The following is a 72089-nucleotide window of genomic DNA, read 5'->3' as shown; positions in this document are numbered from 1 at the left end:
AGGAATAGCCCAGAAACGTTGTGTAAACAATAAAGAAGAAGTTAACATCCATAACATTTTGTCGTATATTAGAATACCGACTTCGAAATGCCTGTCAAGAACCTGGTTACAGAGTTTTGAGCCCATTTTTGATGTTTTCCGTCAGCATATTCCTGAAAATAAACTGGAAGCGACGGGGAAAAACACATTTACCAACGTACATTTATTTAAGCACAAAATATTTGAGTGGTTGAATTTAAAGTAAGATTGGTTTTCGACCATGACAATTTGCGGCTGCAATATCGACAAACATTCTAGTGCGGCAATCATTTAGTCCACTGAAATCGTCCACATAACTTCGTTTCTGTTGTACACTGAAACCCATACATGCAACCCAAATAGTGTTTTGGAACGGCGACGTAACCTAATGTGTTCTCAGGCCTCGAGGCGTTTTCAAATGGCCCTCCCTTCAAACTTCCATTTTCCGGCCTCGTTGTTTGAGGGTACGTGTTTCAGAGATTTATGTATATTTACAGACATTCCAGAATCTCCCTCCACTGTGAATTTATCTTTTCAAAGAGGAAGAAGACACGTGCCAATTCTGGTGGACGATTTCAATGATAATCCATCTACAGAGTCCCGAAGGACTAGCCCCAGCACTGAAAGTAATTGACGAATGAAGTGACAAAATAGGGTTTGAATGAAGCAATTGGCGATGGTTAGTTGCAACCCCCTTTCAAGGAAATCACACTTGTGGCGGACTCTATTGTTGTTGGACCTGGCAAGACTTATTTAATGTTCTGTGTGAAGCGATGCAGGGTCAGTAGTAGAGAGAGTCTGGACCTACGCCAGTTGGACTGATTGATCTGATCTGTCATTAATATTCCCCCAAGAGAAAGCACCAATGGTGTACGTAACGACTTCTTTCTCACACGCATTGTGTCATTCGCGGCTGTCTAAACACCTGCTAAAGGGTCTTGATGAGCTATTCAAACGGGAGATTGAGAATTGAGGCTTTCATTATGGTGCTTGTGTGCGATGGACACACGGCGGACAGTTAATGACCGTATGAAATAAACGGCTATATGAAGTAGATGTGTCAACAGGGGACAAGTAGCCTCAATTGACTTACAATGTGTTCAACGAAATATTTAGACGTTTGCAGATAGAGATGTGTTTAAGAGGCACTTTATGTGACTTTAAGAGATTATTACTGCAGAGAATTACAATTCTCCTTTCCAGGGTAACATCTTTTCTGTTTACAAGTCAGAGTTCGAAAGCGAATGTTCAGCTCTTTCAAATTATCTAGGAAATTGTATTTGCAGTTGCCTTGTGTGAAATTGGTCGAACCTTTACAGTTTTGCAACCACATGACCACATGATTTCTCTGCGACAGAAAGTGTCTACATAAATGCCCGTCTCACTCTGTCACAGTACGCATATACATAGACGCCCGTGAAACTGCTGGAACTGTTGAAAGGCATGATTACCATCTCATTTTCATGTTGATGACTTTTTGTTTGATGCCATATACCATTTTTTGTTTCTACTACATTATACTAATTATGTGTGTCACTACTCCTTTGTCAGAAAACGCAAAAGAAATCGGCTGAGTGTGTTTCTCAAAGAGACAGCAGTAAGCGTGAAGTGCCTTCCTAATTAGCTGTGACATTAACCCCGTCTGTTGCATGGTAACGTGGAGGGTGACATACGCGTAATGACGTGTAGTGTACGACGTCATAGTAGTGACGTGTGGTGTAGAACGTAGTCTTAGAAATCTTGCTTCACTTTTCACTGGCGAGCCAGCGCTTGTTTGGTTACGAGCTGTGCAATAACTTTCAATACCTGTTATAAATGGTAGGTCAAATAAAATATAAAAAAACAACAACAAAAAACAAAAAAATCACAAAACCAGAAACCGTTTTAGCCGATATATATTACCGTGTTTAGCTCATAGCATGGTCGTCCCCTTGTTTCATATCAAGGAGGTTGCGTTTGGCAATATTATGGTAAATGGAGGTACACATACTGTGTCGCGCTCAATTTAACATTTGGAAACGTCACACTGAGCGTTCGGTTCCTAATGTATTTTAGCGCGGTTAAATCTACAGTTAACAGGCACTACATGGAAACAGAGTATGACTGTCTCCTAATTCACACCCACCATGGCCATTATCACGATTTGCTATTCATCACCAATGAAGTCTGAAATAAACGTTTCAATGTAACCTGGGTAACAAACGCAAACACAATCTGAAATAGATGTTTTAAATTCGGTCTAGTCACAGCCTCAAACACATGCAAGTAATACATGCCGGAGCAAAAAATGGAGCTTTAGCGGTTGGTGTTGGTTGGTTTGTTGTTTATAGCTGTTACATTATCGCTGCACGCAGCAATATTCCAGCCATATGGTGGCCGTTTGTAAATAATCTGGTTCAGACAATTCGGTGATCAACAGCATGAAGATTGTTCTTCCCAATTAGAATCCGATAACAAGCGTCAGCTAAGTCCGATCACCCGATCTCGTTGGTCACCTCTTACGACAAACATGGGTTACTGAAGTTCAGCTCTAACCTGGATCATCATGGGTCTTTTAGCAATACGCCGCATCGTGATCAAGATCAGGGTTAGTTTTGTTTGCCTCATCTTGATGTCAGCTTGACGATCTAAACTGTATACAGTTGTACGTGGGCGTAATGGTTCTAATTATTTTTGTGTGTGGATGGTGGTGGCGATACAGTTTTAGAGTCACGAGGACCATAAGTGTTTTTTTTGCGCCAAACATATTAACTGAAGTTGAACTATACATTCTCTATCAAGACATTTCGATGACATGAGAGGACTTTCTGTTTAATGATTTGCATCAACCACCCAATTTTTGTTTGAAAAATGTTCAATAAAAAAGCAAAAGAAATGTTACAACGATTTACAAAGCAATACATACGTTAAGTGTTTCTACTTGACGACAAATATATTGGCGTGATGCGGTGACGTACTCTAATATAGCCCTTTGGACTGACTGTATATGACCCAATAGTTAGAGTTGTTTCCCTTAGATCAATGTTTAACCCTGTTTATGCTTTGAGGTTGAACGTCTTACACGTCATCACTTCGGGCTTCCCCTACAATAAGGAGACACGTCGTGAGGTTGGTGGAAGTTTGTATGAAATGTATGTACCCAAATTTTATCAGTTATCAATAATATCGATTGAGGATGAAAAATCGGTCTGATCCGTGTTGTCAAGGGAAGCTCGAATTCTCATATACGTGCAAGATATTTCGTTTTATCTCCCGGAAGAATAAACTGGCCCACTGGCAGGTGACATTGATATAGGCCCTGTAAACCGAATGGTGTGGAACGTTGCCGATACTTCCTGGCTGTAGCGTGTGAGTAAGACCCGGGACGAGGGTCTGGTTTTTACAACATTACTCAGTAACATCTGGATCTGTCAGCTCAGTGTGAGAGAAACCCGTGACCCGTTTACAATGACAAATCTATAAAGATAAAGTTAAATAAGTAAAGTCATTCAACAACAACAAAGAATTAAAAGAAGAAGAAGTAAAAAAGGTAAAACGAAAACTTACTTACTCGCCTTACGGGCGAAAGAAAGTATTCATACTTGATTACTGGGGTCTGAACCCAAACTTACAAACGTCATCTAACGTTTTGAGACGTTTAAGCGCCACTGACATACAGAAATACTAGTTTCCAAAACGTAACATTGATGCTCGTATTAAAAGCATCACCATCGTTCTACCATTTCTTGTTTGCTGCATTGAACTATAACTGAACATAGGTGCATATTTCATTTGTCCGGTATCGAGACCTCCTTAGATCACTGTGCCAGGTGTCCAGCTCTAGAGCACTGACAATCGCAAACCTCAACTCTAAATCTCTTACCACGGTCAGTGATATATGCTACTTCAATCCGATCGAAATGGCAATTTCTTTAACTTCGCGACACTATTGACAACGCCAAATGTATATTTTCTCAGAACCGAAGGGTATATTTTGGTAACCGTCAACCCATATGACGAATACTGCGCTGAAGCCAGATGCAATTAAATTTGAACAAAGCACACATGTTTACATTCACGTGTACCATCGCCTATTTCATACCATGAATATCGCATATTGTGAGTTTCTCACTGAAGTCAAGGAACCCCTTGACTTAAAAACAGAATAAACAAAGCGAAATGAAATAGTTAATGCCTGTGTGTACCTATCGCCTTTCTCTCAGGACTAGACAAAACGTTCTAAGATGATTGGGTCAAGATATCAAAACCAGGATTCCAGCGTTTTCATTTCCTCCCAAGAATACTATTTCTCTCACATACACAGAATTGAGGGTCGTCAAAAGCAAACGGTGGCCTCTAAGAAAACTCCCTCTGATCAGCGAGCGCGTGCCTGTAGACTAACTGGGAGCTTTGCCCCGGATGTCATCGCAAAATGGCTGCTAGGGAACGTAAAGAATACACAGAGAAGCACCGACAATTCCGAGCTGTGGACCCGGATCGATGGGATCACTCTCCCAGAGACTATCTAATATAAGTCCTGTGACAGGGAAAACCAACGCTGAAATGATGAGCTGAGCGATGATAGGCATTCAATAGAAATATCGAATGCGAGCTCTATGAATAACTTTGGTAAATGATATTGGAGGGTTGCGTTTGTTGAAGGGACACAGTTATAAGTGATGTCTAAAACTGGCAGGGACCTTATGTTTTAGGAATTTGGTTTGCCGACTGGACGTGCTCTTAGCTCTTTCAATAAAAGAGTGAAAATGAAATTCTGTCGCAAAGTATATCAATAACAAAGAATGTGGAACAATTGTACATCTTGAACCTTTTCGACATTACCCTGGGAAAATGCAGTGCCAAGATGGTAAGGATTACCTCCCTTGACACAGTCTTCAAGTGTCCAAGAATAGTACTACTCTGCTAAATGTCGATGAATACATATTACTGTGGAGATTTCGAGGGCAAATGCTGAGCACTCATGGTCCAGCAATCTCGGAGCTCTTTTCTGTATTGATAGTACGTTTACCACAAAGAGAGGGGGCGATTTGACCATATCTACAGTGCATTAAACTGATTAACTTGTAAATACCCGACTCAAGGTATGAATGAAACATCTTAACCATTGGGTTCGCACGTTTTTGATTGCACAAAAACAAATTAGACTCTCTACATATATGTCATTCAGCTAATACTGCGTCTGGAAAAGATAAGGTGTCAACGTCAGATGATGAGGCATACTGTAAAAATAGGTCCTCCCAGACAAGACAATGCCCATTGTAAGAAGATACTCTGGGGTTAATTGCCAGTAATTTGCAAATGTCCTTTCCGGAACCAGTACCGAATGTCCCATCCCCGCTGATAGGCTGTAATATATTTCCAGCCTGCGAAAAGGGTGAAATTTCACATTGACACAATCGATTGGTAGATTGCTTCAATCGATGATTCAGCTGTGTTTTACGCTTCGAGTCTTTTATAGCCATGACTGCTGAAATGAAAAAGGATGCTGTAATCCCATCTGAATCTGAGATATAACAGAAATTCGATCACAGAATTTAATGGATTAGAGAGTCCCCAGAGCAGGAAGACCCCTAGTGAGGGCTGTTGAAATGCGATGACTCCAATACGTGGACAGGGTATTTGTACTGTATTTTATGTCACATTTGCTCTGATCCTATTGGAATTATGGGAAAACCGACTCAAGGGTAAATGCTGATATGTATTTATTTAAACCACACATTTCTACGACATTGTTGTGTTATGCTTGATGAAATATCTCCATATGTTGTTTGATGATTGTTTTAGTGTGTATTGGGTGGAAGGTTTAGTCGAGTAGTCTAGGAGCTCGCTCGTCACGCTGATGTGTTAGTTAGATACATGGGAGCTTCATCTTGTGTTCCCCGCCGTGGAATTCAGCTGGATGTGAAAAAACTCTACTCAGTCTTCCACTTCCGTCTCGCCAATGTGTCAAGCCTGTTTTTGGTGCCCTGTTACTTAAGGAATAGGCGTGATAGCACATCACCTCACTCATAATACATTTTAAGTGTTTGACCTGAGGAATAACATATAGGATGGTAACAGGGTGGTGGCATCCAGTTAGGACTTTCTGCAGATTCACTGTGGCTGTTTTCACTGCTGCCCCTTGTAGAGTTTCGGCGGTCCGTAAGTAATCGTGTCTGGAATGAGACAGCCCCTGACTGAAACGATTCTCATGTTCAACATCTAGTATCCATTTACTGTATTTTGCTCTTTACAGACGTACGTCTTATAAACAGAACGAATGAGATATTTCAACACAGATCTAAATATTTTGTTTGAGGTTCTGTAAATGTGATCAATGGTATTGTTGTGATACCCTCAAAGACTGTATTGTGTTTGAACTTTCTGTTTATCTTCATCTTAAACCGGAAGTGTCCCCCGTTACCCAACATTGCCACTTCGCATGATAACCCATTGTGAACAGGCTGGTTATAATTTGTTTGAATGGCATCATTAGAAGTTGATGACTAATAAGAAAGTAAGATTCTTTATGGATAAGACTTCTTTGAATGTCAACTATCTTTGACGGGTAGTCGATCTGACAATATCACATCGAAAATCAGCAATATCAGACCACATCATCAAGTGTCCAATTCACAACATATTTTCGGACAGTGTAAAGATATTATCCAAAAACCAACAGGACGTCACCACAAGAAAACTTGCAAAAGCAGTTCAAATCCGGAGACACAAGCCCTCTATCATCAGAGATCATGGACATCTCTTCCCAACTGCATACAATGAGCTGATAAAAACAACAGATTAGAGCACCCCAACCATCATTGCTAATGATCTCTTCAGCCATGTATACTCCTCTTATTGTCACATTCTTACCACCATGCGTTGATATTGTTGTTAATCCCCCCTTTAATTCATACCAACATGTTATTGCTTTGGCCCTGTTCATGTATATGTCTTTTCTGTGCTGTATTACGTAACTCTTTACAACGTTACAAGGATCCATACCGTAACATCGCATCATATGTAATCTAGAAGCTGATATTCATAAAGAATCTTACTTTGTTATGGCTGGTTACAAGATTTGCAGTTGATGACGGGGTCATCGGTCCAGTTTACCTGACCGACACGCGCACCTGATGTGTTTATTCGATAGTGATTCGTAAACACATTTAGTCGAAATCGTATAGTTGCTATTTCATATAAGCAGATAGATATTTTGTTGATGGAAACATAACTAACTTGTTACTTACATTTGTCATTTCATCGCTTGGTTTGTTATTTTTCACTAGATACGCCAAAAGAGTTCTTAATATCTCAATGTTCCATGAAAAGGATATTATGACCTTCACCTTGAATCTGCTGATCAAACACTTATGTTAAAAACACCAAAAAAATGACAATATATAAGAGGATATCCCGAACCAAAACTGTCTGCGTTTTTAACTGATCAAACCATCACACTTACCCTTCAAGGCTTCAAAACCTCATCAGGTAACCTATGTTTTCTGTTGTAGAATGCCCTGCGACGAATATTGATATGCGGATAGCTCTCGGCCAAACGCAAGAATAACTAATCATGAAAAGAGGATTAATTGCCTACAGGCATTACTCAATACATGAGATTAGACCTGATCGGGATTCAGGATCAGCAAACATCTTTCATATGAAAAGAACCCGCGCATCTTGGCTCAGCTCGTGTATAAAAATCACATCCCTGATAAGCTAATGTACTCTATGTATACATTTATGCATGTAAAAGGTCACAATCGCAGGATACCCAGTCGTTAATGCCTGCTCGACATTTGCTACGTGCATTGAAACATGTCAGGGACGTATTGCGTCATTTCTCATGTTCCTTGGTTAAAGCCATCGAAATTTGTCTTCAAGAGACAACTGACAGGTTCGGGTCGTCGCGTTCGCTGAATTGGTTGACTCATGTCATCGTATTTCAGATGCGTAGATCGATGCTCATGACATCAATCACTCCATCGTCTGATCCAGATTCGATTATTTATTCTTCACGCCTTCATATAGCTGGAATATTGCTGAGTGTGCAGTTAAACAACAAATAAAGAAAACGAAATCATAATGTTCATATGTCAGTAATATCTTAAAGACACGTATATTGTGATATGTACATGCAAGACATAGCACATGACTATACTCGACTGTACCATGCTGAATATATTGTGATCCTGGGTTTAAGGGTGTCATGGGTTCGGTTTCAAGTACCCTCTGCCGTGATATGTGTCATAAATTTCAATAGGAGACATTCTCGCTGCCTGATGTTTTCCTGCTGCTGACATGGATGTGTCACATAACGTAATACGCCAGAGGCACTATGTGTGGGAATGCATGACTGTACAAGTGTGCGCTAAATGAAAAGCTACTTACTTTGAGTCCGGACCTCGATAATATTCAATATGAAGAAATCTAGACCTACAGTTCCACATGGTATGGTGCCAGCAAGGAATATAGTTGTACACATGCATGTTGTGGTACCAACAAGGTGAGGCTTGCAGTTAAAGATAAACAGTGACTAAAATACAGCGGATCCTGATACTACCAAGTAGCGCAACTTTTGAAGCGCATAAAACGACTTGCTCTCTTATGTGTTAGCGATTGGTGAAGACGTCGGACGCATCGATACATTCTCATTTATGGACACTATTACGGTATCACCCAATCTGCAGCTTGTTTTTTTCCATTTAAAATGAATTTTCAAAAACACCACCTGCGTCCTGTGCAATCTAGTCCAAGTAAATGGAAGACGGTTATAAGGATATTCCAGCTTTAAACAGTCGTTGCGTGATCCGTATAAACAGCAGGAGCAGGTCGTCCCAGGGGATGAAGACAGCATTATCACGAAAATAATCATCCATGAAAAAGTCTAATATCACACGGATAATAACGATGGAGGGAAAATGTACGTCCACACAGGTTACCATGGAGGTACTGATTATTACCTTGAAGATTTCCTTTAGTTCTGTTTCACTTCCTGTAATAGAGGAATGTCCACATCCTTGCACATCAAACATCTAAAAGACACCAAAATGTCTCTCTCATCTTGCATGGAATTAAACGTCTTTGGAGGAAAACAATCACCATCCATTCCAACTCCCCCTGATGATTCCATTTGATGCTGTTTATTTCAATATATTCATTTCAATTAAACCCTGCTTAAGTCTCTAATTTCTCCTTACTGGAAGTTTGATCCCTGTATCAAAGAAGGTTGCCTCCCTGAGCACGATCAATGATCGTGGCTAGGAAGAGAGTTCGGTTCTATTCCACACACGATTAGGCCACGTAGGCAATTTTGCAGTTCAACGGTGTTAGCCGATCTTGAAATCAATGTTCCTCATTACTCAAGAAAAAAGAAGCTTTGTAAAGGCTTGTGTATGCTTGGGTTGCCGCCTTCCCTTATCGGTGATTACGCATCGTGGGCTGGAAGATGCTGTACCATTGATAGGGGCAGCCTACTTTTCTATTGGGGTGAAAACAAATTGAGATTAGTCCAAGCTTGTGAAAAAAGGGTGTTGTATAAAATAGCTAGCGAGAATAAATCAGGATTAGTGTCATTTCCTATGTATCAACTTGTTAAAGCACAAACAGGCCTAGGGAGCTGGAAATGTCATCTGTTAAGTTTTGTCTCGAGGCACTTACTTAAAATGATGACTATTGACTGACCATAGCTTAGCGTTGTGCCTTTGCCTCCTCCAGAGTTAATATGCTTTCTTATACACATATCGAACGAATGGATTTCAGGGGATGTTAATGTTTGTTGTACACGTGCACTGAGAAAATTTAGAATGTTTATTTAGTTAATGACCACGTTTACCAAAATGTTTGCACGCGTGAAAAAATGTACATGTTACTTACATGATGAGAGGGTACTGCAGACGTTACCACTAGCGGTAGTTTAACTAAGGTGCCAGTATAAGCATCAAACCAGTATATCATGTACCTATTAATGATGAGATATTTTTGTCTTGACACCACATAATGACTTTATAGTATGGCATATATCTGTTAAGAAAGGTGATGCTAGAGTATTTGTATTCACACAAAATTATGACGTTAGACGATGGCATGTTTTTGTCACCAAACAATGACGTTAGAGGATAAGATTTATTTGTCTTAATACCAGCTGATGACTATGTATTATAGGATATATTTGTCTAAGTGATGACATAATTCGAGATTGCAGAAGGTGTATTACTGACTATACATACTTCGTTTGGTGTAAGAAGCATCAGGCTATGACTCACACAGAAATAGACACACACGCGCTCGTGCTTGCGTGCGCACGTACGTACGTACACACACAAACATACATACATACATACATACATGCATACATACATACATACATACATACATACATACATACATACATACATACATACATACATACATACATACATACATACATACATACATGTGCGTTTCGTTAAATGACATTTACCACACAATCAATATGTCTCTCTGTCTGTAGTACGATTGAAATCTGCCTAATGCATTAAGGTCACTTTTCCTAAGCATATTCACGTTCAGCTATTTAGCGTTCCCGTACGCCTCGACAGCTCTATGACTGTGACGTCATAAGCACAGTATTTAACGTTGCATGTTGATACTGGCTGATTCTGGTGAGTTAGCGAGCACGCGGAGGTGTTGCCCCACGTAAGCGTCAACTGTATGTCAACTACAGGTTGAATATGTATCGGAAAGATCAATACGGCTTCCTTGAAGAAAGAAAATCACATCAGAACATGAATTCCAGTTCACCACACATGACAAAATTGGCTTGAGTTCCTCCCCACGTCTGAACATTTTCGAAAAATCAATTATACGTAATCAAAGACACGTATTTCAAGGGCACATATCGAGCAAATGCGTATGAAGAAAAAACAGACATAATTTATTAGTTTCAAACAGTTGAACACATTCGAGGGGACCGGCTAAGGTATAACCGTGGCGAAATTATTCACATTTCGGGGTTCTTGGTGACAAATTCATCACGTTGATGGCCTCGACTGTTCATTTAATGTTACATATTGATCTGACCAGAGTGATAAGAGGGTGAAGGAATGACTGTGTGGAAGTAGCTTGATTAAATCACGTTTGTAATGCTAGTGCCGAGAAAATCAGGATGTTAGATCTCTCCGGGTACTAACGCAATTAATTCATTACCAATTGTTAAAATACCGGGTGACACATCCGCATGATGCAAACGAATGATAATGTGACTGTGTTCAGGCATGTATACAACTGATGATATATAATGCAACTCCATTATATATATCCATGTATGTGCAATGTAATGTGTTTGCGTGTATTTAGCATTAAAGGAAGAGAAGAATTAAGAGCACAGAGTGTTTGGAAGACTTATGGTCCGGATATTGGTCCAGGGGAGCAAATACTCTCCCAGATGGAGAATACTATTGGCCCCGAGAAGCGGACTTCCAATCACTATCAGCAGGCCTGGTCAGCCCATGATCTATGTTTTAGGGATAAGTACAGCGGTGTGTATTCTGTTGATACATACTGGGATATTTAACCTGATAATATGTGACGACAAAATCAAACCTGATTTGTAAAAAACGATGAATATTCATTTTCTAAGCAAACAATGACACAATAATGTTGCGAGTGAGGAGATAATATCTTATATTTATGTCGTACACATGCATGTATCCATGAACTGAGCAATCATGTACACAGTGAGATTATTTACCGGATGAACTGCTAGTGTATCATTGATCGGGACTACTGTAAACATTAGAAAACCATCATATCAGAAAAGAATGAACGTTTTTGTCTTCTGCTCTTGATGGTGGAGTGTGTGTGCACGTGCGTGTGCGTGTGTGTGCGTGTTACATGTACAAATGTTATAGTCAGGCTCACTGCTTTATACATATATTGACTGGTGGTCTTTTATTCGTTGAAAACGTTAGTCGATTTAGGAAATAATTCATTTCCCCTTCCTGTGTAAGAATTCTCATCTTTCTTTTTTCAGTGATGGATTTGCTAAGTCGATGTCTGTACATGAGTGATAAGACATTGTGATGCATGGCAATCACAGGGCACAGTGCCAGCCAATGTTCTGTCTCAAGGATTCATGTTCTTATTTCGACGTCATTGTGTAATGTCTATCATTATTCGCATAATGATCAATACCAGACTGTCATCATAGGAAGAATGTGATTGCGTTGTTAAAAAACATAACTCGTGCTGTTTTTGAGAATCAATGACAATTGTTATGGCTTAATGCCATCTTACTTGTGAGTCGTTATCTGTGAATTTGGCAAATATCCCGACAATTTGTCATCTGAATCAACTTCCGCACAGTCATTTCACGTCAGCATTGTTGGCGGGCGCTGTTCCAGATATACAAGGTCCTGTTTTGTGAGCTAGCGCGTTATGTATTGTGTTATTAACACATAATTACGTCGCCTATGAATGCAGATCTCGAAATGATGAAATGCCTGAGATATAGCTGAAAGAAACGTCACGCTTAACATTTAACGTCACATCGGCAGCATCTCAGCCATATCGTGACGAAAACAATGTATACAATAGAAAATGAGAACATTTTGAAGAATCTAACCTGTAGACGATGGCCAGTAAAGTACTGTGATATCACAGGTATTCGTATAAATCTAGCATGGGAACTAAGACATTTTAATTAAATGAAAGAACATTAAGTTAACAATACATAATTATCTTTCTCAAAATATATACATTTATTTCACTTTCTATACATATCTACCCATGTGTGTACATGATGAGCGTTTATATAAAACATGTGTTACGTTTTATGAGTAATGCTGTTAGTCACTTAAGCCTGTGAGACAAGAGAATGGTGTTGCATGAGGAACAATGTTTCAATACAAGACGTCATACCAGAATTGAGATACTGTCATGGATACATCATTGTGAAGAGTTCACGATATTAAAACCTTACACAAATAATATTGAGCAAAACTATATTAACCAAACACTTGAGAAGAATACAAAAAGATACATGTATGAAGCAGTTTTCCGTCTCATCCAGACGAGACATAAACAAGATGAAATAAATTACAGTACAAACTGAGCACATATATAGTTTACATTTATCTAATGTGTTAATCTGATTATACCGAGACGATGTCAGTACGTTACATACAAAACAGTTCGACAGAAAGTCCACTCTCCATATTTCCAGCAATTTTTCAGCATTATGGCATGTATTTGTACACAATCGATTCCAGACAATCCAGTGATGGACATATATAGAAATGATCTACGCAGTCTGGATACAACACTGACCATCTCAATTCCATTAGTCGCCTCTTACTACAAGCATGGTTAGCAGTAGTCATACAAACCAGGTTGTCCTGCATATGCATAACAAAACGGAAACGCACATGACTATTTCTTACCAAGCAGTGTTCTTAAAACTTTTGTGCATTAGTCACCATGTTAAACATGTAAAGATGTGAAAAACATTTGCTGGTATATTTGTAAGGACCCAAGAATTACCCTTTGTTTCAAAACGATTAAGTCTGAAATATCACAGAATGAAAAACAGCAAACGGTTTGCAGCCAGGTAAAATCATATACATGATAATGGAGTGTGTGCTTCCCATCTGTATTAGTACACTGGTTTAGTTCAACTGTCAGTCAAGTGTTAAAACACTTATTCTGTTTATTCTCTGTAGAACAACTGGTATGCCTTCCTTCAACTTCAATCAGTTAGATTCAACACACATACATGCAGTTTCAACCATCATCTTTTGGCAAGAATGGTATGACATCATTCTGTTCTAAAGGCCGAAAATCTACAATTAGTTCACCCCACCGCTCACAGATCACGGGCTGTAGTCACTGATGGCTGTCGTTTTAGTCATAGGGCTGATGATAAGAAGCACAAATGTTGACACCAAGGTTATTGTCAAGAAGATGGTGAAGAAGAACTTATCCATCACTCGGGCAATTTCTTGCCATTCATTCACCGCCACTCGTTCAGCTCGGCCCCTTTCATATGCTTCCATAAGAAGCCTCAAATATCGAACTATTTCTTTCTCCATAGTAGCTACAGGATTAGAGCTTGGGACACCACCATTAGACGGTGTACCCCCAGCTCTTGGTCTTTGTCCTGACTCCACGAGTCCGTTCATGTGAAGGTCCAGCCTATGAGGATCATGTTGATAGTCTGTCCTTACATTGCTGTCTGCTGACTGCTCTTCGTGAACCTCTTGGAAACTTGGTCTGCTGGGCCTCTCAGACACACCTAGATAGTTGAGCCGCATACAGAGAATCTTGCCCACAATGTTTGCTATGAACTTGATACAGACAGGAGGGCGGTTCAGCAAGCCTCCTTTGTGGTGGCAGTTGAGTACAAATACTGACAAGGCAACAGAAATGGCACTCATGGCCATGATGACGGTCAGGTAGATACCTGCAATGTCAAAAAGGACGATGAAAGAATATAACCGTAAAAATAATAAACTATAAACTTTGAAAATAATGCTTGACAAAATGTGCAATGTGTGTTTTATATACTGCTCTCTCATATGGGTTAGGAACGTCTGTTTAGCTGATATTTAAGACCACATTCAGTATTATTCCAGTTACGTGACAGATGCGTGTAAACAGCCAAATCTGGATTAGACATAGTGATTGATGGAACGATCCACGATCCACGATCCACGATCCACGATGTTTCCAACGATCCATGATGAAGTCGTCTCTCACAACCAGCAAGAGGGTGGGGGCATTTTCAAGCCCGCCCCACGGGATGATATCGGATACTTGATCGTTACTGATAATATTGTTTCCAAACGTATATTTAATGCACGAAAGTGACCAATGAACCATAATGTTAGTTTACCAGTAGCCAACTATTTCCACAGATCTGATAAAAGTTCTGCAGATAAAAGATGCACTTCTATAGGTAGTTGAACCGTGCGGCACCACACTCCCCACACTGATAGTAACACCAACAATCGTCCATGTGAAAACGGATACATGAACCTGCGATAACTAATTCATAAACTATTTCACATAACATCGAGATTTCTATACGAGTTACAGTAAAATGTTTGAAACCATCTTCGCGTTGTGTGTATGACATATTCACCAAATATATTGATCCGTTTTTCATTTCCCATCTAAGTAGCACTTCTATAAAATCAATGATGAAAACGTGCCGTGTATTTTTGTTTTGTAGAGCTATGTCTTATGAGATATAACTGGAGAGGACGCCTAGGATAGGGAATGGATCATGTACGTATTTATTTGTGCTCGCTGGATATAAATGATATCATCTGAATATGAAATAAGACACATAACACGTGTAATATCTATTCACGTTGTTGTATATGCTGCAAATCATATTATAGGCTATCAAGCTCATCATGGCATTTTCATATTTTATCACAGCAGCACAGAATACACATTGTCTTGGAATCTGTTACAAGCATTAGACCTAACTCACTCACTGCAATGTCAAACATGTTAAACCTTTATCGTTAATCTATCGTTATATTCCATCGTGAATTCAGTCCTATTAAACCCCTCAGTCGTGTGGGGCAGATTTATCTAGACTCAGACATAGATGACAATATCAACGGAGGACACCAATTTCACCCTGTAGTAATTGGTCCGTATTTCAGGCTATTACTATATAACCTAGGAATATCCATTCAAGCAGCAACATTGATAACCCAGTTATCAACAGCCCTCATGTCGATGTTGCGATACTTTTTGAAAAGCGACCCTGTCAACCCTGGCAACCAATCGTTAAGTGTATTCATTAGTGTTGGTGGTGGAACCACAAGGGCATTCCGTGAGTGAGGAGTAATAGAATAACGACAGTTCTACACTGCGGCACTTTAGCCGAGGATGGATAAGTCTCCTCTGAAGACTGACTATGAAGCTACTGGGACAATTTAAACGGACTCTCCTTATGATGCATTACTAGATTAAGACTTCTTGTAAAGACAGTAATTCACCACACTCTACCCTTTCCTAATATCTGACACTTTGAAGGTAACTAGATGTAATTTTGTAACACTTTGATGAAATGTAACCCTCCCATTTGACGTATTCATGTGACAACTATTTCGTTTGCGTCTCCTATGGGTTCAAATTGAATCGTCCGTGGACGTATGCATAACGAATGGCCAATATGTACAATAAAGCTATTTCGATATTCCATATGAGACACCAATAACATTACGTGAAAGAATCTTCTAGTGATTTGTTTGAACTCTATAGGTACATTGTGATGAAGCACCAAAATACCTAGGCAACAATTCCTGAGAAAATTACCGACGAAGACATCTAAATGGCATCTCCTACGCTGTAGCCTGAGGTATTTGATGGGTCTGCATTAAACAACGCATTCGCTGGCATATGATCCGTCCTGGCCGGAAGTATTTGTCTGTGGAAAAATTGCCTCGTCAAAGATTCAATCGGAGAAGATGGAGTATAACGTGTTCAGTGTTTCCCCGATTTCAAACGATATATAAGTTCATTTACGCAGCATAAAATCGTATACCTGTGGTGGGAAAGGCTGTCACTCGATACGCGTGCAATTAGCAGAGGATCGGTAGACAGAAAACATGTTGTGCCTAGTCGGGAAAGCCATGCTCTGAATATTGATACCACTGGAAATATGCCTGTATACACTTATTTAAATGATTGTACATGTTAGAAAAATTGATACTACTGCCGTTCTGGCACGTATCATGCACCAGTGTGTGAACTTATCTATACATCCACCTATAATAGATATTTGAACTATTTATCAAAAATTACCTGTATTCCACATTTTATATTCTTAAACCTATAAATTCCAAACTTCATCAAAATTAAATAATTTACTATCCAGCATTGTTATGCGTCACTGATTTGTACTCATTTTTACAATTAATGTGCAAACATTATTTATTGAAATAATACGTGGATGTTGCAAATACTGAAAGACGGTTAACTACAGTGCCCAATTTCCATGGGATAGATAATGTGTTCAGCGTGTATATCACAGACTGTTAAGAATCACGTGAGTGGAGGTTAATGGGATCTTCACATAGTCTGTGAGTGTGTAATCACCAATAACTAGCAACCAGGATCGCTGATAGAATCTCTAAAACTAAAGGAAATGGTCTCAGAGGTTCATTTACCATTTCCGACTGGAACCGACCAAATGCCTAATCGAGCCTGTTTCAATTACATGTTAAATTATATATATCGTAATGATACTGAACATAAATGAGAGTGAATATCACCTGTATCCGCTCTCCTCTAGGATGTCCATCATAGCAGTCTCCAACATGGCACTGCTTCATTAATTTAATTCTAATTCATTGCAAAAGAATCTGATCATGGGACAAAGAATGGTCTGTTTTTCAAAACGTGTTCGAATATTCTGAAGCAGTTCATCGAGATATTTTCCCATTACCCAACAACATGTATACGCAAGATGAAGCCCGTGAAACCTCTGGAAACCTTTCTCTCTTACGTAACTGCGGTGGAGTTTTTGATGTAAAGTGGTTGTGTTTTATACTAAACGTTCTGCATGCCTTCAAGAATGCAATAAAAGTGTGTTAATGAAGCATACGGGTTATTATATACTAGATTTCAGATATGAAGAGGTAATAAAAAAATCGATGATGTATTTTTTGTTTCTTTCGTATGATATTAATCATCTGGACTGTTATCCTATTTCAAAAATATAATAACAGGCGATTTATTCGATATCCATTGGGAAAATCACAGGAAGCTTGTGGCCCTAATGGCTCAATTATTGTCCATTCTAGCTAGGATCACTTTAGTTTCAAGACAGCGAGAGATTATCTATGTATTGTTTCACGTCGTTTTATTAACTATCTCAGTATTTGGATACTGTAGGATATCAACACTGAGCTGCACACATTATACCAATGATGGGACCCAGTCTGGTTTCTTTAACCTATCATATAACACTCTAACCACTCGACCACCATACTGCGTAAAGCGGTAACTTGTGTCATATAGGTCAATGTATGTATAATCCTAATTTGCAACATTTTCTTGCAACATTTCGGCTCGTGGACATTTGTAAAAGAGAACATAATTGTCCTACGTGCGCATCACGGTCTAAAAACACTGATGCCAAAATTTTCCTCATGAAGTCAGAATCAGTGTTTGTCTCTCAAAAACTGTTTTCTTAAGTCATTTGATGGAAGAGATTATAAGCATACCCTCGGGAATATACGGAGTAAAGGCAAATATTGGTGGTATTCACCGTACAGAGTGTATTCGCAAGAGCCACTTACGTCCTCCTTTGTTGCCAGTAATGTCCGCTATACGAACAGAACAACGTGGCAACAAGGTGGACGTCTAGACCTGGTCAATTGAGATGATGAAAGTTTCCCGAAGACGTGTTCCAGCTTTGAATGGTGTCATGTAGAAACGGTTGTCCGTCAATGGACAACATGATTCCATCAGTAGTGATGTTGGAAATGTCTAATGGCGGATGTACTTTGACGGGGTAACCGTCATGGTTTCTATATTTAAGTTCTCTTGAGTGAATCACTTCAACCTCTGAGTAACAGTTTGGAGACATTTCTAGTATCGTGTTTGCTTAGATTCAGCTTAATGACACTTTTACCACGAAGAGATAGGCTGATATCTGAGAATGTGAGTAAAAAATCATTATCTGGAAAGAAAACTATTATCTATGAACATTTAATGTTTGTAATGTCTTGTTATTGCTGGGTAAAGATATGATAAAACCTTATGGATAATCAACATCTATAAATTTCTCAATAGCGACTTTTCGGTTTCATATACCGTTTTTTCTGCCACAGATAATAAGGTTTGTTTTGGCGTTCTTCATCATCATTAACCAGTGCATCATTACAATGAGTTTACAATACGTCTGTTTCTACTATTTCCCTGCACGCTCTGATATACATGGCATATCATTTCATCCAGAGGTATCTACAAACAACTGCAATGCACGAGTCCGGATAAAATACAATTTACATGTCTGCTGACCTTTTCATTAGCCGATAACAGTGTGATTTCAGAGAGTGCACTGTCAGTTACCATGTCTTTGTTTTAATGCCTCGCGATTGATAAAGTTGATAGATTTGATCTTGGAAGAATTACTTGACGCGGGCATACATTATTTAAACGTCCTGTTTCATATCAGACCCAGTTACTTTTGTTGCATCAATAACCAAAAATGAGTTTATTCCAATATATTCATACCCAAATTGTCCCTTGCTGTATAAGTCTTATCAAATATGCCTCTACACACAAACTTCTATATTCAAGAGAAGACATCCGTTATACAGTACTTGCAGGGTTGTGTGCGAGTCTGTTACTCACCTATAAGGGGTATATATTCCGATGTTGGCGGCATATTCTCCGCAACCAGCAGCATAAACACTGAGAACGCTAAGAGTACAGTGAGTCCGAGGGTCACCTTCTCCCCAGAATCCGGGGGAAGAAGAAATCCCGTGAGGGACAAGCTGGACAATAACATGCACGGTATTATCACGTTGAAAAAATAATACAACACTCTCCTCCTTAAATGGATATAAAACGTCACATCCGGAAACGGTTCGTCGCAACAGGGGTAATATATAACGTTTCGGACCACCTTGGTATCCACTAAAGTCCATTCACCATTGTCCACAAAGTTGGACAGATCTACTTCCGATGTTCTGTTGAACACGTCCACCTGGAAGCCATCATACGCCCACGAACCCATCTTTAGACGGCACACCTGGTCGTCGAAGGGGAAGTAGGTGATGTCCATCTTACATGATGACCGGAAACGCACAATTGGTGGCCAAAACACGTTTCCATCGTTGCCAACCATTGCTAGACTGCGCATGTACCTCTTGTTATGGTTGTCCACGCTGAAAGGATGAGTAGGATACGGTTAGTTTCCATATACACAAAACATGCTTGGAAGACACAGTTCACAGTCTTTTAAAAATAACTTATCTATAGTAGCAAACACAGGTATAGAAAGCTGACAGATACTGCTTACTGATTTCTGTCTCTGTCAGTTGCTGCAAAGGTTTGTCGAAACGTTTTTAGAACGGCTATAGAGAACTTAAATTAGTGGTCGTGCTGATTTTGTTATGACCCTGGTCTGCAGTAATTCTACAAGTTGCCACAATTCCATGTTGTTACTGACTGACTGAGTTTGGTTTTACACCCTTTTGACAAAGTGAATATTCCAGCAACACAACGACGGGGAACACCAGACATGGGTTTCACACATTGTACCCACGTGCGGAATCACGGGGTCTACGGTGGAAAGGGCCAGCCATTTAGCCATTAGGCTATCCCACCGCCCCATGAAAGTTTTTGTGTAATATGTGCTTTTGAAGTCATTTGCATTTCATACATAAACAATACAATCTTGCTCTGGTAACGTAGTTCCTCATTCAATGTTAGAAAAGTATTTTAGGATTTCATGCTTTATAATAAAGGCATTAAAAAGAGACATCAACATCAAATACATAAGAAAAAGTGTATTTGATTGTCATGTATTGTTCAATATTTATTGATCACACATAAAAGATCACTTACTCAACAAGGCTACTGAACGTAGTTACCAAATCCCAAATACATCCAAGAGAACTATTAACCAGCATATATAATATACATTCAAATACCTGTTGTATAGTACAATGTCTGGTAGCCATATGAGATCACATGGAACTCTCAGTACTGTGATGTTAGCATAATCCGATGTGTTCCAAACTAGCTTCTCATCTCGCCATTCCTGAACAAAGATCAGAGTGATAAATATCTATTGACAAATGTGTATTGCTCGTTACAGAACATACAGATTTAGCGACAAAGGTATTCTATGTTTAGAGATATGCAAATATATAACATATTAAACGTTATGATCATCATCTAGCCTTTCATGCAGTCGATTTTGTGTTTAACACAAGTTGATAATTTTAGAGCTTGCTATGTATACTGAAGCTCACATTTTACACATTTGCATATCAGAAACGAACAAAACCGCTCATTAATGGAATTTTCTTCCTCATTAATTCGTGCGTGTGTGTCCGTTAAGATAAGCCTAACCTTTCAGCCAAAGTTACTATAAATACTCCAGTCAAACACTATCCCTAGACGAAGGCATGATCAACATTTCACTGTGGACATTGTTTGCAGTATGTATGTCTCCACAGGGATATTGTTCGTCTGTGGCTCCTTACACTAGATCCAACAATACTGTTATCGCCTAAGCAACCTTTCGAGGATTTAAGTCACTGTATACCCTGCTGCTCTTCAGCAACGGTTCAATTATTCCCGATTAAAGCTACTAGCGACCAAGGAGAAAGTATTTGTTTTATTAAGCAACCAATCACCTCAATTGGAAAGTAAATCTTTGCCTTTTAAGTAGATGTTTGATCGGTGATTTCGATAAAGTGGTGGATCGCTTACTTTTGAGGGTTCTCCTTGGTTGTGCGTCTCTACGACTGATAACAACTAAGACCAATTTCGGGTATAGTTTTTTCCGCTCTGGACGACGGCCATTACAGATAGTGATGTATGTTTGATACTGATTTATATAGGTGAGATACTGCTGGATTGATCACTGCTTAACAGTGATTAAACGGTTTTGTGGAACGTGTCCGCAGGGTAGCCATTAATCACTGACGTCAGCGCCGATAGGAATTTGATTTCGCTGTGTTCATGTGTTCGTGATTTAGATACTTTGTGGTTTGAACGTCAATGGGGTTTCTTAAAGAAACAAGTTTGCACGTTCTTGTCCTCGTCCTCAAATTCTCGTCCTTCAGCGTCGGTGCATATGTGAAATAAAATCCATATATTGATGCAGATTCAAGATAAGTAATATGATTAGTTTTCAAAACTGTTACAGTAAACACAATTATATTACCAGGTTGCGGTCATCTGTTGAATTTAAATGATGAAGTGCTTCAGTACCGCAAAAAGGTCGTAATGGTCGTAAACATGAATTATTCATTCTTGGAAGTATTGTCGTCAGGGTGCTTATATGATAGAGAACAGTGTTAATGAAATCATCATATGCTGTCAAATGATTGCCCTTGTCCATGTCCATGGCTAATGTTTGAAGTAAGAAATCAAAAACATTATTTATCTGCAACATGTTTGCCATATGTTTAAATTAACGTGTAAAAATAAACATCTTCTTAACATAAACGTTACTCGAAGGGAAGGCGTACATTCCTTCCTTAGACCGCTTGTTTCAACCGCCCAAGTAGTATATAGTATATACGGATACGTTACCTGATCTAACCATACGTTGATCGACAGCACTTGATTTTTCTCGTCCTGGAAAGAAGCAGTTTGGAAACATTTATGATACATTACCATGCTAACAATCAGGTAACGTAGGAATGCCTCCACATCACACACTTCATATATGATGTTGCAACAGACATCGAGAAACGATATGCTTTACGTTATTTAAATCGATCTTCTCCACTACAACAGTTGTTGTCATCTTGCGTCATCAATAACTTCAGTGAAAAGATCAACGAGTGTTACTGCTTTTTTGACGTTTTTGTTCAACGGACTGTGTCAACTGATTGTTCCTAAAGTGGACGTGTGGTGCTTATGTGACCATACATGTTCACACTTATTGAAATGGTGTCTGTATGTTGCCCGGGTGGGACCGACCATCCGCCCAAACAGATTATTTTGAGTGTAAAAGGAAACATATGGATGAATATAATTGATCACTCAATGAGAAATAACTTCTTTGAGCTTCTTTGATTATATGATTCTGCACTTTCGCTGAAATGATTTACTAGCTAGATTGACATGTCATTCCATTCAGATTCCGTTGCTCCCCTTACCAATACTTTCAGCACCATTACTTTGATTACATTCTTCGCGAAGACTGTTATATTCCTGCAAATCCACATTTTATATGGGTCTGTGTTCGGGGAACAACGAGTTGATTACTTTCAATTTTATAAACACACCAACTGGCAACAGGTGCAAATCTAAGCCATCAACAGATTGGCTGTTGAAAAGCTGAGCATAAGTCTAGCGCCTCCTTTGGCTGATGTACGACGTCAGCATCACACTTGCTTTTCTACATTTTGCAGCTGTTTCAGTAACTGTTTGCCGTCTTGGTAAAGCTAATATTGCCCCGATGTGTATATTTGTATGTCAGTGGTATTCTTAGATCTATATGTATAAGTAACGGAGGACAGATAGACGTTATTTTCTAACGTTTTCTCGAACATGTCTATTGTTATCCTGTTGTGAGTATTCAATATCACCTTAAAGATGTATTTGTACCATTCATGGATATCTCATATTGTACATTTATCTGGCTTCGTAATTACTTTGCTCATGTGCAACCTTTATTTAGATCAGGCCATTTCCACAAGTATTAAAACCAATAGAATATCTTAGAAATACTGACACACACGTGCCTGTCCCCAAAGAAACAAGGCTGATTAAAAAGTACCCACAATCCCATTTCAATCAGCCAGCACATGATCCATAAAAGGCATCGTTTTGTGGCGACCCTCCACCCTCTTACATCAGTTTGTAAATGCTGTCATTATTTTGTAAACGTGGTTTTGCTGTTAAAAGCCCCAAATGTACACATTACGATGTTAATGTCATGCCAGCACTACAACCAGTCAGGTCCACAATTGCTTGCCACAAGAAATGAAATAGTTTTAATGGATCGACATAATGTGTTTACCCAGCCTTACTTTGTTCTCCTATCAGTTCACTGCAAACTGAAGTTTCTTTATGACTATGAATGTTCAGTGACTTTAAGTATTAGGTTAGGCCTATCATGAAGCAAACTATTGCCTCTACGTACATGTTCCATTGTGTAAATTGTTTTGCATCTTTAATGATTTTGTACACTTGGTCGATATACATTGATTCAAGTGTCTTCTTCTGGCAATCTCCCAGATGCGCTCATAGAAAATCTGTTTGACTTTGTAACAAGTTTTGTAATCAATCACGATTCAAAAATAGTGTTCCTTCGTAGACAACGGATAGTTCTGTGTATCTCCAAAGAATAGGATTCCGTGGTTTACTTGTACAGGCTTCAGAAAGACAATATGCTATTAAATGTGCCAAAACATTACAGAGTGCGTGTTTGCGTAGGGTATGATAGAGTGATAATGGCGCAAGCTTTTTGTGTTTAAGTGCGTTGTGTTCATACACATCATGATGTTAGTATTCCATTATCCTATCTATGGCCAGTAAAGATCACGGAATTCAATGTCCAGGTTTGTTGTAAGAGGTGACTAACGGGATCGGGCAATCACGCTCGCTGGCTTGGTCGATACAAATCATCCTATTCCAGTATAGATCGATGTTCATTTTGTTTGGCACTGGATTATCTGGTCCAGAATGTATACAACCGCTACCATACAGCTGAAACATTGCCTCTCAAAGTGCACAATTGTGAAACACTGAAATAAAGCTCCATTCAGATGGGACAGTGGAAATACTATGTGCATTTAGCCGAGGCCTACAACATCACACTATGGTATGTTTGGTTGGAAAATATGGTTGAGAGACTGTGGACCAGACCAGAAATATACTTACGACATCCAGCACTTGCGTCAGAGTTATTCCGAGTCGAATTACAACAGGATGGGTCGCATCGTAAACCGGTCTTACTGAAGAATCGTAGTTTTCACGTAACTTCTTCAACAGTCTTTGTTCGTCTGTAAGTCGGCCTCTTCCTGTTGTGGCCACTGAAACATACAATCGTTATATATACTCCACTACCTAGTGGAATGTACATGTAATTCGTTATGAAGATAAAAAGAGATAAAAAGCTCGATGATGAAAAGCAACGTCTCCTAAAAGGAGAATCATTTGTGTGGCCACGAATTAACCTCTTGACGCCAGGTGTTCTCGAAAAGCTGAGTGTTTAACTATCCCCAGTACTGGATTCTGTCACAAACTCATGCTTAGACAAGCTAATGCTGGAGTAAACCTTGTAAATGTTTGTAACTACAAAACATAAACGTGTCCCTTTCTTTGACTTACTGAGAACAGCTGCCTATGAAAGCAGCTGTACATACTGCGTGAGTAGAGGACAATTACATTTGCATCAGAAACAATATTCATATATAAAGAATATGTTTGTACAATTGTACAATCAACAGTCGTCCGAGACACATTATATTTTCTGAACATGTCTATAATATTATTACATTTCACAGCCGATAAGATTGTGTTTATAGCTATATACGAATTTATTAACAATCCTGCACACGAGCTGCTATAAATCATATGAATACATCCCGTCGGTGTCATCACTGTCGTTAAAATTATCTCTGTCTTTTGCTCTCTCTCTCTTTAGCTTTGTTCTCTCATTTGTCACAGACAGGGATAACACGAATGCAGTATCATGAAGGACAACGGGATCAGTCCACATCGGCTGTATCGCATTTCTAAAGACAGTTTCATTGAGGCAATAACAGCACTGCACCCATATCAACAAATGTGACTGAACGGAACCAAGGGTAAGTATAGGAAGGAGTAATAAATAACTCCGAAGTTCCGCAAAATAAAGAAGCCTATACCCCTGACTCTTTGACTCATGATCGCCACTCGGCCCTTAAAGAACTGAGATGGTCCAGTTTGGATCATCCGTACCATTACTCCGGAACATTAATTGATATAAAACAGCTTTGACCGATGTTCATTGCTTCTAAATGTCCTTCACAGAGCTGAAAAGGACCAGACGTGGCATCAGTGGTACATTCCAGAACAGTAAACAGACATATGATTTAGGCAATTACTATTAAAAGTTCATGGAAACTTGTGTACGACCAGTGCTCTCATTCATGTTTCTGCTTCTTAGCGCAACGCTCACCAATATTAAGGGTATGTACCCGAGGTCTGTAAATAAATCGACTCAAGAGCAGACAATCCATTGATACATTGATATCGATCTGATGGCATACAATACATGCATTGGGAAGGTCAGTAACCCTGAACATTCGATCTCGTTAGTTGCTTCACACAAGCAGGTGTGCTGAAGACGTATTCAGATCCAAATCCTCATGGACTTCCAATCAAATACACACACGTAAGCTAGGTGACTGACATGCATTAATGCACAAACATACCGTTGGTCTTTGCACAATCTCTATGATGCTATATCACCTTAATTAACATGAATATATCAGACACGTAAAACCTATAATATTTTATGGACCTGCAAGATGGAAAACCGATGTTCGTTTAACTACGCGAGCTGTTTGAAAGATCACGAAGGAACATGATCAATATTCGTGTTGAGATTGGTCCCTTTAATTTGACTAACGATATGAGCATGAGGTTTTGTGTGTGTCAAAAGAGGGGTGAGAACTGGTGGGCTTTCAGAATGGCAAATCATGTGTACGACCTTTGCTCTTCAGGATTACAGTGTGTTAAACAGCTTCAAAGTAGGCTAAAGTGTTCACGTCTCCGTTGTAGAATTATTCACACAATATACTCAACAAAATTAACTCCTACTGTCCAGAGCTCCCACACTGCACTTCATGACTGTCCTGTGGACATTTCCCATCTTACAAATAAAGAGTAATCTCTGAGACTGGCTGATTACCTTGTCTGAGCGAATCTCACGGAGTTTAGAACACTGGTCATTTGGCTTCATATTTAGTGGCATTCAACCTCCGGTAGAAGTTAAGACAGATGGTGTCAAAGGAAAACTTACCATGAATGTGGACACAAAGGGAGGCCCAGGTGGAAAAATACAGATCGTCATACACGAGAAAGAAGAGAGAGGGTGATATATTGAAAAAAGGTAATATAGCTGGTTCCTACACACAGGAGACACATTTGCAAAAATTATTTGTTGTAAAATCTGAAGGTGCGTTTGTGTTTTCCATTCCATTTTTTTTTTGGCAAAAAGCCATTTCGGACACTAAATCCAAGAATTTGTTCCTGGCTCTCCTGGCTTTTGGTCTTTAAAAATAGTCTTTAAGTACACACGACGGAATGCTCTATTGACAACGTAAACATGGCAGGCGGGTATAGGGAACGTGGGCCGTGTAAGAACTGTAAGAGTCCGACTTAGTCTGTGATTGATGTGCATTGCAACTCTCATGTAATCTCATAATAGAATTCATTGCTGGAGGACGTATGCTGAGTTACGTTCTTCCTAAACTTTGATGCTTGGTATTTAATATAAAACTGTGACGTGAAATGTGTAATGAAAACAAGGAAAGCGTGACGACGATATTTGTCGAAATAGATCAAAATCCGTTTTAGCGCTGAAATGGGTTTTCAGTTATAACTTGAATTTGAGACATTCTGGTTTTATATCTTATCAATTTCCCATTTGATTCGCGTTACATCGCGTATATGCTTATGAATCAAGGAAACACCATGATTCCATGTCCTTCGACTACAGCATATTGTTATTCCATCTCTCTTTTCGGCGGTTCTATACAGAACGATTCATTGTAAGTCAGATACCTATTTGTACAATTGTTTCTCATGTTCCAATAATGTAATTAAAAAAAAAAGAACAATGCAAAGTTAAACAATAAATGTACCAGCTGTGGTTTCAATTGGAAGTAGAATCCACTTTATGCAGGGATTGCAAGAATGATCCAATATGTTCATAACACATGTATACTTGCTTAAAAAAGAAACAAATTGTTCATAAACGCAAATGATAAAACGATTTGACATATGTGTTAATTGACACAATTGCTGTAAAGTATGAAGAAATTACTAAATTAACAGATTTGCTGAAAGGAATGAACAAATTGGTAAGTTAACACAGTTGCTGAAAAGAATGGGACATCAGTTTTGATTATGTATCTGTTGGTCGATGTAAGTTGACAAACCCATATGCGCTAAGCGCGTGACACCTCAGAACAGGCTATATCGATGTAAGGTTCGTGAAGAGACTTAATGGCCTGTCGGTGTGAAGGAAAATGATCATAGCTCGCATCTAGAGTCATCAAGAGTTTACACTAGACAGTCGATTTCTGCCATAAATCCACTGTGTAGTCATTACAGAGTCCCAAGCGGCAACAAATGAGAGTCCAATGTTGGGATACTGACCCGTTGTCACAGCTAATGAGCCACTTTTGGTGGGCCTGGCAGTGTGGACATTTTGGTTTACGGCTGTGGGATTGGTGGGCTAATATTTTCCTATAATTGTTGCACTGGGCAAAGTATGCATACAGATTCAGTACTTAATGAAGTGTCTAGAAAGACTTAACTGGACATGAAGGAAACATGTGAAAAAAGACAAATACAGTGGACAGAAACAGTGGCTTTAAATGTCGGACGAAAGCTCCTGTCCCCAAAATATAACCTGTTGTATTCCTGTCACTTGCAATTTGTTTATTTTTCAACATTTCACAAACATTGCAAAACGAGTTCGAGCTCGAAAATATGCCCCATGGCCTGATGTAAATGTCACCATATTATCGCAATTGCTTTGTCGTGTTCAAAATGCAAAAGCTGTTTCAAGAAGTTAAAGCTTTCGTTTAGGCACATTACACCACTAGAAATTACAATGTCATCAGGATATGGCACACATGCTAGCTTTAACAGGATAGCTTCAATGGCTTTTGAATAAAGCACATATGTAAAGTGTCATGATTTTAGATTTACCAGCACTCATACTGAACAATTATTCACTGTATTCATTGTAATTGTTAACTCATTGCCCATCAGTGTCAGACTATTTCAAAACCCAGGAAACAACAAAAGTCATAAAGAAACAGAACCGTAACATTGTAGTGACGTCATACGTCAGGATGAAATCCCCAAATTCAGAAACTAAAGACTCTTTCTTCGTCATGGGACCCTTTTCTTATGCCTGTTTGGGTCAACGATCTAATTTGGGATAAGACGGTTTTGAGTTGACGTCTTAATAGTTGTCATAATTCTTGTCAGGCATTCTGTCGTGGACCAATCTATCGTCCACAGACTGCCAAGTGTTGGTCCGTGACAATTTCGACAGCTTTATGCAAACTCATCAAAAGAGATGAACCTAGTGAATGTTTGGGTTATGTAAGTGAGTGATGCTAGCATTGGGAGAAACTGAAAAAGAGGATACCTATGTTGAATGGTTTATATACCATCTTCCATCCAGCTGCCATTCTCAATTTGGCTGTCCCTCCGGAAGAGTTTGTAGTTCTTCCAACTGACAAGACATAGCCAGTGTAAGCATCACCATTGCACTTGTTTCATCAAATGAAATGAAAATTAAATAATGCAGCGGGTATAAGGCCAAAATGTATCATGACGATGCAATCTGCCCTAACCACGCATTAGTACTGTTACCTTTATACTTAACGCCAGTACCAGAGGGGATGCACATTCTCACAAATGTCAAAGTTGCATCTAAATTCTAAAGGAATAAACGCATATATTGCAGGTTTATAGCAATGCTGTGAAACTATTAAGATTAATTTGATTGAGGGAGTGTCTGACTTAAAAACATATTTGCATTCAGAGAATAAAAGAGACATACGAAATTAACACGTTGGGCATTCCAGCGCAGAACAAGCCGTTGAATATTTTAGATGAAACTTGCTTATAGGAATCAGTGTATAGTTAACCTGGTGTTTCAGATTATTTGCATTAATGTTATATCTAAGATTTATTGATAAGCAGGGCTAAACTGAAAATGAACTTAGTACTGGGTTTCGAACTCCGAGATTGATGAAGGTATAATTACAAATTATGCATTTTGATGATTCGGGATGTATAGATTTGTCACGATCACACGTTGACCACTCTGTAAATGACAATTGTGATAGTTTCTGAAGCAGGAGACCCAAACAGTTGAATATCTTTAGACAAAAGTTGCACTACGGGTAAGTGTATTGAATCAATTTTATCAATACCAAACAGCATTATGTGACTCATCACTGAACTAAATGTGGTCACACCTTGACCCTAAGGAGCCAAACGTTATTCCCCGATTGCACCAGATCGGGTGCACATGCCATCTTCAAATGCCATCTTCTAATAGTATCCCACTAGATACTTTCAATAGCAATATCAAATACAATTTTGGAGGAGAAGTGTTCATTCTTTGTTTCGAGGATGTGAAATGATTATCACATACACCGGTTAAAAATAACACCTGGAGAAATGAATTATATTATGTTGACATAGGGAAGTACAAGGTAAGTGAATATGGACGAATACTCATTTCAGCTGCTGTGAACCACCTGACGTGAGTGCATGTGCCTAACCACCAGCACGCAAGAGACAAATACTTCTCATGCTACGCCACACAGATACTGAACGAAATGGTAATGTTCAACTGACATACTCCAGGTTGGCCAGTCTGCTAGAGCTATTTCCCGTGAGATGAGATGCCATCGACGGACAGTTCGCAACCCGTGGACACATGTACGACATTCCATCGCATCTGCTGTAAACCTCTTTGAAAGCTTTACTAATTCTTGGGATGTTGTAACCTTGATCGAGCTTTTTCTTGTGTAACACTCTTGGAAATCTTGGTAAAAAGTGCACGCTCGGTTGTACCTCAAATGTTAATAATGCAAATTCAAAGGGATGCAGCTGTTTCAATATTGCTCGACATGAGAGAAACGTTGACTGCCGGAAAGACGAAATCATCCCTTTTGTCACACAGGGTTGTGGAGATTTTTTAATCACTTTGAATTGTGATTTATGCTTTGATCAATGTATGAATCTCACGAGATAGTCTCACTTGTCTCGTTTATGTCGAGTTCAGCTTGGTGCGTCAGTGGAAAGGAATTGGATATGTGATGGTTTTTCATAATATATCATCGGTATATCTGAAGCTTAGGCTTTTAGGGTAAATTACCTTGTTTTGATTTTGCCAGCCCGAACAGAAATTACGATTCACGGACATACAGACAAAGATGCATTAACCCGGGGGAACGCTTCTTATCTAAGTCTTTTGCCACCGAACAGAATTTTCACTTTGAGAATTGTTTTCTCAGTATGTTCCAGTTGGCATTTGCTGTCATTTTGGACGAATTGTCCTGAACCTCTGAAGATAGTCAGGTAGGTATATCTTCTTCACCACGTATATCTAAAGATGTCTCATGAATCAAGGAATGAAGTATATTTTCGGTTGTTGTGTGGGATCGTGGTGTACAACGTTGACAAATCAAATGTTTTTTTCAGAAAACTGAACTCTCCGTTTCTGAGATCATAAAGCCGCTTGTCTTAAATACTTTCTACGAATAGAGAGAAAGTACTTCCTTGATAGTGATAATGATTATAGTTAATCTTTAAAACAGGGATTTGGGGGCTCATTCACTAGATCAAGCAATATATACATCTATCTGTCTACGATTTTTTAGAAGCGTATTTCACAGAAGAAGGTAAGGTACATCTTACAATTAGGAACCGATTCACCTGTTTCACATTTCAGTCGAAACAACAATCTGATTCATTGGGGGTTTTCTTCACTGACAAAGTTCTAACAAGGTGATGTGATGATATCACCTGTTCTTGGATCTCAGCGGACCTCACTGAAGTGGAGAGGATAATACATGATTCACAAGGGAAGTCATGTCTTCTGGATCCGATACTATAGGTTTATATAGGCTGTTTGGACACCCTTTTACAGGCTGTGTCATCTCTACTAAATACGTGATTGACTCAGATATCAAAGTAGCATTAATGAGACCACATTTGAAGAAACTGAGCCAACCATTCCGAAAAAAGCACCCGTTTCTAATTTACAGTTACCTTTCAAAGTCTTCGAAAAGCTTGACTTGAAATGACTAAACAAACACCGTGTCGTTCATACCTTGATGCAGATGCAGACCAGGCACAGTACAGAAACAACACTTCTCAGAGAGCAAAACGACATCCTGAGGAGTAAGGATCGACAGGGGGTGGCATTACATGTACTACTCAACCTGTAACTTTTGACAGGATCGACCCCCAAATACTTCTCAACAGACTGGAAAACACCATCGGAATCAGTGGAACAGCTTTAGACTGGTTCAGATCATACCTGTCGACCAGAGTGATGAAGATGCCAGTGGATGGACCATCACTTAAATCTGAGGGTCATCACTTAAAATCTAGCGTTGCTTAAGTATCAGTGTTATTCTCGACTAGCCAATCGGTGATACCATCAGACGATATGACTTCTACAGTCAGCTGTACACCAGCATCACGTCTACCACTGTACAGCTTTGCCAGCATCGGATTGAGGCATACCTAGAAGTTAGCAAGTGGATATCAACGATGATATAACCGAGTACATAATCATTAGTGCCATAGCGCTTATAGACAACATCAAGCATACATCCCACCGACAAGGTGAAGAATCTCGGAGGCATTTTACTGATAAAATGCCACCAGACCAACAAGCTCTGAACACGTCCAGAACAACAGACATCCATCTTAGGCACATCGGGAAGATACGACGTTACCTATAGACAGGTGCGACACATCTTTTTTGACCACTGCTATATAACATCGAGACTGAAGTATTGCAGCTCACTGCTGCACGGGGTTAGAAACAACAAACGTCTGCAGAATGTCCACAACCTGGAAAGGACCACATCCAGACACAGCTTCAGAATAAAGTATAACACGCGGGCTTTCACATATGATGCAGTCAATGATGCAGACTACACTGTGTACCCAGGGACTTTATCAGTTTCTCCACACCTTCACGTAGAACTTGATATCCCCAATACCAGGATATAACCAGCAAACCACATCGTGTTTTACAGATTAAGATGGAAATGTAGCAAAGGGTTCGGACGATCCGGGTACAGTCAGGCTGGCAAGTTTCATCATCATCATCAGCTCGGGCGAATGGGATTTCTCCCAGGAAGCCCTACCTTGTCGAACCCACCAAGAACTTCCGGAGAATATGTGGACACCCCAACACTACAGCCTTCTGCAATTACCCAGAGTGCCAGAAGGAGTGTGCTTCTAGTTGAGAACCCGGACACTCTCCTGATCTCGGTCGAGAGATCAAGAGGTACCAAACCAAGGGCACCGAGAACAATATGGAGCCTGACGACAGTGCACCTATGAGACATTTCACATGGGAAGTCCGCGTATTTACCACACTATTCCTAATTCTTGCCAATCAGGTTGCTGTCAAAAGGGACAGAAAACTCAATGATATAAATAAATCTAATGGCCTTTATCAAAAGGGACAAGCTCAGTTTAGTTCGCAGGTATTCTTCGTAGGCTAGAAATGGGCCTGTTCCCAAGACGTTTAAAACCATCATTTTTTCCATTGACGCCCTGGACATGAATGACGTGAAGGACCTCGGAGTCAAAGCCACAGGCAAGGTGAAGAAGATAGTAAGAGCAACGAACCATACCATTACGCAGCTAAAGTTGCGCTATTTGTGCCGAGGAAATGCATCCGCTGACAAGGTACTGAGCAGTCTCTGTAAATTCATTACGCAATCGACATTTCATATTGATATTTTCCTTAAGAAGAATCACATTTTGGCGACTATGAGGGTGAAGTAACTAGCAGTGAGCAGCTAAAAGAAACACTCCAGTTTCACCCTTAGGACAACCCGACTTCATCTTTTCGAAGGAGTCGGTTGTATTGCTATTCTATTCCACACACTGCAATGGCTCACCAGGAAGTTTTTTTACAAATGACCGACTCTGGGCACACTCCAGTCACTCTACCGTCCATCGATGTCAACAAAAACATCGATACATTGATATCAGCAAATTCAACATAAAAATTCTTACGGGCTATCAACTCAATAGACTGGGCAGCACAAATTGGTGTTTCACGTGGGAGACATATACATATCACACTGATGACGAATGCTTATGCTTACTCACTAACAGTAAGACTTAGCTTCTCCATTCACCTGAATTTCCAATGAGAAAATCCTACACATATAACAAGCTAAAGAAACTGGTATATGCATCTTTAACTGTTGACCATAACTACAGACGGGCATGTACATACACACCTCAATCGGAACAACCGTTTTGTATCTATTGATACCGCTCTCTTGACAAATGCATTTTCTTGCTGATGGACTATGGTAAGTAGGCCATGGGAAACGTTACACATTGCATGAACGCTCACCAACGACCACGAAACAGTGTTTCTTTCTGTCATTATTACAAGCATTCCTTATTGGCCAAAGTGGACCATACGGATGTTTTTACTAGGCTCCTGACACACAGTCACATGCAATGGAAGGATCAATTCTCAGATGACCTTCCCATCTGAGTTGTTCTGAAATTGATTTCTTGGAATTCATGTCCTACTTACAAGTGCACAGGAAGAACATCTCAGACATCAAAGACAAGTATTAACTTCCGAGTAGCAGAGCAGATTCTCTTCTTTCTGAATGCCGCATGAAGTGCATTTCCATTACTTTTTTAGTTTCTCTTTCACACAAGGCATTTGGTGCTAAGAAGGTACGTGTGCTAATATGTCTCACAAAATATAATTCATCTTGCCTTTTGTTATCACCAAATGCTAATACACACCCCAAATCGTAACATGCATACAGTCATATTTAATTTCATGACAGTTGCTTTTCGACTATTTCTAGACACGAAACACTTCTAAAAAACACATTATGGAAAAAGATGTTATGACGAATAGTCATCACAAGCGTTGCAAAAGTGGACAAAATACATCACTGATGTAGATTTATTCAGTGATTAGTTAATTTGTAGCATTACAATCGGAATCTCAATGACACTGACATGTATGTAGTGATCTCCCTTACCGACGAAGCAGAACTTCAATCATCCATATTTAGTCAAATCGTATGCGATCCATATCTATCATCGTCTTGGAAACGTACATATTTCATATCATAATTCCATTAGTACTCCTCGTTAAAACAATGGGGTACATATTATTGCATTAAATTTAGACCTGGGATAATTTGCATTCCCAATGTGTAATCTATTGCATATGATTACGCTCCTATTTTCCGCACAACTATTTCGTGCTACTAAGTTAATAACTGATCCTTTTCTTCTACAATTTGTGTATGTCTTAAACTGTTTTTGTCGAACTATTATACACACAATTTACACCACATTACGACATCGAACGTCACCGATTCAATGAGTGAGTACTTCTGGGTTTAACAGCAGCATCAAAATTGGTACGGCTTGGGGTATTCCTATACAGACGGTAGCCTACAACACTTTACGACAACGGAATTCTGAGGTGTGTGTCACTACTGTACCAATATATTGAATGGATAGACACATTCTAATATACTGATAGTAGTGAACATACAACGGTCAATAAAATATTTTTTAAGACAACACAAATACCTCTTGTGAAATAGGCATTCGAAGGTATAAAACTTAACCTTGAGAGAATTTCAAATTTATTGTAATGTGTACATCTTACGATATAAGCAAGTTAGAAAGCGAAATGACAGTCTAAGCTATTTGCCAATCAAGAGATCATAGGTGATTCTACGTGTTCCATATCAACCAAAGACCATGCGGTTTGATAAATGCGTACATGAACAACGCCGTGCGTGCAAAAATCAGACGTGTTTGTTTGTCGAGCATATAACGGTAAAATGACTGAAAATGAAACCTTACACCTGTGTCTTAGGTCTTATTCAAATCTTTATTATTTTAGCCAGTCTACCGATCAACATAGCATCGATTCTACGAAATGGGAACACCGTGACTTGCAATCAATCAAGTCACTCACTCCTACCCACATGGTTGTTACTTAAGACCCAGTTTCTCACTCAGAAGTCCCACGGGTACAAGAATCAGACAGGGCTCTGACCCGTTGCTTGATGTCTCAATCAAGGCTTGTTAAACTGCTACTCAATACAGATGGAGGCACATGTGCTCTATGTATACTTTGAATAGGTTTGGTCTCAATTGATGTCACTAACGGAGAAATAAATACCGTACCTGTCTCAGGTTGGAAAATTGCCCTTTTTATCCATTGTAATAGCGGAACGGGTGCGGAACAATCTCCGACCCAGTCTCAACATAAAAAGCTAAAAGATCATTTGCATGATGAGGTTTTTTTACTGCAGTGAGAATAGATAAATACCTTTTATCTGAATATTTACTGTAGGTAGTGTTCTCCGAGGAAACAATACTAACTAAGTGTAAATTATCATCACAATTTATTACAGGTAGGATTCCAACGCGCAATAATGTTCCTGGTAAATGTGAAATCAGTCAAAGATGGACAACTTCAAATAATGCTTTTGTTCTTGAAATCCATGTAAAACGAAGTATTTCGAAAAAAATCTCAAGTCGGAGCAGGGATAAAGGATCATAATGATAAAATAAATGGTAATGCTGATATTGATAAAGAGTTTAAACAACGCCTGCCTCCAAAAAAGTATTTTTTCAACGGCGATGAAGCGCTGGTGTGCTCCAGTTGGAAATCAGAAATCACTGCTGTTGGAGACTTTGGTTGCTAAAACAATCAAGGTTGCTGTCATGCTATCAGCAGACAATGGGCAGCTCATTAGTCACCACGGACAAAGAAAATCGGTATTTGAGTATCCTTCATTTGAGGATCCGCTACTAGACTGTACCTTAAGAGCCCGTGGGCATGTTGTTAGATGCTTCACTGTATACCAACGATTCCGTCACTATAAAATACGATCACATAAGCATTCCCGTGGGTCGAGTAGACTTGTCAACACCCACGTGTAATTAGAGGAACGCACTCTGAACGGTGGTTGGACAGTCTGAGTGTCAAGTTCTCTGCCCGTGAAGACGTACAGTACTTTGTCAAAAACAGGTTTGACTATGTTCAGGAGGCTGTGCCATTTGGGGCTGGAGGAACAGTGATTTGGGTTAGACTTTGTGGTCGGGAAACACAAATTTGCCATGGTGAAAGTCTATCCAATACGCCTGAGTCACACTGACGAGGATTTAGATCTATTTGTGAATCCCTTCTTTGAAAGGAAAAGACACCAGAGATCGTGTCTCCACATGAAAACGCTGAAACGTTAAAATTAGACTAATTTTACTTTCCTGACATGACGCTAAGACGCCAGACTTATTTCCAGATTATGTAAACATGTCACAGACGTTTCCTATTATAGTTTCCTATTATAGATGCTCACTACATGACGTACTCGGGCGTCTAAACAAGTCTAGAATACTTGTAGGTGTCCTGTAATCATGAAAACAACAGGGTCACACGCGATATGAAAGGTGCATTTACCACCGGGACTGTTATATGACAGACAGACAGTTTATTTGCGTAATATCGACCTTGTGGCCTATAATACAGTTATACAGTTATTTAACCGATGTACAGTGGTCAACTGGGTGCAGATCTTGCTTGGAATATATTATACGGCAGTAAAATATATTACCTGACTGTTCTTTGATTGGAGGATTGATTCTAAGGCTAATGGACCTCTATATACTTTTCGAAGTTGTAAGAAATACTTTTAACGTCAACATTCGTAATATTTACATTTGAAAAAGACATGATTCTCATCTTGGGACTGTTATATAGTCTTTACTGTTACATAAATTTACATAGACTTCTTTTGTCCGTTGTAGCCATAGGTATACTTTATCACTTGACGTTATCACACATTAGATGATAGCAAGTATAATGTGTGTATAATGATTACAGATTTATGGACCTAACTAAGCAGCAGTCTCTCAATAACGCACTCCTTGAGCTTATTTCTGATCAAGCCGACTACTACAGCCCACCATCCCTTGAAATGAGCCCTAGTCATTAGACTTCTGTCGCACGGTGGTAAGGCTTAAACTCCCGTTCTCACTTCGACGAACGAAGTGTCATACTTTAATCCCTACTTAATCTTGGCGATGAATTTGCGGTATCCTCGTTCCTTGTTTAGCGCACAGGTCACACTACAAGCGTAGTTGAGCAATATTTGTCGCAGAGTATAAGGTGAATAGTTGAAGTCGTTCGACAAATTGACGCCTTTGAAATGATGTTCGTCTTGTCCTGCACTAAAGTCATGAACGTGTTTCAATGGGCAAATGGCTGGGAAATACCTCCGATCACTCTGCACTCAAAGTGTACCTGTAGGTATGCTTCACAGTATCACAGGAAGTCATGGTGCGGACACCTAAATCGTCAGTTTTCATCATTATTATTGTTTAAATTAAATGAAACATGGGTTTGAGTTATTCAGGCACTTACACAGTGACATTGGTCATGCTTATCACCAGCCTAAGGCCCTTGTCCGTTCTACATGCGGCACAATCAACGATTAGAACTTCGCCATGAAGCGATGCTCAAAGTCAAAATCTGACAGAATCTGTCCCTAACACTGAAGCTTTCTGCATTGCTGAGACTGTCCCCATGGCAGTGTTACTTGCTCCGTAAAAAGATTTCAAAGTATTATACCTAAGGCTAAAGGTGAGTTGGTCAATTGGTACTTGGGATCCAAGCTAGACAGTTCGCAAGTGTGGTCGTCAAATTTGCCATGTTTGACCCAAAGCATGCCAATCACTACAACGGAGAGAGAATTACATTCATTAAATATTTTTCATTGAATTTACTTTGTAGTAACCAGTTTTGGGCATGTAATTCCGATCATTGATATTCTTCTGATTCAAAGCCAAACGCCAGGGTACTTTAACACAAATATAGAGCCAAGCCATCATTTCGCTTTACGATACTGTGTTTCTGCAAAATGTGGACATGCACCCTTCACTGTGTTCGACTGTTTCATTGTAACTTTACATTTTGATGCAAACTCACACTTTCGATGATTTCGAGTGGGCAATGTCTGGCCTTGATCAGGAAACAGAAAGTCCTTTTGGACTCTACAGTGCTTCTATTTTTCTTCATACAAATGTACCTAGCTTGCGTAACACACTGTTTTGTATCACCCCACAGTACAGAGCCATTAATGTTGACATTGTGAATATGTTCGATATCTTTCGCTTTGTCAAGAAACCTCTGTCAAGAGAATATTTTTGAGTCTTCACACGCTTTAAAGGATTGTCCAATGAATAGTTGTGTTGAAGGGTTTACTTTCAAGAGCAAGGGTCCGCAGTCTGACATGATTCTTCGTGCTAAGATACGGAATTCCGAATCCATTGTTCCGAACCATCAACACAAATCAAAGCAGAACACAGCATCAGATCATTTCTGTCACTGAGACCCCACGCCTCATGCAACGTTTAGGACGTTTGTGACACACCTGTGGTGAGTGATTGAGCATAGTTTAACAATATCCCAGCAATATCACAGCGGGAGACACCAGACACATTGTAATTTCTTTAAACATGTTGGGAATCGAAACCTGATTTTCAGCGTGATGTATTTCTCATAAAAGCGCTTCCAACAAACCAGACCTGAAAGAAGAGTACCATCGAGACATTTGTTTCATCAATTCATTGTTTTCATTCCTTGCCATAATATGCCTTCATAAAATAAATACACTCTTATGTTCAATATTTTAATATCAATATCCCAAACCATTTAAAGGCAGGGGTTCTATATTTTCTGCACCTCCAGAAGGCGGACCTCAAGGACATACTGTTTGCTTTACTACCCCGTTTTGGAAGCGTGAAATTAAAAGGAATGTTCATCTTGAATCCCTGATTATATCTATTTATGTATATTATTCATTCCCCAAAACAACAGACTCAAACTGAACTAAAATGCACGCATGACCAGGTTCATCTATAATTGATAGATTCAATGAAGACTGTATTTACATACGACACGTTTGCGATAAGTTGGCAGACCAGCAGGTGTCAGGTTCCCTAAATGGGCAAGATTCCTTAAACTGAACAAACACCAAGGGATGAACAAAATCAAACATTTTGTATATGGAACATTGACAAGACAATGAATGTTGTCTCTGAAGGGAGCCTTCCCACATGGTGTATCTGACGAGTTATTCAGAAGCACAAAAAAGCTACAGACATGGAATCAGTCTTGTCACGCAATGCGCCCACCTCGTGCCAGTGGACAATCATACTGTCTATATTTCGCGAAACATGACAATATGATATAGGTAGGCTGTCCCGTCAAATACTGGTAATTGCTTACTATGACGGACAATAAAACTTCCGTCTCCTGCCCTGTACTGTAAACGTCATTCTGTTTCCTTATGATTGTGTTTCTGATGCAAATGATTAAGGTTTTCCCTGAGCTATCTCCCTAAAGATGCAATCCTTGACTTTTGCACTTGTGTTTAAAATGAATTTTCGACACTTGGCATTGATATCCAGTTAAAAGAGCGACATGCAGAGCCTACTAGTAATATTACTCTAATACGTCCTTGTGACAACAGTTTATATGTTAGAGGCGATCAAGTCACACTGACCCCAATAATCAACTCTAATACGTCCTTGTGACAATAGTTTATATGTTAGAGGCGATCAAGCCACACTGACCCCAATAATCAACTCTAATACGTCCTTTTGACAATAGTTTATATGTTAGAGGCAATCAAGTCACACTGACCCCAATAATCAACTAAGTACGCGGGAGAAGAACATACACCGGATTAGACGGTCCACAGCCAATTTAATCTCGAACAAATTCAATAAACGAAGTTAAAGGATAATTGTCTTCTGCAGTATGGCATGTTGTGCTCCTAAAACAACTTTGGTATGACATGTTACAAGAATTTATGGCATCATTTAATCAAAAAATGGATGCGGGAGGTTATATGTGCTCTATTTGTTTGGATGTATAAAAAAATAGAATTATATACGCCTCATCATTTGTTTTTTTTTTCTTTTCCTTGATGCAATGTGTTGTTATGTGTGAAACGCATACTGAATTATTAGCATGTAATGCATAAATGTGTCCATGCATAGTATCCTGTTGCTGGTTATATGAGTCGATGAATTGTGAAAAAGAGGGAACATGTTTGTCGGTTATATGAAGTTTGCCCTGTTTGGCGTCACTGAGAGGAGTCAATGTTGCTGTAACAACTTGACAGAAGTGATGTTGATACGCTTTTTCATCTCAATATCATTTCTGTCAAACTGTTACAGCATGTTCATGCTTGCCTATCGCCATATTGATGGCATTTATGCAAGATGTTCATTTCCAAACGGGACATGACGCCATCGTTACCGACAGTCTTGACAGCACGCTATCGTTACCGACACTCTAATATACCGCTACTCAAGCCTCATGGGGCACTAGTGGTGTTGATGATGTCTGGAACTAGACAACATAATTGACGCCATCTGAGCACCATTGACCAGCAAGTTACGTAAAATATGACGCGACATATATATGGTTATGCGGCTGTGAGAAAAGATATGAAAAATATATTTGTTTGAAACGCAATACCTATGCCTATATTCTGTAATGTTCATGCTTAGCAGACACGGGGAACACACAAACTGGATTTTAACTATTGTTAAAATGTCAGTTATTTTTCGGGTTTTCATTCAGTATATAATCATCTTAAGCCGATTTTCTTGGGAGGTTTAGATAAATACAAAATGTGGTAAAATTTAACCACTCCTCGGTTACATACATACTCATGGCTAAATCTTATCTTGTAATGCCCTGACTCCATATATCCATCCCACTCACGGTAGTTATTATGACTGAAAACAGCCCAAATATACTCTTAAAAACGTAGGGGGGCCTGAAATTTGAAGTCTGGTAGAAACCCACTGAGGAACGTTACAATGACATTCATCTTCATCTTTCACGTTATCACCACAAGCAAACACAATGCATGGGAAGCACGTGCACAACATTTGAGCCTCCTACACGTGCATAGGGTGTCATTAAGGATCTTGACGTTTTTCAGGCAGGTTGCTAAATCGCTGTAGAACTTTTTTTCCATAATTTTCTGGCATCGGTGGTCAGGGTTTTCAGGGTCAAATCACACACTACTGACTGAAAATTGTAAACCTGAAATTTTCATGTCATACTCCAGTGACATAAATAGGGGGATAACTGAACGAACTGTACAGTTTTGCTTTGAATGAAATCCATGTGGTGATGCATTCGCAAAACATCCATTATTATTGTATCAACATTGATTCAGTCCCATATTTCTCCCAGTTTCGACAATCGTACATTGAAAGTACAGTTCCCCTACGTTTTTGAACTGTATATCATAAAAGATCAACTGTTACAATGCGTATTGTTATTAACTATCTTGCACAAGAAATGTTTGAACGTTTGTGAATGACATTTAAAGAAACACTTTGTCCGTAAACTAGGAGCACTACATAACCTGTTCTAAATGGCATCATGCAATCATAACCTGTCCTATGTGCATAATATCGCCGGATGCCTGTCTCTATTTACTCCTACACAAGGTAGAGATAATACTCACTGGAAGACGTCTTCGTACTTAATATGTTTAAATCCTTCATTCAGTCTTTCAACAACGTGGCAAAACAACGAGCTCTAATGTAAACATTATTTCCTGAGTAAATTTGGATATGGCAAAACTGGTTCTTCATCAAAGAGGGCTAATGAAGCAGTTCTGATCCCAATATAGAAAGATTTGCTTAATATTGCAATGCTTTGTTATTGACGTTAGGTGATTTCATAGAGGCTTACCATTTAAAAGGTAGGTGATATTCAAATATATCACCGCTTATGATATTTTAGCACTTTAATGAGACAGCTAGTGTACCAGTGTGATATCTGAGATTAACATTGGTCGTTGAAAGTCAGATCATTGTATACTGTGTCAAGGGCAGGTGCAGGAATCTATTCCAATCAGAAAGGGAATATATCAGGGGAATTCCTTTGGTCCTGTGTTTTCCCCTCTTCATTTGAACTTTCAGCTCAATAAAGAGGGGCCTCCCTGACCACAAATCCCTGGCACCTCTCACTTGTCTCCTTTACATAGATGACATCGAGCTCCTCGACGATGCCTGTTTGAAAGAACAGGTTCTCCTTGTCGAGTCCGTTTCTAATGATATAGGCATGATAACACTCGGCAAATGTAATACTCTTTATTGGAAGCGTGGCATGGCATCTCATGATGGATCGGTCAAGCTACAAGCGGAACGAGTTATTGGGCATCTTGTGGAAGATCAGGACTACCCCCATCGTGGAATTCAAGTTCGAGACAAGCTCCAGAATGCCAAGATTCAGGACAAGCTTCGGGTCCAGCATAAATCTCGCTTAAAGAAAATCTGGATATCAGAGCTATATACTCGAAACAAGGTCAAAGCCACCAATACTTTTGCTGTGTCAGCCCTCTCCTGTTCCTCTCCTGGAGTAGTTGATTGGACAAAACATGACATTCAGAGTTTTGATCGCCTGACCAGAAGGATCACCTTTGTCCCTCCCATAGTCGTTTATATACTGCCAAACAATTCTAGAGGTCTGGGTTTGAGCAATGTGGAGGCTCTTCATGATAGAATTTTATTGTGCACTTTTGCACATAATTATTCATCTGGCGATGCATGTTGAGGTTCAAAAGCAAGGAATCCACGGCTATCTTATGCGTGCCAACTTGGTTGGACGGAATCTGAGATATGAGGTTGATTTTGTTGATGGCGATGTACTGCTGGGCGGTACAGTAATGCCAACAAACCAGGTGAAGTTATTCTCCAATGGGCTCAGAGTCGGTCCTTATTTTTCAAAGCTCTGACATGTTACAGTTATACACACGTGTACAGTATCCCTCCAAGGATATCTCAGAGATGTCCGATGGGTGTCAAACCAGGATTGAGTGCATCATGGCGAAGCGTTTGCTCTTGCGTTGTCATCATATAACCCTAATCTTACCGCCTTGAAAACAATAACAGGTCGTGCCCTTACGCCTTGTCTTGTTCCAACTTTTTGCCATTTGCACGCATCGTTTCCTGGCACGACACTGCATGTTGCTAGTTATTTACTTTCTTTTAAAAAATGTGATAAAGACCTTCAATCTGATTTCTACCATTGAAATGATATCACACACACACAAACCGTTTTAGTAGTATCAACCGAGTCGACTGAGCAAACCTGCTCGGCAGTTGTGAGGCCAAGGATTTATAAATATCCCCTCATGGTAAACATATTTGAATATTCGCATGCACATGTGTTATGAAATCTTCATAAAGATGAAATCTGTCAGACATCCACACCAGTATTTCATTCAATAAACACGTAAGTCCTCACAGGTAAGGATGGTTCAAATCCCATATTTAACCCAATAATAATGCTTGCTTTGTTGGTTCCTAATTGTGTAAAATGTCCGTTAACAACTGGTCAAAGTGGCGTCACAATACACTCTCCGTCATTCAAGTAACACCCTTAAAACAACATTACGATTTAAGCCACAGGAAATTTAACAAATAGTTAAGAAAACGCGTGAAAAGCCAAAGTTCGATTTTGACAACAAACCTAGGTATTTGAGGGAATACTGGTACACTATACATCCCCAGTCTCAAGCAAATGAGCGTAATATTTACATAACATCTGCCACAAGGTGGACGCTCATGACAGGAGTTGTTGGTCACACTGGGCAAGACTCCTAACATCTGACGAACCCTGAGGGAATAGAACGTATTGCAGAGTTGATTTCTACTTCTTGATTATCTACTCGCTGTGAAACGCTGGCAGCTTTCTGTAAACCTGTTACTTTCCAAGCCTCTGTAGTCGTGTCCGATTATAACAACAGGGACATCACTAGTGTTTGGCCTGTATCCATACAGATATACTTTACCTGAGGTAAAAACGCTTTACACTGAGACGGAAGTCAGCATCAAGAGCAAAAAAGGTTGAATCGCAGCTGATCCGTGAATAAGTATAAAATTTCCGTATTCTCATAATTGTGAATATTATAATCCATTTCTGTATTTTCAACAACTGTTTGTTATTTAGAAATGACTTCGGATAGAAATATTAAGAGGATCACAGTTTGAATAGATCAGTTTCATCATTCAGTTTCAACATCGCTTCCTGTATCTGAACATTGCGGTATACAATATTGCATAATCCACGAACACCTCTAGTGTATCACTTCTGTTGTATCGATTCCTTAGCAGCAACGTTAAACCGAATGGAAACCGCCCCGTAGTGTGTTTTTTAAACTTCATCCATCATTATCACAATGGATTTATTCCAAACGATATATGCATCGATCTAGCCACATGGCATGGATAGTGTAAGCAGCCATGAATACAGATGAACAGGGTCTATATTATTAGCATATGTATGGCTATAATGCCATCAATCTAAATCCATCGACCGTTAGATGTACATTGTATGCAGATGTGAAGGGAAATCTACAAGGCAAGCTGTTTTATCGACATGTGTGTATGTTTCTACTTTGAGATTTTTTACCTTGTTTGAACAGCTAGGATTGTCGGTTTTCAGGATCGTTCCTGGGATAGGACAATGTGAAGTACCATAATACCAGACACTGATTACAATAAAAGGAACAGGTGCAATACGTCTTGTCTTGTGCCAACGATTTTTATTATTCCCTTCTTTGATTGGCATTCTAGAAGTTGAGGAGGTGAAGCATGAGAACAATTGTTGTGGATATACTTATTCTTCTTTATTCTGTATTGAGGACGTTTCGCTATTGTGTCTGATATCTTTGTCAAGAAAGTTGTACGCGTCAAGCAATATGTAGATTTTCAATAGGAGGAAATGGTTGAGTATGGAATTGTACATTGAAATTTTCAGACTTTCTGAATATATCAATACCGTCAACCACAAATCTATTGAAATGTGATCGCTTGAATGGGACTCGATATGTACCCCAAAAGCCTCAGAATGTTTTAGCGTGGAACTTTGGGTACTTCTAAAAAGTGGTAACTTGAAAAATGTTTACAGATATTTCTCGTCCACTGATGTATCCCACCGAATGGAAATACAGAAGACCAGTGACACGGCCTTATCTGTTTAATACTTAGATGCAAGCATGGAGATTCAGAGAAACACACTCAGTCTCTCCACAAGACAGTGCGGTAAGAGGATCAACTTTGCGATGGTCAACTTTGCGATGGTCAACTTTGCTCTATGACGGGCAACATTACAACAGCTCAAAGTAAGACATGAACGAATTTGTGAACGATCACGCTTGCTGGTTATATGGAGATTCTCAATGAGCATCATGAAATTAGTGCACGGAATTTGTTTGATCAGGGTCCCATCGTTCAAAGCCTCAGTGTGGCTTTCGTAATGTCTAATTGCATTGGCGTTTTTTCGAAATTTGATGCATCAGTGATAAAATTATCTGTACTGATTAGAAACATTTTGTTCCCATGATAGTATTTTTCAGGTGAACAGTTGGCCAGCCTTTGCGTTGGTTTGTGGCGTCTACCAGCGCTGGGATAGAGTAAGTGCTCATCTCACGTGGTATCGTCAGTCGTTAATACCCTTACCTTTAACATATACCAATGGTCAATCGAACAAGGGACAGAAAATATAACACATCTCATATGTTGATATCGATTCAAATCGAACGTAAATGTTAAAACTGAAAAGGATACTGAAAGTGGCAATCATCGTCACCAGAGAATAATCATCTCAATTATGAAACAAAGGGAATGGGTAGTGGAATACATTTTATGATGACACAAGGTGTCAGTAAATAGGGCACGCAAGCCAATGTTTCCAATTCCCATCAAAAGCTTTTCGTTCCTGCGTCGTGAAAGTATACACTCGAACGCCATCCATTGATTGGTTCGCAAGCTTCTTATTGTACACGTCTTATACAAAATATCCCTGAATAGCGTGTTGAAGGAATGAATAATCATTTGTCAGCAGAGATGTTCTAAAAACTTGTACTGAATATACCTCTAAAGTAATCGCATGCTTCCATGGCCTCCAGTGGAATGTGTCCTCCACTGAGATTCATTGCTTAAACTCATTTCTAACATGCATTTAAATGGCAATCAATAGTGGTCAATAATGTTCATTTTTAATAGAGTGGTGGACGTGGAAAATACCTAGTGTTAGTTCGCATGGATTTTAAGGTGGAGCAGTTGAGCGTTTGATGTTAAGGGTCTTGCCGTATCAAATAAGTTGTTTTCCTTTTGGCAGGACATGCCATAGGGGTGATTGCTGATCAAAAGACGAACACACTGCTGCATTTTTAAGCAGGAATCTTGCCATCCTACCATAACCAATTATTTTAAATGCGTTTTAGCACTGCACTTCATCACAGAAATTATCGAAACCCCTCTAGACTCATTTAGATGTAAAAAAGTGAGGCCATTGCAAATGCATTAGAGATCAAGTAGTGGCGTCGTTGACAAACTACTTCAAACAATAGACGACGCAAGATCATGTTACGGGAATGGATTATTGACCTTAGAATCTGTTGTTTTTATTAACTGCTTTCAGAAAACACGATCGGTGAGTAGGTCACATTCATCTAATTAGGAATTCACTTGCATTCATATTTCTGCGCTCGTTTTGGATTATTTATACAATAAATGATGATATAAAAAAGGTGGATGCATATTGTGATCGTCATACAGTTCTTCCGGGCATTATTGGCAATAACACAGTAAGTTTAACAAAGCCTATAAATGTTGCTAGCCGGTGATAGCAGTACATCTACCAACAGATCGGCATAGTGGTGACGACAATAAGGGGAGTAATTTGAACATTTCACATTTGGCAGTTCTATTTACATCAGATCGGAGTTTTACACCGCTCTTAGCAATATTCCAGCGTTTCACATATTGTTCCCATTTCGGGAAGTGGTCATGAGTCTTCAGTGTGACGAGTGAACGCTTTAGCCACTAGGCTACCCAACTGAACCATCAGTCCTCCATACTTCACATTCGTCAATATATATCTGACTATCATAGCAATGCAGAATTTGAGTTACAGAAATGTGAGGGAATGTGTACATGTTGTTTAACAACAATGCATGTTATGAAACAAGTGGAGGATATGCGTTTATCAGTAATGGAGTGTAAACCAGACACTCCGATGATAAACAAGATACGATTGTGAACAAGACGCCAGGTCAGGTTCACTGACTTGGTTTTGACATGCTATCGTATCCAAGTTGCGTCGATCGACGCTTTTGCTTGTTGATTACTGGTTTGTGTCGTCCATATTCGTATATTTACAGACTGTCGCCATACAACTGGAATGTTGCGGAGTCCGGCGTTAAGCAACAAAGCAACCATCCAAACCATTGGACAAACGCTGATGGATTTGTTTCATCAAACGTGAAGAGTTAAGATATACCTTGCCTGTATCCTTATTATGTTCAGCCGATTAAACAATGTTATTGTATGGACCATGGATCTCATTAGAATGATAGAATGAGATAATAATCATAAGACTGAAGCCGAAAAAGCTGTAGGAAACTATTACTTTAAGGAAGAAAGATGCGTCCACCTTTTCGCAAACACCTTACATCGCTTCCTATTGTTGGTGATTCTAAAACACGTTTATAGTCTTAGGACTGCAAAGGATTCTGTTTTAAGTTTAACTTTCATAGGATTATGGAAACTTGGTCAGACACCAATGCAAACATTCGAGAAGAGAAGGGATACGTATTTGGACGAGATGGTGTTAATGTATCAAACTGTATTGAAAGCGTGCATGCTGAACATCTTCCACATTCTTGACTTTAAGACCTGTGTTTGTTATTATCATTCTCATGCTCATAAACAGTTCATAAAATGAATACATGATATTAGTAATAGTGCCATTAGAATATATTTCTTAAGGTTACGTATGTATTTAGATATGAGTCTTTTGGCTTTTGTGTTATTTTCAACATTTACCATGACAGTACCAAGTGTAGGGTTGGTACCAAGTGTAGGGTGTATCACATAATAGCTTACGGGGTGGACTACATATACACATGAACATATCGGGACACCTTGCGAGTCATATTTATCTTTAGACGGCGTTGTTCTGTAAATGGACCATGATGGCTCGGGAACGGTGAGGTCTTGTCAACCATGAATATCGGACGACTGGCAAGGGAATGGTTATCACGATGTGGCCTGACGGCGGCATCCAGTATTTACGTTGATAACGTTGATCTTTGAGTCCAGGTACTGTAATGAGATCCAGCTTGCAGCCATACGAAACGTAACTCCACACCATCACCGAGCCTTCATCAAAGGGTTCACATACATGGATCATCTCCTGGTAATGTGCCTCATTACGACGTCTCTATACCTGATAACGGCCGTTGTCAATCTGTAGAGCACAGAGACTTTCACCAGACCAATGAATGTGACGCCATGCTCTCAAACAGCAGTTTGTGTTCCAGCCTGTGCCCATCGGTGAGGGAGGTACGTGTGATCGGATGACCTTCCCTCAGACCCACAGCTTGCAGGCTCTTCCTGATGGTATTGGTGGAAAGTCGGACTCCAGTCTCCGGTGTACGTCTTCGGCATAGGTCATAGGATTAGGTCTTTCGAGACGAAATGGGATTCAGTTATCAGGCTCATTGGTCGTCCTCATTGCTTAATCGTGGGCCACCTGTTTCATCACAAGTCGACAAATATCTGTATGGTCAATTATCATAGTGCGACCAATGTTGCGACAGGACATCTCTGCGCCATGCATGCCACCAACTGTGTGACACACGTGCTCTACATGTATCTGCAATATTCCCGAAAGCGACTTGGAACGAACTTTAACCTTCACCTTACAAGAAGCCGTTCCTTGTGTTCTTTCCATGGAACATTTAGTTATAATAACACAAGGTCAGGCTTAATGGTTCAGATCTACAGACACGATTGCAGAAAAGCTAAACGTGAGCAGGTTCCGCTCACTAAATATTTGCACTGAGACGTTGTGCTTTTGAGACATAATTACCAACAGTAAACAATTCCAGAACAGCTTTCACACAATCCCTAAGAGGAGATTTTCTTCACATCATTGATTCTAACATGCCTCTGTGTAAACGATTCAATAGAGCATGTGTTCAGGTTTTCCTTTGTACTTTGGGTATATTTGTCGAACGAATCAAGACATATTAATATCCTGTGAGTTCTTAAAATCACCTAATTTAACAATGCAGACAGGAATGTGCACACTCCGGAGTTTAGAAACTGTTATAAATATTTCGAATCATTTGAATGTGTTGTAGAGGAACAGAAAAATAATTTGCAGCTGTCGAAAAGCTGCTTATGTTTCCATGTCCCATAAAAGAAATTCGGTCATCTAGTGAGAGTTAATGTGCTATTCAACCGACCCAGCGATGTGCTCGCGGAGAACCATTCACTGATTCTACACCAAAATTATCATTACAGTCACACACTTAGTATATATAGATCAATTCGGAAAACGTGTCTTGTTTTATGCCACATCTTGGTGTAACGTTTGGCTGGATTTGTCTTTAAAAATCCGTGTTATTACAAAACATCGATCCCGTCTTCCGGAATAAGACCTGTGAATACCACTTCCTTCCTTAAAACGATGAACGGTTAAATGAACAAACGTCTTTCCACATATTAGCAGTGTGGGAAGAAGGCTGGACCATTGTGAAATAACATGATCAATTTAGTTGGGGTCCTTGCATAGATCCACCATTGATTATCACGATCCGGAGCAACCTCTTGCTTCCATAGATTACCGTTAAACACACGGACGTGCCAAGTGGCCGGTGGACATGAACCTGACCAACGCTGGGGAGACGGGAGGGTCATTGGCTTCACAGACATGTTGTCCCACTATATCCAAGGACTACGGCACTAGGAAAAACGTCTAGCATCTGCGTCTATACTCGTACACACTATGCCCCTTCATGTTTACATCACGCCATCGTGTGCTTCTTGACAAATGTCCTCCCTTGTATATAAGGCGCTGGTGTTTATTTCCTCATTGAGGCTTATCAAATAATTATATATGGAAGAAATTCTTTTCGAATAAATGTGTACAGTTCATGCATCAATGAGAGTAGATATTTACTTTGTATTCATGTTAACTCTACGGATGAGTTGGGGTAACCTAGTGGTTAAAGCGTTCGCTCGTCACGCCGAAGTCCCGGGTTCGACTCCCCACATGGGTAAAATATGTGAAGCCCATTTCTGGTGTCCCCCGCCGTGATGTTGCTGAAATATTGCTAAAGTCGATGTTATACAGCATTACTGACTCATTAAATCTATATGTATACAGATACTGGACACTTAACATAAAATACATATTCAAGTCCTTTTCAAGTGCAAAGAACATAGTTAACCTTGTCAGAGGTAGTCCAAACCAAGAAACTATCTGGCGGTCTGTATATAGGTTCGTCGTAGGACCATTCATACCACTTAGTAAACTTGGTAGTGACTAGTTCAAAAGTTAACCTTATACTTTGAATTGGTACCGGTCTTTAGTCATCCATGCTTGTTATAAGAGACGACTAACCGGATCGGGTGAGGGGGGCGGGGCTTGATACCTTGATCACACATGTGATCCTATCCCATTTGCGTAGCTAGATACTCATGCTGCTGAGCACTGTCGAGTTTCTGGGTCAGACTTGACTGTCTGCTAACGGCCTCCATATAGGTAAAGTATATGGAGTGTGGTGTTACACAACCCAAGCAACCAACTGTTGTCCACGGTATGTTTTCCAGATACTGACATTTCAGGTGTTAACGACCACCCTAGCATACCACGCACTGCTGGTTCCAGTTCCTGCAAACAGATGCAAAGGCATGCCAGTTGTTTGCTTGGATACATTGGAACACATGCTACAGGTCAGAAGAAAGAATGGCATTGGAAAAAACATTTTGTTCCTGGTGCGTCACCATGAACCTTTGCTGGGGTCTTGAACGTTGTTCTGTTGATGCTCTGGAGGACTGTTCATATGGAGTTTAAAGGTGCTCTATGCAGAAGGAGCATACTGGACTTCAGAAAATGTGAAACATAGACACCAAAGAATGGGTGTGTAGGGACATTGCTGAGCAAAACGAGACAGGTTGCAGTTGGAATGTTGAAGCCATCTCTCTTATGAGCCAAATGTGGAGAGGCTGTTCTCATTCAACACCTTATGCACAGATCAGAACATGAAGCAGAAGAAGCTATGCATAACCAGCTGATCAACTTTACGGCAAGCATATTATGGTGCTCTTTGAAATCTTTGTAGATAGTTCCTGCTCGTCTGTTCCTCTGACGTTGTGTAATGTGTACACCAAAGGTTCAGGGACAGTCGACCGTGATTGACGTCTTATCTGTTACCAGTACAGCCTTGTGGTTATTTCCCGTCTGTAAGGATAGAAGTGCATATAAAACAGATGATACGTTTTCACTCATCGCTTTGATTTTAGGTTGGTAAATCAGCTGAAGGGAGTACTTGGTGAAAGAGCTGATGATCACGAACAAATTCCTGTTATGTAAGATTAGTGATTAGTCAGCAACTTTATAGACCTGATTCCTTGCAGTATGATAATTTGCTTTAACAGCAGATACACTTAATCTTTGTCGCCTTCGTGAGGAGGCTTAACGACCACCAAGATAATCATGCGTGACTGACGCGATAAAAGCTCACGAACACTGATCTAAATGTAATGACTAGTTTTACGATGCTGTTTACAATCACTTTTTTTATTGGAATGTATTTTGAAGCCATTTATAATCACAGGGTTCCTCTCCAACCCAGTTACGAAGAGCATGTTTAGATAACTTGAAGAACATACACAATCTCTAAAGAGTGAAAACATTAACACTTGTTAACAGAGACTGAATGAGGATCTGGGAAGAGAACGTTTTGCGAAAACAAAGAGTCAATGACCTTCTTTATTTGTAATAAAGTGACGGCACAGGGTATTTCTTGTCCTACAATCTTCAATAAATGCATTCAAACAAGACCAGAACTAAATAAGCGATGATAACACTTCAAGTATTGGAGTTACGACTGTCCAGGGCTAGGATGTCTTAACTCAACAGCCTTTGAAAGAGGTGAAATAACAAATGCATCGTAAGTATCATACGTAAGCTGCGTATATACGTTAGCGTGATAACCCTAAAACAACACGGTTCGTACAGTATGAACTATACACAGATACCAAAGCATAACTAAAGTCAAACCATTCTAATCATTAACAGGTGCAAACTCATAAATGACAACGATTCCTTGTTCTCTGCAGCAGAAGAACACACATGGTGGTTGAACGCATACACTCCCGTCTTGTACACTGAGCCACTATAAATGAGTACCGGATTTTCTGGCTGCGTCGTGGTTATTCCTGCAGCGTAGTGTAAAACAGATATCATTCTAGTTGCAGATGGTTGGACGATTGGATGTTATGTGATATGGGCAATTGTCTGATAAGCAGACACCCGATAACATGGACGGAAACCAATACCACTGACTAACTCTTATCGATGTCAGACTAATGACAAGTACAATCGATTACTTACGACGGCTTCTATCGCCTGTGGTTCATTGACACTACTCTGTTTCTTTGGCCCCCAGTTTTGCCTTTGGATAATATGAACAATATGAATAATATGCAAGTACACCTGAGTATAAGCCTATCTGTTATAAAGGCTGCATACTTACGATTCACTGTTACAGGCACGACTACAGAATCAGGGTATTCTTATCTTTAAATGTTTTGAAAGAATAGAAAATAGTCTCAGTTATCTACTGAAACAGATGGTATATGGCTTAGGGAAGAAAATACCGTCGAGGTTACATGTATGGATCTGATTGAATAAAGTTCCATTAACTCATTGCCTTGTGTGAAAACGAAATCAGGTCCTGAACTATCAGTAGAACAGCCGATGCCATTATTTGGATAATGAAGTATGTGCATGTATACAACTGAACGACAATGCTACGGCGTATGAGAAAACCGGGCTGACGTAGCATGTTTGACTTACGTGAAATATACTGAGAAAAACATATAAACGATCACAGGAAACTTTAAGCGTTCCTCTAATATTGTCCTCACCTGCTCTGAATATCGCTGTGGGACGAGTTCTGAAAAACAAGTAAAGGAACACTGCTGTAAAGTGGCGTTCCCTTATTTGTTTCCCTTAGTATGTCTACAGCATTCTTTGTCAGACTGGTGATATTTGTATGTTGGTTTCAGCTGATGTTCTTTCGATGTTTACACTTGTATAGTAGTCTAATGTTTGACAACAATATACAATTATAGACTGGTGATAAGGTCAGTGACTGTTTAAAAATATATATATATATAGAAACAGATATTGACAGAATTCACCTATCTATAATCGTTTTATTATGTAATTACAGCTTCTAAAAACTAAATCATGTCCATTAGTCAAAGAAAGGAATTATACTTTCACTACAAACCAATGACGTTATGTCAGCAATACTGTGACGATGGAATGACGTCATAGTAACTCAAGTCAGTGTCAGTTTTCGTCTGACCTGTATTGGAGTCAATATGCCGCTATGGTGATGGTCACGTGACCGTCTCTAGACCTACGAGGTAGCCGAAATAACTACGTAATAACAAATATTATACTCTCACCATTGTTAAGATAAAGTTTCCACTTAGTACGAGATACATTCTAAACAGTTGTTCATTTATAAACGTGATGGTGGCATGAACCCTTGTGGTCTAGTTCCTTTTAGATCTTCGCAATACGAAGTGCATTGTGAATTTTTAATACGGATACGGAGATACATAAGACGCCATGTTCCCGTGGACCTTTGGGCTAAATGAACCAACTCAGTGGTGCAGCTGCCTCACTGGGTTGCACGTCTCTTCGAAAAGGAATAGCTGGAACTTGGAGGTCGAGCTGATTATACCAGACTGACTAGTTTCTGCTTTTGATCTATTTGGGTATTAAATCCATATGTTCACAATTCGCTCTCGGCTTCTTTGAACTGATGCAAGTAAATCAATATATCTTGACTGTTTTGCATGTATAGACTTGGCTTGTCGCATAATCGTGGTTTCTTCTGGTCAGGTCTGAGAGGATACAGGCATGACTAAAATTCTACTGTATACAGAGAATTGAAATGAACAGTAATGTACGGAAACGCCCTAGTGCCACAGCCTAATTAGGACTTAATATTTCTTAATTAGGACTTAGTATCTCCTAATTAGTCCATAGTATCTCCTAATTAGCATATCTCCCTGGTACCTGGAACATCACAAAAGCCACCCCTGATGTCATTTAATCAGTTGTATATCACTCTGTTGTGTTTACATCTCCCCATCATCATTGTTTATATAACGTCTATTTCATCTACCCCATTGATTGTATACACATGCACACATCAGGCTTCCTGTAAATCTAATTATCTGTATATGACTCTGCTGTGTACACATCTGTTAACTGGCTTCACTTAATCCCTTATTGTTTTTTATAACTGCATTTGATCTGTCGTCTGTGATTTGTTTGTATGCACATGTACTTATCTTCTTCCTGTAAGTACTGGTATATATAATATGTCTTGTACTCCTGTCTCTGTCACCTGAAGAAGGGGTAAGAAATAGAACCGAAACGTCGTGTCAGACAAGAAGTTGTCATCAGTCTACTCGTCCTATTATATTCAGCAACTTCTAAATGCCTCTCAAGAATCTCAATATAGTGATGGCGCAGACAAATGAAAACCAATTCCAATTAAGAACGCTGCTCCAATCAAGGTTGAGACAACGAAGGCAACCATCTTGCTCCGATCCAGTACAAACATCTAAACAGTAATAAGTCCTAAATAGGAGATACTAAGTCCTAATTAGGAGATATTAAGTCCTAATTAAGAGATATTAAGTACTAATTAGGACATATTAAGTCCTAATTAGGAGATAAAAAAATCACGCTGTGACACAAGAACGTTTCCGTAGTAATGCTTTGGCGTACATTCGTATTTCTCAAATTACACACAGCACAGTGACTGATTTTACTTTAAATGTAACTAAGATAGATCTATTGTACTAATATCAACTTCGTATTGTAATGAACATTTATACCATGAGTATGTTTTCTAATATACAGTGATGGAGTGGAGGTCTAGTGGTTAAGGCGTTCGCCCGTCACACCCGGGTTGGAACCGGGTTTGATTCCCCACACTGTGTATCGAATTACTAACAGTATCATTCATAGAAATGATTTATAGATGTAATACGTGCACGCATTTACGAATATAAACACTACAGTTTGCTGTTTCCAAAATATATTTTGTATGTTCGACTTTTGGTCAGCCAAATTTGTAAATGTTGAAAACTTGCATCGTTTCAGGTTTTCCACCAACGGTATGTGGATGCCAGGTTGTGAAATCTTTTCGCGTCATTTTGTGTTACAACAGTCAATATACTTCAGTCACTTAATTAACGTTCACACTGCAGTTTCAACATCACTAATTGTTAGCAGGTAAAACTATTGTGGCGGCGTCTATTGCACGTCGGCATGGCATTGACGAATTTGCACCTGTTTAACACTGGCTGTGCCCAAAGCAGCCACACCTCAGAATCCCCTGTCCATCACATATAGACACAATAGAATGTCATCAAAAGACTGAAGTATATTGATTGTTGTAACACAAAATGAAACGAAATGGCTGACCCTCTCATCATTTCACGAAATGTCTTAAGTTTTAAGTTATTTCGACACTAAACAGTTATTAAAACCACAGTCATTCACTCATGCTTATAGACAAGTTCTCTGTTTTGTGCTTGGTTTTCTATCATTGTGCCGATACCTATGGCGTTAAATTCATTTAACTAACTCACTGACATGTATCATGTCTAGTGTGAGACAGCAAACTATAATGACTGCTACTTGTAAATAATCGAGCTTGGACCGGACAGGTCTGTGATTGATAAACGACGTTGATCTGAATATAATCGAATCTGGACCTGACTGTGATTGACATCTTGGGCATTGGTCGTGGCAAGTGATCATCCAGCTATGCCAGCCTGACGAACTAATAACCGACTCTTACGGCTAGCTATTGCTCAACATATATTCTAACCCAGATCCAGATTACTTGCATATAGAACAGTCGATGTAAGTTATTTGCTGTACATAAAACCTTTGTGGAGGTAAGCATGACTGATGCTTGAAGTGTGAAGACTATTTCTGTTGTCCCCAGCCGTGATACTGCTAAATGGACGTAATCACATATTCACTCACTCACCCATCCTCTCACTCACTCACACCGACCAATTAACCAATCCCCAACCCAACAAATCCGTCAGTAAAATTACACTCAAACAGTTTAGATACTTATCATCAACGAGTGAAGAATAGATACATAATGAGAACATACAGCCAGAAATCAACTGCTTGCATTTCTCGAGACAAAGAGATGTTCCAATAGACCGTCTTAATGAACCTTTTGAATACCTCATCAATCACTACCTGGTGAATGTCGATCTCTTTATTTGGACCTCTGTTTCCATTAGTGTCGTACGTGAACTGGTCAAATTGGAGTGTTTGATGAGGACCATGTTTAAGTATTCCTGAGAGTATGACTTGGTACACAGGTTACCATCTGTGAGTAACATCAGAATAAATTTCATTATACTGGTTCAATAGTCGTTGGTACAGAATCCATCAAACTGCACCCTGTCTTAATTGCGTTATTCTTCTCGCGATGCATGTTCTACGATCTAAACATCATGATTCTATGTTATTGTCAAGAATGACTGGTGAGCAAACCTGTGAGCATTAATTATCATGTAAGCAATCACAAATGTCAACCAGTAGTATGGATTGATAATAAATTAATGACCTCAACAGTTTCTACAATATTTAACCAGCGTTACCGACCGTTATGCAATGTTGGTCATACTGCTCATAAACAGTATTGTTATCGTTCATGTATGAAAGCTTCAAATGAGCCTTGATGAATATCTTATTTTGTGGAAAGTCTGAAAGAAACTCTTTAATCGATATGTGATTTGTTCAATCTGGTTGATTAGGTAAACTAAAAAAAAAAGATAAATGATAACTTTCAATCTTGTTCCTTTTATGTTACTCCAACCAGCAGAACATGCAAGAATAAGGGTATTCATTGACTTGTAAATAGAATTGCTCTTAATGATTAATTGGGAAAACAACTGCTTGTGCTCAGTCAATCAGGAACAAAATGAACTGATGTGCTGACAACACATTGTTCACGCATGCGTGTTGAGGAGGAGGCACTTATCCCAAAACCCACTCATTCATTTTCAGAATGATTTGTATAAGAGTAGGGTCAATCGAAAGAAAACGCTGCAAAAAAGTGAAAAATGAAGAAACTGTTATTATGGTTTATTATGTCAATTTATCTCATTCCATGAACTGTTTGCAAAACGTAATACGTGGCTGGGTAAATTTTGGTAAAATGATATTGACTGAATGGCGACAACCTTAAGAAATGAATTTGAAACAACATGACCCATGCTGTCACAGATGGAGTGAAGAAAAGGAATAAACTATTGCTTTCAGATAAAAAAAATGTTTGAAATGACAATCAACAGTTGTGCATGACGCAAATATAAAGCTATAAAGTTCTAAATCAAATGTATTATTCTTAGAGCGCTGAATAGGCCCAAGTACAGTTTTGCATATGATACCACATAACTTAACATACTTGCAACTGAAATCCAAACATAGGATGAAGCCAAATATGATTGTCCCTTAATAGCGTCCAGTAGGCTTGTGATGTGTTATACAGAACCTGCATCAATATGACTGCCAGTCTTTGTCATTGACTGGCATGATGCACCTCAGCCAAGTGGATTGTATGATTGAGTCCATGAATGGAAGCATCACTGTCTATAATGAAAACTACTGTAACATGAATAATCTTGTAACGGTGGTCTTGTGAAAGGCTGCACGTGTTATTTGATCCAAACCAGTGAGAATCACTTGTTATAAAGTGTTTATATGATGGACAATACATTCCTGGAAAACTCAATGAAGCTTGAACCGCCAAGAAACCATTAATGCGTGTTTGTGTGGAACAGCCTTTCACAACATGAAATGTACAAAGGACGTCCACTATATTTGATTACTTTTTATTTACTTATGTGAACAAAAGCACCCCTGGCCCTTTCAACCGGTTTTTGAAGCAGAATTATAACATTCAACATATCGTCTAGTGTCAAGAAATGCTGAATGATATATGTGTATAATGTACAACTCCAAAGACACCATGCAAACAGAACGACCAGAAAGCCGTACAAGTACAACCCACCATTCCTATGTAAATATTGTTTCTAATGAGAGAGAAACATACATCTCTCACTTCTATGGTCTTCGTTATGTATGAGGTACTGAACAGCCTCATGTCATAGCCCAAATGTTATTTTAGATGTCAAATAGCATATTTAGTGGAGCATTAACGTGACTGTAAACTCTAGGTGTCTGTTCCGTCTGGGATAGACTTACACGTGCCAGAGCTGTTTGCATTCAATACTCTGACAAAACATGAATATATACCTCTCAACGTTTAAATAGCAAACACAAACTGATGGTATCAGTTAATACCTACATACTACTACTGTTTATACAACAAAATTAATCAAAACGCTTTGGCCAACAACAATCACAACGAGATATATGTTGGGACAATATTTTCTGTTTCAAGAGACACATGGTCATGCATTAAATAACATTATCAAGCACATACAGACATTGCTAACGATCGTTGATATACAACTAGTCCAAGTACTAAGTACTGAATAGACTAATCTGTGAACAGAACATTAGGAGAGAACATCAAAGAGAGCCACCCGCTGTAAATTGATGTGAAGTGTGTTAACATGGCACATTTCTCCTGTTTTTGAACATACGTGTCACCTACATAAACAATGTAAATATGCAGAATCCATTATATCACAGCCTAAGACACACAATGGATGGATGCATGTCAAACAAGTACATGCATACTGTTATTGTTACACTTAATGAAATACCACGTTCTATCCAGACAACATTTCTCGGAGATATTAAAAGCGCGATACCAAAACATCCATGGTTTCGAAGAAACGGGTACAATGAAAGAATTATTTCAATAGCTATTGAAGAGCTATTTCGCAGAGCTGATTTAGATCGATGAAACCTGCCACAGATTTCGACAGGTGGCTATTACATGTCTTTAGATGATTGTAGCATTTAGTAGATGTGATCGATATTGTCTATTAAAACAATAACAGGGCCATTTGAAATTCGTATGACGCATCGATACTCAACCATCCATTGTCTATTAAGCTCATTTGACACACTGTCTCACTGTGAAATTATAGTTAGCTGGTAATATCTGAAAGAAATGGCATAATGAAAAGAGGGACTGCGACCATCACATACCTGATTCCTCCTGCGCTTTGATGGCAATCTGCAATATCCCAGAAAGACAGACCAAAACGGCAATGACAAAATTCATAGTCTCTACAGTCGTCGAGATTCCCCCATTCACATGTATTTTCCATTAATTAAGCAAATCTCACATTGAAGGGACGAATAACTACCGTCCGAACAGGCTTCCACGAAGCACAGTGTTGAGACTTGCTCTGGTTGGAGGCGTGTCCGTTCATATAACGATCTCTCTAGGTATAGCAGTAGTAAACAGCTTGCTTCTCGCTTTCCTATGGGATGTATCACGACTTGGGCCTTGTTGCAGTTTTACTTATCATGTCGTCTGCTGTTGATGTGTTAGCAGACGACACTGTCGAGGCTCGGTGTGCAGTGTGCGCACAGCTGGTTGGTGCTACCTTGTTCAGACTTAGCCGTTTGTAGCCACGCTGAGCCTCGCGCTGTGCGTTGTAATCAATAGAATAGGAGAGAAAGAGCAGGAACTTTTAAACACAAAAGAAGTCAGTTACTTAACTTCCTTGGTCGTGACTAGAAGCTGGGTGAGGGGTTACGCTCATTTGGAATATGGCAGCATAGATGATGCAAGTGGAATTGAATTCTAGTGCTTTCGATGGACTTCAGATGGATTAAATCAGGTGATGCAATTCAACCGCACCTTACGACCATATAGAGATATTCATATTCTTTGTGGTGTCTTCACATACTTCCTGCAATTAAGCAGGCTGTTGTGCATATGCATGGCGATTTCTATTGCTTATAATGAATTGATCACAACTACGTTAGTTCACTAGATTGTGAAATAACGATGAGCCGAAATTAAGAAAATAGAATTATGTCAGTGAAACATGTTTTTACAAAGATTCAAAAATACATGTTGTAATGTTGCGTGTGAATCTCAATAATTGTGTACAAGAATGATTATTTTGCCTCATAAATGGTTATGGATGTTAGTGAACGTGAACGAAGGGGGTTATAATGACAGGATAACTGAAGTGCAATTACAAATGTGTGTTATAATAGTCCCTTGACAACGTCCATATCGATCAACGGGTCAAACACGTTACTATTATGTAACTCATGTCTCCTTGTTCACACTGAAGTTTCATGGTGTGTTGCACTTAATCTGCAATTATTTTCCCTTTTTATTCTAATTTCGTCTTTATCTAAAATCGATTCACGCGAATCTGTATTTGACAATAATTTTTACCTCTGTCAGTTTGAACGGTCGATGGGTCGAATGTCCCAAGTCCTATTGGGGAAACAAATAATTCGGTTCATTATCTCAATCTCACTCTGCGACCACGTTTAGATTCTTTATGTTCAGATGGAGAAATTTCAAATCAACAACACTTGGAAAAATCTCCAGTTAGATGAAGCAGAAAATATGTTTGTCATCAAGGAGACTCGCATTTACGATGATGTCTTCTTTCAGTGTTCAATTCGGGAAATGAATAATTCAAAAGTTTGCTGTAAAGATATGGGTCACAAGAGTGCACTTAAAGCGTGTATTCTCATCACCAAGTGTGGTGGAAAAGCAGGGGAAGGAACGAAATCTCACCTGGAATGTCTTCATGGCTGCATGTTTGGATCCTTTCTGGTTAGAATGTACTCATCATTCTGTCGTTGACGTGAGCTAGAACTGGTCTCTGAAACATACTGGACGCTGATGGACGGACTCGGACATAATACGCTAGTTAAATGGATCATGGTGTATTAAATCATTCCGTGGTTTGTCGGACCTAGGTACGATTGCTACAATGTAGTTTTGTTATTGTTTACGTTTTCCTGTGTGATGTGAAACAGCAAACACAAAGTATAGACTTGAAGTTAGGTAAAGTGTCTTACAGCATTGTCCATGGTGACTCAACAAGTGTCTACATGACACGAATACGAACTCTTAAAAATAACAAGGCCATCTGACCCGTCAGATACATTCACTCCTTTTATATTTACATGAAGGCAGAATAATCTACACCACAGCTCGTAAAGAGACAAGCACAAGTGTTCCCAAAACGAACTGATCAGTACACATTGCGATCGTACTTTTTTTTCTGTTCTCTTGGTTTGTTGATTAACACCACACTCAGTAATCCGGGTATATGACAGCTGTATGTAAATAGGATAGTAGTATGGATCAGACACTTCAGTGATCAACAGCATGAGCATCGATATACGCACTTGGGATACGATGACATGTGTGACTCCAAATCAGAGAGCCTAGTCACCTGATCCCGATAGCAGCCTCTTGGAACAGAGATGTGTTTCTGTCAAACAATTCTAACCCGGATCTTCACGCATGTTTGTTATGGTACTCTCACTACGTGTATGGTTGATCTCTCTAACAATCACATACCTAGTCTCACAAAGCAGAGCATGTACACTTTGTGAAAGAGCTCCCCTGTTTCGGCTGTGACCAAACCTATGCCCTATCCGCGTCTCTGAGCGTCACCTGCGTTGTCGTTGTAACAGATTTAAAACATGTGTTCTAAATAACATGAAAGTATACAATTGTACTATTTACAGCTTCTGCTGTAGCATTTTAGCATTCTCTCAGTTTAACTGAGTAACTCTTAATCATTTTAAATTCCAGCAATTGAAGTGTTCACGTCTTCTTGCGTTCCTGAACAGCTGTAATGGTTAATATGCAGATTAAATAGATTATTTTCTTATTTTCACAAAAATGAAATCTTACCAAAAAACGAACGACAGTATCAAAAATGATAGCCGATTTAATGAGGGCATAAATCCAATTACCGCTCTGTAAGCTCAGACACGATGCATAACACCCAGGAAACGTTTAATAATGAAAGGTAGAGGATGTATGTGGATGGTTTATGAACAGCAATTGACTCAGTACCAGCGTTAGCCAAAAATAATGAGCAATCATTTGACATTTACGCACACTTCAATAGGACCCTGTAATCTGTTTAGATTGTTATTGGCGTCTGAGCAATCTCCTTTCAGGATCTATTCCACCATTTGACCGTTTTTCACCCTGCCCAAATGCAGGAAGGAAGGATCTCTTAACGCCCCGTTGTTTCAATTTCACTTAAAAAATCTTTGTCGACATATTAGTTATTTCGCGAAATCTCCAGCTATGTTTCTGAGCCGATGGGGAAACTTTGTCGTTGACGATAATAGGGAAAGTTGCGAGAAAAGACACTGCTAGTAAATTAGACCGAGACCCATTTGCATTGGATTAACATTACCTTCTGAGAAGATTTTCTTTACCACTCGTTAAAGAAGATCCTGTGGGTTATAATAGTCATGTAGGAGTAGTCAATTGTGCGTTTTAACACCCATTCCTTAGCAAGATTAACAAACCTAAATTGTACGAGATAACGGCTTTTTCTCATGCACTTTTTTGAAATACACGGCGGAGTGCAATCAAAGACTAGAAAGTTATCCACCCGTGAAGATACGCATTGGGAGTGGTCTTCAGCAACCTATACTTGTAAGAGACTGCTGCCGGGATCGGTTGGTCTTCGCTGACTTGGTTGACACATCTCATCGTATCTCGGTTGTTTAGAACGATGCTCATGATGTTGATGACTGGTTTGTATGGTCCAGGTTCGTTTGTTTACAGATATCCGCCATATATTGTTGAGAGTGGCATGTAGGAACATACCAACCATAAACTTAACCACCCGTGTTTGTAAGAGACGGTGAGGTCATGATGACCTGAATTTGAGCAGACAACTTTGATGCTCGCTTTGATGAAAGCAAAAATTTCGAGTGCAACTACTACCTCTGCTCATCTCGAAACGGAAGGGGATTGTTGAGCTAATGTTACACTCATGAGTGCTACCAGACTGCAGCGTATGTTCAGCATGATCAAAACATGCATAGAAACATAAGTCAGCGTCTCTCTACCATAATTCCAAAATCACGAAGTTTGTACCTTTTTTCCTTCTTAGATTGATTTAAGTCAACATTTTTCTGAATAAAAATCAATATGACAAACATAGCTTGTCCTCCGCATCGTTGAGCTTAACTCAAACTGCATATATTGCGTAAGATTGGAAAATACTTCAAAACCATTCCATTATAGCCTTTGGGAACCTTTCTCTGCATGATTTTACGAAATTGGACTTCTGTGGCATTTTATTGGCCGAATTCTCCAGGGTTATAATGCTGTTAACGATGCAATATTGACGCATCGAGTGGAGAATTATGGTGTTGGCTTAAAATAAAATCAATTAATAACGAGAGATGTTCCCTCCTCACCAATCATGACCTCATCAATACTTCGACAACCTACGAGACAGACACTTGATACTCACCGGGGTTCCAGCAGAAATTAGATATTAAGAATAAATTATGAATCTGAAAGTAATTGATCCACGTTCCAGGACACCACCCCAACACGTTGTTGTCAGATACCATTACGAGATTTGCCATTGTAAAGAAAATTGAAATGCTCCTTATTTTTCAGGAAATTTATTGCATTTAACATGGACAATGTAGACTATGGATTTAATGCAGGCGCATGATGAAATTATGTGCAATGACTTTGCCACAGCGGCTTGAATATATCTGTAAGTAAATTTAGGTATTATGTGTAAAGCTCCTTTGTATTCCGAACACACAATGCCGTAGACATTATGTCCTATTGGTATTACATGAAACATAACATGCACAGTGCAAAGGAATCCAAACATATTCATGTTCCTGTTACCGTCATATTAAGAACCATTTTGTCAGGATGTCTTGTTTGGATAGTCTACAAAACGTATATAAGGTATTCAATCTCATTGATTGCTTTTATCCTTCCGACGTTCTTGTCTGGGACTCTTCGAATATGCATGGTATATTTCATGTGAAATGAAGGCCAACAACGTTGGCCAGGATGTTCCACGGCTAATTGAATATATGCAATGAATACAAATATGACATCGCTTTAATATAATTACTTCCCTCAGGCAACATGCGACAATAAATATCGAATGTCTTCAAGAAAATACCCATTTCTGAGCTAACAAGCGTATGCTTGCAAGCACTGAGTGCTTTTGATTGATGTTATAGTGGACTGTTCTTCGGTATCTGATCGTTTATCATTATAAGAGCATAGGGGCCACGTATCTGTCAAGTTAAATGACGCAGAAAGATGTAAATAAGGACCTTTCTCCATAACTATTTCTTGGTAGAGTTCACTTGATTGTTTTATGAAATGATTATTCCATAAATTGCCATTTAATTCCCTTACCATATCCCGCTGATACGACGTAAAGCAACGTACATTCATTTACGTATGACCTTCACACCCAGAGATCCCCCCAAAAGCATTGTTATAAATCCACGTTAGACTGAACGAGATGAAGTATAGCCACATTTCATAAAGGACATAACTTTGTACCAGAGCGATTATTGATTCCTTTGTTTACCACACATTTAAGTATAAAATTATGTCATGATGAATTCCTGTCCATGTATCAAGTGGTATTGGTTTAGAAGATGCATGTATTGTGACTGCTGTTTGGAAATGAATGTATTCTCTAAATCGTTCTCGGTTACCCTTATCGATCAACACTTTTCTTCCCAAGACACAGCTCTCTCCTGCAGGTTTCAAAGATAATAACTTGATTAATACCACAACAATGTGTTTTGCTCCCTGATTTGAACATTTTTGCCCCAAAATGGCTACATTTGTCTGAAAGGATAAATCTGATTGCCGTTGAGTTCACAGCAGAAGTTTGATGTAACTATGCTTTATTGAAAACATATCAAACTTATCTATTACAAGCACTCTGTTGATGAATCCATATCTTTGAGGACAAGTTTGCAATGCATAGTCGAAAAGGCAGAGACATGTAACATACATGAAACACTAATTACGCGTAACTGATTGTTTTCAGAGACAACATCTGTTATTACCATTATGGCAATAAATCTGAACAATTCGTCGTCAATGAAAATCAGCACTGACGCTGAACATGCCATACGGCATTATGTCAGGTATGTTCCCATGGGGAAGTGTCCGGGACGAAAATAAACATGCTCGCGGTCCCACGCAAAACAGTTCGCGTTCACCGACAGCGCATATCCAGCACTGAAGAGGAGCAGTAATAAGGTCTTGAGATTCACGACAAGACTTCAATCCGCGTCAATAAAGTAATGAAGGCTAATGAGACAATCAATACGATCACGCCGTTTATTTTCATTTCAGTCAGACGTGCATAAAGTGCAATATGGAGACAAACTGAGAGACGAGACTTGAGGGAAAGACACAAATATAAGAAGATCTTATTGCGTCGTGTGGCCAAAGTGTTAACCAAACAGATTTATTTTCGACGAACAAGAATCGAAATGCCATACAGCGTTTTCACCAACATTAAGAAATTCGTTTTCGAGACTATGCAATTCGACAAATCAATTTACGCTTTTCATCGATAAACAGTTTTACAATTTTTAACAATCCATATAAGAGGTTGACATTACAGCAATCATAACTGACATGGTGGTATCTTACCGTTTTGTGAAGGTAGTGTAGTGATTCAGGTGTCTGTTCGTCGATCCGAAGACTGGTGTTCGATTCCCCACATAATAATAATGTTTATGGGCTATCCCTTGGCCGGTACTGGTTAAATAGCCCCGATTGTAGTACTGCTTAAATAGCCCTGAATATGATACCTTATGGCTGTTTAACATTTGCAAACTTGATTTGGATGCTACAAGAAAACAAATAGTCATTTAGATGACGTAATGCTCAGTGATCCATTCGTATCATTTCCACAGCTATGTTTTCCTTTACAGCAAACGATCTGTATTTCTGTGGACAGTCAAGATTGGGCGTTATTTTGCACTGATGCTGTTTTTATTAAATATAACATAATTATGTGTCCACATTATATGTTGCATCGCTTCGAGTTAGAATATAGATCTACTAGATTCTACTACGCTTGGTAAGAAAAGACTGAAGTTTGTTTATGGTCCCTATGAAAGCAGTTACATATTTTTTCCAATATTTCATGTAGCTACACACCAATAATCTGTTATCACATATATACCTAGATCCTAATAGATCATTTGACTTCGTAGGTATGAGCAGTAAAAAAATCCCAAATCAAACCAAAAATAAAAAAACCCCAAAACAAACATCAAACGAACCATATTACAAGAGATTTTAAATGTCTCTCTGAAGACCCATTAATATTTGTCCATTCATCAAATATCATACAGAGAGACGCTCTTGATTAATGACACCATGTATCAAGTGCAATCATCACAAGCGTCACACACTGCCTCTGAGTTCATACACTTTCATCTGACCTCGTAAAACACGATATCTAGTTATTGCTACCGTTCATCCATATTACAACTTCTACCTATCAGTCTCTTCTGTGTGAAAAGGTTTTAAATTACTTTTGTGGAAGACGTGAAACCGTACACGAGTCATGGTGTCCGATCTGCATTAAACGCAATAATTCATTATGTAGAGTTGCATCCTTCTGCTGTGTTAGGATTCGCTGATCACTGGTTCGTCACTTCAAACTAAGGACATTAAAATGTTGGTATTACCGGCGTAAAACCAAACGCTCAGTTCAGCAACGTATGTCCCTGTACATGAGGACAGAATCTAATTCCCTCAGCGGGCAACATATTCCACATGGCAGCGCCAGTTTCCTTATTGGAGTCACTTTGGTAAATGTTCATGTTTTGGGTAGGAAGTGATGTAGACTGTCCGTATGGTTTCGAGATTCCACAAACTATATGTGCAACGCCAGTAGAATTATTGGAGTGCAGTGGTCAATAAAAAGAGGTCATCTACACTATTCAAAAGGATTTGAAGAATACCCTAGTCCTTCACATAGCGTTATCACGTCAAGTATATCTGGTCTGATATGTTTTTAACTTCATTTGAGTTGAATATGCTACAGTCTGTCATAAACATTTGTCAGAGACATGCCTTTAGAGTGTACATTGATACCAAGACCACGAACAACAGAGATAAAAGGAGACATTGCTTTGGTTTCTTCTTCAAGAAAACAAGTCGAAGTGTCATGCTTGAATGTAAGCGATCGATGTTTGTAGTTATATCAACAAATGTGTTTATAAAGAAAGCATTTGGAAGGACGATAATATCATGTTTCGTAGACAATGAGAATAAACGACTTATCTTCAGTTGTTAGGTGTTTTCGCACATTTCTATAACAACAGGGTGGGTTTGAGATGAACGTATCAGACAAGCTTCATGGTTGACGGTTGTATTGATTCTTACTTGCTCACACAGCTACTACTGGTGGGTGAGGAGTGTGTTTCCTGGTTGCTTTCCTACTAGATAGGCCTTCTCATTGCAGTCATTGACCTAAGGTCCGACAAGACTTGCCGGGATACACTAGACAAAGCGGAGATGAACTACAGAAGAGTCATAAGACAACGTGATGTAATTTTTATGCCTTGAAATGCTTTCCTGTAATGGAAGAATAATACAAGGATTGTAGAACTTTGCAATTGAGTATTGATTGAACCATGCATATAAATCTAAACAAAAGCACAAATAAAAATAAAACTCGACGCCGTTCTTCTACATTTGCATATACAGGCATACTTCTGGCGAACTGGATATATTTAACAGTTACATGTGCATTTATATAACATGTTTTCTAGTTGATCCAAGCAATAATACTTCAATTGAAAATTACACATTGACGCTTTCCAACGATGTGAAGGGTATTCCAGCACCCAATTAATCTTTTGCACCGAACTTTTGGGTAAAAGTAGACGGATGCCCATCAGCATGCGGTATAACAAGTAAACGCACATGTAGTGTGCGGTTTGATGATATGCTGTAAAGTAGGTCTCTTATTCACTTCCGTTCGTTTCTCGTATATGTGAATGCCATGCCGTCTAAAAGTAGACGGATGCCCATCAGCATGCGGTATAACAAGTAAACCCACGTGTAGTGTGCGGTTTGATGATATGCTGTAAAGTGGGTCTCTTATTCACTTCCGTTCGTTTCTCGTATATGTGAATGCCATGCCGTCTAAAAGTAGACGGATGCCCATCAGCATGCGGTATAACAAGTAAACCCACGTGTAGTGTGCGGTTTGATGATATGCTGTAAAGTGGGTCTCTTATTCACTTCCGTTCGTTTCTCGTATATGTGAATGCCATGCCGTCTAAAAGTAGACGGATGCCCATCAGCATGCGGTATAACAAGTAAACCCACGTGTAGTGTGCGGTTTGATGATATGCTGTAAAGTAGGTCTCTTATTCACTTCCGTTCGTTTCTCGTATATGTGAATGCCATTGACGACACTTGTTCGCAGAGATACCACTATGGACGTGAGTGAAATATTATTCATATGCAAAAGTGATATGTTGTGCATCAATATTCTTACCATGTTTTCATTCGCATAGTTTAGGCAAAGGAGCGGGGATACCATTCCATTTGATGCACATGTGTAATAATGTTATTATGTTATAATCTCAACAGCATGTTTCAATATTGAAGCACTAACGAAATCGTCTTTTACGTCGTGGGGGACTTCAGTGTTGACGTAATGTCTCGGTGATGTCGTCATAAACATACACAAATCACATGTTGTACACTGAAACACCAGGCGAATGACTCATACTTTGAAAACAAAAACATTCAAACGGCTGTATAACTTTTCTAAAAGCCACTGAACGAAAAGGGGATTTTTATTCTTACTTTAATCAATCATGTTCGGCTTTAAAACCAAGATTTCACAGGGCTATGAACACTTACATTGAAATTGAATTTCCATCAAACTTAGCATGTACTCATTCGGAATCTCATTAACGTCAGTTAAATGGATGAAGAACGCTGTTAGTCTGTATGCAAGGTTAAAAAGTTCTCTCTCACGGAACGTAGGAGTTTAAGGTGAGTGTAATAATCTTCAACTACAGGATACATGGTGTCGCTGTTCACACGCAGCAAACTCTTTGATAACCAGGTGAGTAAATCTTTATCTGTCGATGGGAGGAAGACGCCAGGACGGAAGATGTTTCCACCGGTACACTAAGAAATGATATATCTGTTTTGCTATAGATTGAAAATACGTAAGTAGCAGTGCAGGAGGATATCTGAGGAATTTGAACCCGGTGTAAAAAAAAACCATGTTTCTGAATTCAAGTAGCGTCTGAAAGGCGTGTGAAATCAACAGAATGGCCATACTGAGTACCGGGACACATGGACATCGGCGATCCTTTAGGGCACTCCTCGCACTGGCCACTGGTGTTTACTGCGCATGGGTTCCGACCATACCATGTTCATTACGGGTAATGTGGCAGTATGATGTGCCGACAAGACATTGGTCTTATTTTGGAACGTTCTAATATTTGAGACAGCGATAAGCAGATCCTCGAAAGGATGAAGGACGAAACAATTCGATTTCATAAAAATGGGACCTTTCAGAAGGAATCTGGAGAGTCCATTGTACCATTTCGGCTACGTAATTAGCATGTGAAGATATATTGCTGTTCGCGACAAGCTGAGTGTATGTGCAGTAACCGATCAAGTCCATCACAAACACATGCAGAGGAACGTCGATTGTTCTGCTGAGTAAACGCAGGCATCTAATGGTACAACTGAAATAGGAAATTACATTGGACATCTTTTACGTTATAGATGTGCTACATCAGGAATTGTCGTAAACATATCTGCAATAAAACATGTTCAAACATACTTGTTACTTGAACCGCTGTGATCTTGATCATCACACATATTTGGAGTGAACTTCTTTAGAATGTGACAAATAGCCAAACTAGAACCAGGTGTGTGAAATTAGATTACAGGGATTTGATTGTGTGGAGCATCAGTATGTTGCTCATAAAAACAGGGATTGTCAGACTCTGCATGGATCTTTTACTTTGAACATGCGATCAGCAGCTGCATCCACGACTATATTACTGAGTGATGCTACACTGCTCATCGAGTAGACGACTTCGCCGGGTCACCATCATAGAACTGAGGGGAACTAGTGTCTCTGTCTCTCTAGAAACAGGTGACCCCGGGTTGAATCTCGACCAATCCTTGTTATGTTCCCGGAGTGTCACAACTATACCAGTTGTCTAAGAAGTGACATCACAGGGTCACCTCCACTGTAGAAAGAAACCAATGGTCATGTGTTCCAGATTGATGGCAGCATACCTACATCCATGGATTTCGAAACCAAAACATGCAGGACCAAGATCACTCTTTGGGGCACCACCGACCCTCATCCCCTACCTAACTCCTCCCGACTCCACCTCCCTATCCATCGCCTTCCAACCGCCACCGAGACCTACTGCACCAGTGTACAACGCGACTACACAACATATATATTGTTATAGTTTGCCGTTATAATGTGAGCCACTCTGGGCACTACTTGCATAACTGGCATTTACGTCGCATACCGCTTTAGAGGTTTCTAGCGCTGTCTAATCATGCATGTAGAACGTCGTGCAACGACTGATTATTACTGACGTCGCCTGACAGAGAGGGACTTAATGAGGTGGCAAAGGTGTCGTGTATTGAATAATCATACCTTTCAGCACCACCAACAGTTGTAGCTGCGCCAAACAAAGTTGCTCAAACAGAAAAATTAATGAAGCTTTTCACTTGCTTTGAATACCTTGATTATGGACATTTGTATTGTTGATTTAAGACTAGTCAGTGCTTGCTGGAATGTGATATATGTAGTTAGAGATTATGTTGATAGACGAATGCGATTTTTACGTTTTACAGTAAGGAATCCCAGCTGGGAAGGGTCTATGTGTCGAATAATGACAGTATCATGCTTTCTTTGTCAACCTTGACCATCCGCAAATATGTCGTAATAACATATTGTTGTGTTCTTCTGGCTTTTTGTGCATTCGGCTAATGAAAGCCGATGCTCCATACAAAGGAAGAAACTACAATATCGCGTTACTGCTTACGCTGCAATGTATGACTAAGGGTCTGATTTTTTACTTGTTAACGCTTCTTACCAGAAATGTCTGAAAACTTTAGTCGGGCACATTTGCCACAAACTCAGGGCAGAAATGTCCGTCAATTTGAATAATT

The 72089-nt window shown here is 39.4% G+C and overlaps 1 protein-coding gene across 1 annotated transcript; it reads right to left on the bottom strand.

The window, feature by feature from the left end:
- Positions 1–12716: 12716 nt before the first annotated feature.
- Positions 12717–60263, bottom strand: LOC137279285 (neuronal acetylcholine receptor subunit alpha-10-like). The gene is made up of 6 exons (XM_067811802.1): positions 60074–60263; positions 24583–24734; positions 22282–22326; positions 20667–20776; positions 19363–19898; positions 12717–14440 (listed from the first exon to the last, which is right to left on the bottom strand). The coding sequence occupies exons 1-6, from the start codon at positions 60147–60149 to the stop codon at positions 13851–13853; spliced, it is 1509 nt and encodes a 502-aa protein (XP_067667903.1). The 5' UTR covers positions 60150–60263; the 3' UTR covers positions 12717–13850.
- Positions 60264–72089: the final 11826 nt, after the last annotated feature.

The sequence above is a fragment of the Haliotis asinina genome, chromosome 3 (assembly GCF_037392515.1).
Source record: "Haliotis asinina isolate JCU_RB_2024 chromosome 3, JCU_Hal_asi_v2, whole genome shotgun sequence".
Taxonomy (NCBI): domain Eukaryota; kingdom Metazoa; phylum Mollusca; class Gastropoda; order Lepetellida; family Haliotidae; genus Haliotis; species Haliotis asinina.
The sequence above is the reverse complement of the archived record's forward strand: the minus strand, read 5'-3'. Positions and strand labels throughout refer to the sequence as shown.

Bases quoted from the DNA above. Each gene is read 5' to 3' on its own strand.
- LOC137279285 (XM_067811802.1), bottom strand. From the start codon at position 60,149: ATGAATTTTGTCATTGCCGTTTTGGTCTGTCTTTCTGGGATATTGCAG. The intron at 22,327-24,582 runs GTAAGTATATTT...GCTTCTTTCCAG, and splicing joins TGACGCAAGTGCTGGATGTC to GACGAGAAAAATCAAGTGCT. The intron at 19,899-20,666 runs GTATTTGAATGT...TCATCCTTTCAG, and splicing joins GACATTGTACTATACAACAG to CGTGGACAACCATAACAAGA.